General features: G+C 38.0%; 1 protein-coding gene across 4 annotated transcripts; it reads left to right on the top strand.

Moving 5' to 3' along the window:
• Window positions 1–31,056: 31,056 nt before the first annotated feature.
• PECT1 (phosphorylethanolamine cytidylyltransferase 1) lies at window positions 31,057–47,961 on the top strand. Of its 4 annotated transcripts, XM_087682961.1 has the most exons (10): window positions 31,058–31,997; window positions 32,325–32,560; window positions 38,310–38,491; window positions 39,870–39,941; window positions 42,239–42,306; window positions 42,477–42,597; window positions 42,712–42,777; window positions 46,287–46,369; window positions 47,316–47,438; window positions 47,532–47,961. In XM_087682961.1, exons 1-9 carry the CDS (start codon window positions 31,642–31,644, stop codon window positions 47,401–47,403), a joined length of 1,272 nt encoding a protein of 423 aa, XP_087539087.1. In that variant the 5' UTR covers window positions 31,058–31,641; the 3' UTR covers window positions 47,404–47,438; window positions 47,532–47,961. The 4 variants fall into 4 exon arrangements, 3 of the variants coding, with proteins under 3 accessions (XP_087539087.1, XP_087539085.1, XP_087539086.1); XR_015691609.1 differs by lacking the exon at window positions 47,532–47,961 and having other exon boundaries at window positions 31,057–31,997; window positions 46,220–46,369; XM_087682959.1 differs by lacking the exon at window positions 46,287–46,369 and having other exon boundaries at window positions 31,069–31,997.
• The last annotated feature ends 24,128 nt before the right edge of the window (window positions 47,962–72,089 follow it).

Below are 72,089 nucleotides of genomic sequence, written 5' to 3'. Positions count from 1 at the left end.
CTAATCATTTTACATTAAAAAATCAAGTACCTCATATCTACTAATCATTTTACATTGAAAACGAAGCACCACACTCCCATAACTAACTCCTTTTTGAATATAAACTTTGGTTGAAAAAGACTCCTTGAATGAGGAGAGAGAAGGAATCTGATTTGTAGATAATATAAAAAAGGCAAAATGAGATTGCAAAAGTGGAGAGAGAAGAGGATTATTTTACTATTCTTCTCTCCTCTTTTGTAATATTTCCACACAATAAAAGTTAGTTGATTAGTTCGAAAGTTAATAGCACCCCTCCATTCCTTTTTACAGCATGCATCCTTGTATATTGTAGATCCATCATTCTATAAAACTAAGGTGAGAAGAGTAAGATTGCATTGCTCAAAATCTGAATGATTAACTCATTGATATGTTAAACATTGGACATGTCTTTCTCTACATTGTAAAACTCCTTAGGGGTGCTTGATGATCTTCATCTTCATCCTTGTATTCTTCAATAATGTATATCTCCTTAGGGGTGATTCATACTCTTCATCTTCATCCTCCAATTCTTCAATAATGTCTTTTTCCATGGCTATGTGGACACTTCCTTTGAGAGTTGTGAAAGAGCATGTGTCCAAATCTAAGAATTGAGTTGATTTCCAACTTGCACTCTAATCAAATGTTACATAGCTTCATATAAGATATTCCTTTTTTATTGAAATATAAAGCTTGTAAGCTTTACTTATATCCCTATATCCAAAAAGAACACACTTTCTAGAAATAACATGAAGTTTCTTCCTTTACCTCATCACAAATATGAGGAAAAACTAAGCATCCAAATACTTCAAGATAAGATACATAAGGTTTGGATCTACAGAAGTCTTCATATGGTGTGATAGCTCTTAATACTTCATTAGGTAGCTAGCTCATCAAGTTGCAAGTAGTAATGATTGCTTTAGACCAATAGTAATTTGCAAGTTGCTTGTCTTACATCATGCATCTAGCTACCTCAAATAGTGTCCTATCATTTCTCTCTACAACACCATTCTAATAAGGCATATAGCTAGAAGTAAGCTACCTTCTTATACCATATTTAAGAAGGTATTGGTTGAATTCTTTGGATAAGAATCATCCTCCATTATCTAATCTAAATAGTTTGATTCTTCTACATGTCATGGTCTCAACCATAGCATAAGAGCATTTGAAAATATCAAATGCTTTAGCCTTGGATTTCATGAAGAATACACAAGTCTATGTGGCAAAATCATCAATAAAATTAACAAAAAATGTATGTCCACCTATTGAACATGTGTGTGTGTGTGTGTGTGTGTGTGTGTGTGTGTGTGTGGGGGGGGGGGGGGGGGGGGGGTGTGTGTGTGATCGAGGACTCCTTTTGATTTGTACTTTCCAATGCAACATGCTTCACAAACTTTTCCAATCCTTTGTAGCCATATTATGCCCAAAACCATTCCTTAAGACTTCAACATACACATACTTCTAGAGTTCAAGTATCCATGACTTTCGTGCCATAGCTCAATAGAAGAAAGAAGGGATGTTCTTTCATCTTATATGGCTACAAATGCCAAAGGTGATCCATCAAGTTTGAAGATCTTCCTATGTTCCTTCTCTTTGCACACTACTTTGTATTGATCCTTTGTGTTTTTAATGAGATATTATTAGCCTTCAAACTTCATTTTGAAGCCTTTTTCATTCATGACTCCAATCGAGAGTAGGTTCTTGGTCAATGAGGGTACCATGAAAAAATCTCCATCTTTTTCAGCCTTGCATGTAGGAGCTTGCCCCACTATCAATCCACCATGATTCTTCTTTGATTCCAAAGTCTATACTATTGGCTTGTGTAGTCTCCTCAATAGAGAGAAAAGAGTTGTCTTGCAAAAAGCATTGAGAGCTTCCTTCTCCATCAACAAAGCTAGCTTATTTTCCATTTGAATGAGTTTGCTTCTTCCTATGATCCTTCTCAAAATGGTCATATTTAACATTGAATTGAGTTATGACAACCTCAACCTCTACCTCTACCTCTACCTCTACCTCTACCTCTACCTCTACCTCTACCTCTACCTCTACCTCTACCTCTACCTCTACCTCTACCTCTACCTCTACCTCTACCTCTACCTCTACCTCTACCTCTACCTCTACCTCTACCTCTATCTTTGTCTCTGTCTCTATCTCTATCTCTGTCTCTGTCTCTGTCGCTATCGCTATCTCTATCTCTATCTCTAGATAAACGGCCTCCTCTACCATAAGAAAAATGATTAACTTCTTGAGCTAGTTGATTATTTTTATGACTGCTAGTTTGTTTGGTGTTTTTCTATTTCTCTTTGGGTGTTGAATCTTCCTCTTCCTCTTGCTAAAGGACGTAATTCTTAAATTTACTTGCTAAAGTACTTATAGAGATGCCATTATGAATGTTCTTTATAGCTACTTGCCTTTTATCTTCATCTTTAAGAATGTTCTCCATCTTATCAAGTGAGTTTTTGCCTCAAAATGGTAAGGCCTTGTATAAGTCTATCCTTCCTTCAAACCATGAATCATGACCATAGATACTTCATTATCTTTCATTTTATTTTCCACAACAATCAATGGCCAATCTAAACCATTAACTCTTTTGATGAACTCTATTGTAGTCTTTGCTTCATTTCTCTTTGTGTTAGTCCACTTGACTCTCACAACTATTAGTCTTGATGCACTCTTTGTCTCATAAATATTCTTCAAGGTCTCAAAAGATTTCTTAGGAGTTTTCACATCCATTAGATGGTTGAGAAAGTCATCCTTGACACTCAACTTCATCATATCGACAACAAATATGGCCTGCTTGTTGCATTTGGCCAATTCTTTCTACTTTTTAAGGTCAAGTTTAGCTACCTTGCTCGAGACTATGCAGCCTAAATATATTCTATTTTATTTTGAAATAAATCACTTTTCTCAAGGTTGACATGTAATTGATTTTGTTTCAAATGGTTCAACACCAAGTATAAATGTTCTTTGAATTATTCTTCATTTTCTCTAAAAACCAAGATATCATTAAAGAAAACAATAATGCAATATTGAAATTCCAAAAAGATATGGTTCATCATACAATTGAAAGTAGCATGAGTGTTAGCCAGACCAAAAGGCATTACTAGAAATTCATAATGACCAAACTAAGTATAGAAAGTAATCTTGCGAATATCACGTTATCAAAGGGGTTTTTGTCGAAAGGTCAAATCCACTGGGGATCAGAGGTAGAAGGAAGTAGAGATAGGGGATGGAAGAGAAGAAAGAGAATACACAAGTGGTAAACACGACAAAGACAATGCACAATGAATTGAATCAATATGTATTGAAAGAACCTGGATTTCTTGCACTACTTAGAAGCAATCTCTAGGCATTAGATCTCCTGGAACTTCTTTGTAGAACAAAACGTGCATCAAAATTATAGCTCATTCTCTGCTACTCGGAACCCAAATCCGATGGCTATGTTGGCTTCAAAAGGGGGGTAAAACCCTAGGACACCTAGTCACGGATCTCCCAAATCACTCCTTCTTTCAGTTCAAAGTGCAGTTTTCAGCCTGTTTACAACGATCACGATGCACGCAATTTTGTCAATCTGTCTTTTTTATGAAAATCCCATAACTGGCTGAAAAAGTAGCTTGCTTTTTGCATGCCATCCTAATCTAGAAGCTTTTCTAACTTTTTCAGATTTTTACAATAAATAATATCAAAATAGGCTAAAATTATCCAAAAATCTAGTATTTTTAGATAATCCATGCCACTCACACTAGCACTAATGACTCAGATCACATTGACTCTCTTAATCAATAAGAAAGTCAGATGATGATGCATTCCAAAGTTTTTCACACCGTGTCCGCATAGTGGCACGACATCCACCCCCTCTGAACCTACACATCCTTCGGTATGTGCCACCAATGCACCACCCGGATCAAACACCCATAGCATCAACTTGTTGCTCATTATGCATATAAGAAAGCATCCCCTTGGATCATAGATCAAAATACTTGGCATTTGTACAACTCTTGAGCCATACTTTGTATCCCCTCTGTGATAATAAGGCCTTGGGTGCATATCATACATTCAAGGTTGTTGAATCTCCATATACATGCTATCAGTACACCCATCAACAAATGCATAACAACATGCCTGCTCTTTCAAAGTCCATCACATGGGAAGTTGCTTTTGATAACCTTTTTGCTCCTCATCCAACATAATTTGAGTCTCACTTGCATTCAACACATTCTCAGCATCACCGAAAATAGTGAAACAATCCATATCTTGAAGCATCTTTGATTTGTCTATCAAGGCCTTTGATAAAGCATCTGAAATAGTTTCCAACTGTGGAGCATCATATCTAACGTCCTCTAATACATGCATATCCTCAAGTTCATGAACTGTCTCATAGGTAATAACTTTATCCTGCAAATCATGTGCATCCAACAAGTCATCAATCTCCCTTTGACTCCCTGCATCAAGTAAAACATGATCTTCGTAAATCTCTTCAGATACATTAAGAAAATCTATAGATGCAATGGCTGAATCTTCTAGTACAGGGTCTTCCAAGGTATCCATAACTATCTCAATATTAGACTGTAGCTTATATCCATGTTCTTTGTCCTCTTGCTTGCTATCATGTTTCTACTCCTGCAAAACTTCTTCCATAACATGCTCGGAAGGTGGCTGATTTGCAGCTTTAGGCTGATCCACACTTCTTCTTGTCGTTCTTTTAGATGTCCCTGCAATATCTTCATCTCTTTTTCGTTTTTCTTCCACAAGTACATTCGTGTTTTGTACCTTTGCTAAATATGCATACACTGAATATGCATCTACCGGTGATTCCCAACCAGTTATGCCACGAATGTCTTGCCCTCCATGAGACATTTCACTATCATTGACCTTTCTCTTTTCAGTTGCATGTAAAGTATGTGTCCATATTTCAGCCTTTGGACCAACCATCACTTGGCCATGCATTCTATCCAACTATAGACCAAAAGTAGAAGCATGTATCACCGCATAAGCATTTCGAACTGGCAAGTCTTCCAACAACTTCTGCATACCTCCCTTTCCGAAATTCAAAGCAAGAGGCAATCCAGTTTCTTGTGCATGGATCTTGCCATCTTTCCAAAAGATGAGATGTCATGCCAAGGCCTCCTAATAAGCAGCATAATCCTTTCTCTCATGCTGCAAAGTGTCACACCACGCACATCTTTTTCCTGGGTTAGGGGCTGCTGCCCGTCCCCTTTCCTCTTATTCTTTTTCATCCAATTTTGCAACCTTCAATAGAAGATCTCGCATGCCTTTGACCAATTCATCTAAGACATCTTCCCTACTAATAGAGGGAACAATAGCATGTACAGCCATAGGGTTAGCCACAGAAGTAGGTGGCTTACTGAATACATCAACTATCTTGCCCGTAACAATGGGCAAGCTAGAGACATGCAGTCTTTCTCTTCTTCTATGCTTCTTCACAAGTGCAGTAGTAGCTTCCTTGACATGTCTCCACTATGTTTTCAAACCTGTCTCTGTAGTCTGATCCTCCAGCAAATCATCAAGCTTCTCTTGAAGCTCAGAATCAGTTGCCTGTAGAAACAATTCGATTTTCTAGCTTGCAAGAGCTTGCTGTTCTGCAAGATCCAACTACTCAAATTGACTTTTAAATTCTCTTAACAATTTTATAGCCACAAGACCCTTATTGGGTTGTAAAACCCACTCTTGAAAAGTCTTGCGCATAATCAAACTGGTATCTTCAATGTAAAATTCTTCCCTTAGTGTCTTCTTGAAAGCTATCCAGTCAGCATCCTGTAAGTATAATTCAGTAATCCGTGCTTTCAGTTCATGTACAATAACACGTACAAAATACCGGCTCCATGGAGGTTGAGCCACCTCAAAGAATTCCATCTTCTAAGCATAGGTATGTACATATGCAGATACATTTCTGCCATTGAATAACTTCACCTCACGCTCAATTGCTTGCAAAGCATTCATCACAACACTTTCTGTTTGAGCAGAAGCTTGCATCACCTATTGTTGTTGTTGTACCTGTATAAGCATATTCATATTTTGCACCAATTGTTGCAAAACATCACTGGAGATTGTGTTCAAAGGTTCTCCCATCTTGTCTTTTCTTCTTCTGTCGATCTTTCACGTCAGGTTCGCCAATGTCGGAGGGGTTTTTGTCGAAAGGTCAAATCCACCGAGGATCAGGAGGTAGAAGGAAGTAGAGATAGGAGATGGAAGAGAAGAAAGAGAATACACAAGTGGTAAACACGACAAAGACAAAGCACAATGAATTGAATCAATATGTGTTGAAAGAACCTGGAATCCTTGCACTACTCAGAAGCAATCTATAGGCATTAGATCTCCTGGAGCTTCTTCATAGAACAAAACGTGCATCAAAATTATAGCTCTTTCTCTACTGCTCAGAACCCAAATCTGATGGCTCCGTTGGCTCCGAAAGGGGGGTAAAACTCCAGGACAAGTGCTCACGAATCTCCCAGATCACTCCTTCTTTCAATTCAAAGTGCAGTTTTCAGCCTATTTACAGCGATTGCGATATGCGCGATTTCGTCAATCTGTCTTTTTTATGAAAATCCCATAACTGGCTGCACTTGCTTTTTGCATGCCATCCTAATCTAGAAACTTTTCTAACTTTTTCGAATGTTTACAATAAATAATATGAAAAATATGCTAAAATTATCCAAAAATCTAGTATTTTTAGATAATCCATGCCACTCACACTAGTACTAATGGCTTAGATCACATTGACTCTCTTGATCAATAAGAAAGTCGGATGATGATGAATTCCAGAGTTTTTCACATCGTGTCTGCGTAGTGGCACGACAACGTGTAGCCATATAAACTTAACAATTACCAGACTTGACACATTGCATCTTGAAGCTTATTTAAAATTTCATTGACTCTAGGATTGGATAAGCTTTTTTTTTTTCAATTTTGTTTAGTGCCCTATAATCTATAAACATACAAAATGTTTGGTTCTTTTTCTTGACAAGCAAAAGCAAGGGAACCAAAGGGTGAGCTACTTGGCCATATGAGTTCTCTAGTATCGAGCTCTCCAACTTGATTTTTGATTTTCTTATGTTCTATGAGATTATGATAGTAAAGGAGTTTTTCATGGTGGTTATCTTCTAGCATTAGGCCTATATTATGATCCTTAAGTCTAAACAATTGTAGTCCAGGGGGTAGGACATCAACAAATCTATAAAAAAATAATCAATAAATTAATGTTAGTCTTGTGTAATTTGTGGCTTTTAGTCTTGAATTTTGTTGATTAAAATTAAAGATGTTTTAGACCCTTCCTTATTGCACATTTTGCCTATTTGTGGCTATGCAATGGATACAATTCTTTTTCCCTAGTGATGTGCAGCGCGATACTTTGATTATTGTGCACAATTTGAATGGTGTGCATCCCATAATCTATTTATGGGTTCAATTGATGATGCCATGGCATACCCAAAATAAACTCACTAGATTGTAGTGGTGCAAAAGCAAGTTTAATTTTTTTATGAATGATCCCATACATATTGCTAGACCTTGGACTTCATTTGTTCCATTATATTTTGTTCATGGGAAAGAAACTTTGATATTTTTATAGGAAGGCATAGTTTTCTAGGTTTAGATTCATTACAGTCTTTTTCCAAATAAAAATGTGCGTACTATCATCATTATGTAAAAGAATCATGTCATGACCTTTGACTATAGAATCCATTTTAAGCAAAGAATGGTAAGAAAATGTGCCTAGATTTTGGTCTAAAGAATCAAGTAGTTCATATTTGAGAGCTTCCTCATTAAAGTTAAGCATGTAATCAAGATCTTCTTCACAATCATTCACTCCTAAATATTCCAACAAGAAATGATAGCAAATGTTGTAGCAGGTGGGTTAGGTGATGTAATAAGCATGGCCTTTGCATTAGTGGGCTTAGAGGATATTGCATTATCGTTGTTGTTGCTTGAGTAGAGTTTTCATTTTTGGGTCGATCAAAAGTATCCCCATGATAAATTCTAGAAACCAAAAGGCAATATGTAAAATTAAAAATACTAGAAGACCTTGAAGGATAGTTATCCTAATTTTCCCATGATGATTGTGCTAAGGCAGCACCGAAGTAATTCGTGCTATTGCCCTTCTTTAAAACCTTAAAATGAATAAATATTTTATGTCAAGATATGCATAAAATCACTCCTTACAACCCTTTTCCCCTACCATTTATGGTTTTGCATTCTTTGGTAAGTGTAAAGAGTATTTTTTATGTGTTCTTCGTATATAAAAAATAATAAATGTATATAAATAATAATAAATGCTCACTTTGACATAAAAATGGAGATAAGCTGAGGCTAAACCTCATTCCCTAGTCCCACCATACATTCACAGACACGTTCATAATTTTTTGTAATTTTTGGCACATAAATTTTATTTTTTTCTCATATACAACCTATTTTTTATTTTTCTCTTATTCCCTTAAATAAATTACTGTATTTTTTTGAATCTTTTGAGTCATAAAATTAAGTCACACTCCAATCCATCTTGGCATTTAATTTTACTCCCCTAAGCACAATTTGATTGCTCGAAATGACCAAAAATACCATTTTTTCTTTAAAAATATATTTTTCAAGTTTTCAAAAATCGATAACTCATGGTTACGAATACGAGCTCCAAATTTTATGACACATAGCCCTCAAACATATTGCAATCAAGCACCAAACAAATTTCTATTTCATATGAAACAAGAATTGCATCATGAATTGTCAAAAAATATTCGAATTTCCATTAAAAAGAGAGTTATCGCCTTTTTTCAAGTTTTGAGAATAAATATTTGCATTTTTGGGCAGCCATCAAACCCGCCATTGATCTTCAAATGACACTGGTCATTATGTCTCAGCCTCAACATGATCCTATCACAATGCAGTTCAAGTCGAACAATCGGGTTTCATTCCAATCTCTTCCAAGAATCATCCGCCATGAACATTCCTTAAGAGAAGAGAGAGAGAGATAGGGGAGAGAAAGATTGATTTCTGTTCTCTTTGATCAATGCATCATTCTTCACATGGAGGCTAGTAATTGGAAGCAGAAAATTTGTGTATTAGCCTAGCATCTTCGGATTATGGGGGTCTTTTGCAACCCCATAAACCCTCTCTCCCTCAAATTCACCATCATCGTCAATAGACAGTTGTTTTTTTTCCATGGCTAAAAATCTACGCCCCCCCCCCCCCCCCCCCCACCACCACAATTCGTCAAATTTTAGCCATTGCACCCCAAGGGTCATACCCTTTTGAATCCTCAAGGTCAATTTACACATTGGGTGCCTAATCTTCAGCTTCTCCTGTGTCCGATGACCAATTTTGATTTTGAAAATTTTTGTGTGTCCGTCTCAAAGCCTCGAACTCCTTGAAACACATTCCACTTCATTCTGGCACTCAAAAAATTTATGAAAAATCCTCAACCACTGTGAAGTCTGGCTTTCAAAGTAATTTAAATTCACATCTTCCTCGGTCACTTAAAATTGTGGATCTGTGTCCTCCGCTTCCTCCGAGCTTTGAATTGCACCTTAAATTAACATCATTTGGCACTTTTCTGGCATTTTATTGGTGTTTAAATCTCACTTCCATTAGCGACCATGGGATAGGGCAACTCAACTTATCGAATCCAGGAACTGATCTACATACATAAACCAACTAGAGCATCAAGCTACTTCAAAACAAAATACTCAATAAAGCACAAGAATAGCTCTCACCCTACCCTTGACAAAAGTAAAGCATGAAAAGCCACAAGGGATATGCCAAGTATGATCTGATAGAAATCAGTGGCTAGTTGCTCACCAACTACTCCAACACAGACATGCTAAAAAGAACTATCAAAGAAACCAACTTGAGTGGTGGTCTGAACTATCTACCTATCCTAGGACAACTGGACCAGGAACTCCTACTAGTCGAGGACTCCTATAGCCTGATCTTTCATTTTCAAATACTTTTGATTCACTACTTTTTAATACTTTAAGATTTGATACTAGGTGTGTAAAAAGGAGGGAGCTGAACATATTGTGACGCAAGGAGAACAGGGCATCGGCCTAGGTTCTGACTCGATACCCAAGAAGCTACCAAGCTCTCACAAGGTGACACTAAATCCTTTTTTCTTTTGCTCACTTTTTTTTTTCACTCCAACCATCCTTATTTATTTTGTCTGGCTAGACATCACCCTCCCCAAGGCATCGGCTCTAAGTCTTGACTCGTCCCTAGGAATCTACTTTACCTTTGCAAGGTGATGATTATCACCTCTTTAATTTTTTCCTTATTTGCCTCTTTAGTTTAGGGGTTATAACCTCTTTTTACACACCTCTATATATTTATTATTGTTGTTGTTTTTTTAATATACTTATTATTTTTCTTCTTTTTATCTCGATAGGCTTCTATAACTGCCTCTCACACTAACAGAGACTCCTAGAAATAGTGGTCGAGCAAGCTAGCAGAATAGGATCACTAGGACTACCTTCTAAAACAATTCTTAGAGTGCTCGACAATGTGTTCACAATAGGAAAACACGCCTAACCTAACCTTGGGACTTCATGCTTTGAATGCCAATTCCCAATAAAATAAAAATCCCCATATATACATAACCATTCAACATAAAGGGAAAAACTCATAAAGCAAGGATATCACCTGGATTTGGCCACAAGAAGCATTGGTGCAACAAGAGTCTCACTGCAGGTACTCTATCAAATCTATTCAGTGCAACACTAAAACAAAAAAACATTAACCGCACCCGCACCAAACAAATACATGGCCCTCTTGGCCTAATCAGATAAAACATTTCTCTACAAGAAGGAAGGGCCCTCTTGGCCTAATGAGAATCGAGCATTAAATTCAATAGAAATGGTCCTCTTGGCCTAACGAGATAAACCAAAAACCACAACATTCAACAACTTTTCACTGAAAACAAACCCTTTTAGTCTCCACATAACACTATTAAAGCACGAAACTAGACCAAGAATATGGACTGCTTATGCCCTACCCTAAGTGCATCAAATTATTGGGCAAACCCCTTGCATAAATGCCAAGGGGTGTCCAACAAATATAACATTGAATGATCCTATGCATCCATGAAAAAATAGAAAGGTGATCAATTGCTACCCGACTCATAATCCAAACTAGCCACATCAATTGCCAAAATAGGATGTGTCAGTAAGAAGTCCCCATGGTAATCCTACTCTAATATCTAAAGGCAATTGTAAGAGCCCCTCAAAAACATATTTGACAAATGCATAATTGGCCAAGGAATCCGCAAAGTGATTCCATTGTCAAGGAATCAACTATAGCAAGTCATTGTCTCAAAAATGTGCAATATATCTAAGGCTACACAATGGTACATCCGTAGAATGAGATCCCTCACACTATAGGTCCCATTCAATTGGTTGATCACTAGTTGCAAGTTGCCTTTCACTAATAAATGGTGGATACCACTACATTGGGCTATATTTAGCCCCATGATTAAGACCTTGTATTCTGCCATATCATTAGTAAAAGAGTTTCCTAAATATACTCTCATTTTCATAAACAATTCTACGTCATGGATCTTTAATGACCATCCTGACACTCGCATGTTTATGGGCCCTTGAGAAAGTCTATCGTAATACAAAGTATAGACTCATTCTTCATTAATAGGCCACACCATACTGATCAGCCTACTCATACTTATGATAGTCAAAGTTAAGCAACAGAGAGGATTTATAATAGGTACAATCCCTCCTTCCTCACCAAACTCAATAGGGACTCTAATAAGAATCCTATAACAATGGTGGAAGTAGACCTTAATATCCCACGTGAAAGATCCGTCTTGCCACTCAGTAATATGATAACCTATACTCCACTAGATTACTCGACCTTGGTGGTAACACTCCTCTAAGTATGGATGTTCAAGATAAGGAATGATTATGCCCATCTGATTGTCTTGGTACCCACTACAAGTTTAAGCTCGATCCTGAAGGACCTGCAAAGGCACCAAGTCCAATGTTAGTCCTTAGACCATAGTAAGGCTTTAACTTATTAAAGTTCACTTTAGTTTTAAACTCTACCCCTTGTAAATCCGCTAAAAGGGTTGTAGAGCCATTCTTTCCTATTCGAACGATCTTATAAGGACCATCCCATTTAGGTTCTAGCTTGCTAGGGAATAACTCATGACGATGAGCATCATAATATAGCACCAACTAACCCTTTACAAATGTATATCTTTTAGCTCAAAGTTCATGGAGTGCTTTTATCCTCTTCTTTCCTACCTCTTGATGTAATAGAGCCTGCAATCGTATTTCATCAAGATGCACAAGGGAAGTAAACCTTACTTGCAATGCTTCTGCCTCACCCAGTGAATGATTTAGAGCAAACCTCATAGTGGGGGTAACTCAATTTCCAAGGGTAAGACACACTCCTCCCCATATACCAACTTGAATGGGGTGTATCCTATTGCTCTCTTGAATGTCATGTTATAAGCCCAGACAGCCACATGAAGATTCTTATGCTTATCCTAGAAATATAATCTTGGATAAAATCCCCACCAGTTGTTTTTTGGTACTCTCTACTTGTCCATTAGCTTGGGAATTATACGGGTAGTTTTATTGTGTTTAATTTTTAGAGCTTCTATCAAGGCTTCTATGACCTTGTTTAGAAAGTATGTCCCACAATCAAACACTAACTCTTTCGATGGACCCAAATGGAAATTTATTTATTCCATAATGAAACTAACTGTCTCCTTCGCATTGCCCTTCATCATAGCTTGAGCTTTAGACCACTTTGTAAAGTAGTATATTATCACAATGATATAACACATGTCCACAGTCGATGAACGATGTATAAGTCCAATGAAATCAATGCCCCACTTCTCGAATGGTAGTATAGCCATAATAGGAGTCAGTGGGCGCTTCCTACTCCCTACTATCATGTCTTTGAAATGTATCACATCTCTTAACATATGCAAAAGCAACTTGGAAAATGGACGGCCACAAATATCTGGCTCTCAAAGCTTTCTGTGCAGTCAACCATCTAGCAAAGTGCCATCCACAAGCAGAGTCATGGCACTCCTCCAAGATAAATGGGACCTCATCAACCAAGACACATCGGTGATAAACATCATCGATACCCTACCGGCATAGTGTTCTTGCAATCAAGGTAAAATTCAAGGCTTGTTGCCTGATTTTCATCTTTTCAGGCTTTGATAAAGAAACTCAAGTTTCTCCTATAGACAGATAGTGCATTATGGCAGCATTGGGATGGAGACTGTATCAATTTTGAATAGACCCTCGAGGTCAGTACCTTTGGCCAAGACTTCCTTTGGCTCCCCAAAATCCATAAGACATTCAACAATGCCTTGCAACTTTGACGGCTTACTCCTAATTTCATAGTCAAACTCCTGCAAGGTGATCAACGATTTTGCTAGATGGTCAAGCAGCTGCAACTTATTCATCAATAGCCTCAACCCCTTTGCCTTCATATAAAATACCACCTTTTCATAAAGGATGTAATGCTTGAATTTATTTGTCGCAAAATACCATCCCAAGATACACCTTTTCCATGTAGGTATAATCAATCTTGAATATCCCCAATTTACAACTAGTAAATGCAATTGTATGATACCACTTTTCCTTCCAAATTTGGGTTAAATAGCAACAACAGTAGCACAGCTGATGCTATGCATTGGCTGCTGAAAATATGTAGAATATCTCACCCCTTTTGGGTGCTTTTAGGATTGGCATTTTCACTAGTTCCTACTTTGCATCCTTAAAGCCTTAAAGGATACTTGACATGGGTCACTCTAAATAAACAAACAATTAAAGGACAATAGATTCATCAATGGCAACATCCTCTCTGCTAGTGCATTGATAAATCTTCGATAGTATCTCACTGATGACAGAAAACTATACACTACATTAGGAGTACATGGCAGACTCATAGCAACAATAACCTTGATTTTTTCAAGATCGATTGTGGCAATACCAGCCAAGCTAACCACATAGCCCAATAGCAATACATATGGCACTCCAAAGATGTACTTTCTTGGATTAAAAGCAATGCAGAACTGCCTACAATGCTCAAAATATATTCATAAAATAATCAGTTGTCTCTCCCTTGTGGTGCTTGCCCCTAGATCATCAATAAATATTTTCAACTCCTCTAAGGAAATATCACCAAAAGTCTTATCAACTATACGTTGCCAACAACTAGTACATTGCATAACCCAAATGCCATTGTAATAACCCCCCTTTTTTTGCATCCCATAGGACCCCCCTTAAAAATAATTAAAATTATTTGAATTTTTTTTTCTTCCCCCCTTGCCGACACCACCATAATTGGTGGGAGGGAGGGAAAGTAGGAGATGATGACGAGGATGATGGAGTCAACGATGAGGAGGAGGAGGAGGAGGAGGAGGAGGAGGAGGAGGGGCACACGTGTGCCATCTCCCTCCCCCCCCCCATCCCCAACTCAACGACGGCATAACAGAAGGAACAGATACCCCTCCTCCCTATAAAGACTCCCCCCCCCCCCCCCCCCCAGAAGGAATAGATACTTGCCCACCCCCCCCCCCCCCCATCAAGCTATGCAGAGAGAGAGAAAGAGAGAGGAAACTTCTAGAAGTTTCCAATCCCCCCTTGAGACGGTTTCCCATGCACTATCTCTCATAAGGAGCAAGCCATCTACCAAGGATACATGTGCAAGGAGTGGATTCAAGTTACCTTGTTCGACTCTTCAAATGGCCCCCAAGTGAAAATTTCCTCATGCCGATGGAAAGCCCACAAACCTAAATGGAGTTATTGGTCAAGGCGGTACGACAAACAACAACTCGAGTTCGGGTGTAGATAATACATCCTTGAATAATCAGGTGCTATCAATAATTTTTCCTACATAGCAAATAGTAGATAAAGGAAATAGATTCGACTTACGAAAGATCATACTTCCTTGCATTGAAATGGTCTATTGAAATGATCATGTTTTATTGCATAAAATTGAATAAATAGGTCCACAAAATTAGAGTTATTTCAGCAAAAGAGCTACTTGTAATTCATGGGTCATTCTCACTCATAAAATCACATAATTAGCAACGCTTGCATAAAGCCGCACACGAAGAGTAGATATATGTGTTAAGTAACTCATAGAAAGAGCTAAAAATCTTTGTCTTTGACTCATAAAGTTGTACTCCTAAGTGTATGTGTCGATACCTTTTGGTTGTAAGATGCATCTTTACGAGAATCCTAAAATTGAATTATTGTAAGGGATGGCATCTCAAGGCGTGCTTAGAAGAGATAGCTTGTATCTCCACATTAAGCATGAAGGAACACAAATTACATGGAAAGCATTTGCTCTCAAGGGTGTTAAAACTTGCATCTTGATTTTCCTCGATATCATAGATATAATTTTGATTGTACTACACCTAGGATGTGGTCTTCTTTATAGTTTGTACTAAAGCTAACTTGTGGAAGGAAAATTTGCCAAGACATTCTTTCAATAGTAGTAAACCAAGAATTCAACCACAAGGTAGATAAAAAAATGTTACAAAGCCGAGTTAGTTCTAGTCGAACCAACATTAGTGAGAAGATCAAACCTTGTCATCAGCCATTGCTAGATTCAAGAATCCCTCTAGACAAACTTTTTGGGCATGATACCATTTAAATTGACGCATCAACCTTCAAGGTAAGGATTCTCTCCACTAGTCAAATATCGTACCTAAAGCTTGCCATTGGACAAGACCTAATTAAAATGAACTAGGTTGCCCTTACCCTTACATGAGGATTAAGCGAAAGATTTCCATCATGGAACCCTGGAGGAAGAAGACTCTTAATGGACATTGGAGCAAATTTGAAAAATTCATAATAGAATCTCAAGAGGGTGGAGCCACCCTCAAACGGTCCTTAAGGATCTTAGATTGGATTATCTAAGATCTTGCCAAAAACCCAACCCATGAGCAATAGAACCTGTGAAAAATTTACCAATCGAAAACTAATGGTTGTTGCTAATTGGATGTAAAACCAATTGCGTAAATTCTCGTTCTTCAAGGCAGACGGAAATGCAAAACCTTAGCCATTACGGTGGTTGTGGATTTTTAGTACTTTTTTTGACGATTGGATTGAAGAGAGACCACTTCCCAGCCATTCGAGAAGTCAAGTCAAATAGGCAAGATTTTCCAGAGTTGGAATCGGGCACCGGAGAGAAGAGATATGGGAAGCCACAATTCAAAGGTTGAAATGGACATTTAAAGAGAAAAAAGTTGGGTATGGGCCTTAGGGGCCCGTGGCCCTGAAATTTTTTGTGGGGGCGAGGGGGGGGTGTTTTTTGAAGTGGTGTGAAAAAAACGATCGTCCTACACGCTACGGACAATCTTGTGAGTATAGGGCTTCTAAAGCCTACTCTATAGGGCACCTTCTCACCAAATATCTTGTGAAACAGGTCACGCATCGAGCTGCTAGGACTGATTTATCAGGTGCCTGTGGAAACCCTAGTGCAAGTCTCCATAGCCTTGAGCTTCAAACTCATAAACAACTTGAAATTCTCACTCCTGACGAGCTACTACCACTCTGATCTGAGTCTTCCTAGCAAACCATCATATCAAATCAGAAAGCAAGAGGTAGATCAAGCATTGACATCCATCACTAAGCTCGAGAATAGTATCCATTGATACTCAACTAGTGTCATTTGACACTGATCTTCTCGTGTCTCTTGACACATTGACCTACAACTTTTTATTGGTTGTTTGAAGCTGATAAGCATGACAGAGCTTGAGCAAATAGCAAAGTTCAACGGTGAGGGCTTTCATGCTTGGAAGGAGAAAACCATGTACCATCTCATGAGGAAAGACCTTTGGGATGTCTTTGAGGAAGATGATGCCAATGACAATGCTAAAGAGGAAGATGTTGCAGAAGACTAGCCTAAAACAAAGGCATGGAAGAAGATGAACAACAAAGCTCTAGGTATTATTGCCTGGGGTCTATCAGATGAAAGGCATGGAAGAAGATGAACAACAAAGCTCTAGGTATTATTGCCTGGGGTCTATCAGATGATGTATTACACCACATCTCTAGCATCAGGGATGCAAAGAAGGCATGGGAAGAACTTGACAATATCTTTGGTACACAAGCAAAGAACTTGAAGGTAAAATTACTTATGCAGTTTTATAAGTTGGATGTAAAAGATAGTTCATCTATGACTGTACACATCAATAAGTTAAAGAGCCTTAAAACTCAGCTAGCAACTCTTAGAGAGAACATTGATGAAGATGAGGCAATAGCAGTGCTACTTGCCAGTGTTAATCATGAACCGTATGAGAACCTTGTTTCAACACTAAGTAACATTCCTAGTCTCTCACTCAAAGACATTGAGCACTCACTGCTTGATAGAGAAAGCAAATTTAAAAGCAAAGATGTAAAAGAAACTAGTTCAAGGGAAAATCTCTTATACACCAAAGGAGCTACTCGACCCAAAGGAAGAGGTCAAGGATTCAACACTGACAACAAAAGTCGGATGACATGCCATTATTGTGGTAAGACTGGTCATATTGACAATTAATTCTTTCACAAGAAAAGAGCATAGCAAATGCAAAATGACCACCACCAAAGTCAATTCATGAATGAAGAAGAAGATGCTTCCATTACCATCAACAACTCTGATAGATTGTTCTAAGGAATTTTGTTCCCATAGTGGATCTCTATGTTTCCCTTAGTGGATTTACTTTGTAAAAACCCTTGCCAAAGATGTAAAGTCTCGAGCTTTAACTTGACTAGACTGCCTATGAGCTAGTCTCCCGGGCCACGTTATCTATAGGGGGGGCAAAAGCCAGCAAGTGTAGTGACTCATCATTTGAGGGAGGTGTTGAGAAATAACAAACGATGTATGCTCCAAGAAGAGATGTCCTAAATCCCATATGTATAGTGAGGATAGTGGAGAAGTTGGAATGCTATAAAGACATGTACTTGATTCACTTTTAAATGTAATGCCATTGTCCTTTCAATTAAGTGTGAGTGTCATTGTCCTTACACACAAGAATGTGTTTATGAGTCCAAGTCTCAATCTTGGAACCTAATTCACTTGTGTGACAATAGGTCTTGTCTAGTCTATGTCTTCATGAGTTTGTACTTTGAGTTCCAACCTCCATAATTGCAGCCATGCTCTAAATCCCTGTTTTCTCACACCAGTGAACACCACTCTATGTGTTGTATAGAAAATATCAGACTAGCAGTATGCAAATTTTTCATCTCCTCAAATAGTCCATCCCTTAGCTCAAAAGGAACACACCTCACTTTTTGTCACATAGGGAGTCTACCTTCCTTCAAGGGAATGGTATGCACATCCAGACTAGGAGGAATACCCATTAGCTCATAATAGATAGCAAATTTGAATTTAAATATGAACATGTTGCAAATAGGCAACCTTCAATACAACTAGGATTTAGAGGACCCCCTAAGAACAAGTGGGAGAACTTTGAATGTTTCAATTGCAAGGAAAGAGGACAATTTGCCCCTAGTTGTCCATATCTAAGAAGAATAGAGAGAAGATGCATCTTATGCTGCAAAGGAATGCTAGGCAGCTTGAACTTTCTAGGCAATAGTTGGAAAGAGAACCTGATGAAGTTTCATTTGGCATGAATCTAATTGTAAGTAGCTTGCTTGATGATGGGGAAATGTAGATAGTATAAATAATAAAAGAACTAGATACATGAACACTGAAGTTGAATCTCAAAGGGTAGCAAGAATTAAAAAATGAAAATAGATTGTAGATGAGCCTCAGACTAACAAGGAGGCTAAATAGAGAAGGAACATTTGGATAGGAGATTTTGCTTTGGGAGTCAATCAAGCCTCTTATAACTTGCCTGAGGATCTTAAATGTAAAAAGGCTTATGCTACATATGGACACTTAGTACAAATAAGTTCATCAAAAGACTAGGCATGGATGGGTTAGTATCACAAAAGGGAGAATGAGAGTTTAAGATGTGGGGGATAATGCTACAAATACATCTTAAAATGATAGGAAAGCTAATGTTTAAGGTTAAAATGGCCAACAAATCAAAGGCAAGGTGTTTAGGATTATTGAATATCTAGAGATTAATATTGGAGGTTAGAGGACATGCTTGGATTTTCATTTTAAGGTTAAAATGGCCAACAAATCAAAGGCAAGGTGTTTGGGATTATTGATTATCTAGAGATTAATATTGGAGGTCAAAGGGCATGCTTGGATTTTCATTTTAAGGTTAAAATGGCCAACAAATCAAAGGCAAGGTGTTTGGGATTATTGAATATCTAGAGATTAATATTGGAGGTCAGAGGGCATGCTTGGATTTTCATTTTATGTCTACAAAGCTAGGGCCATATTCTCTTATTTTGGGTAGACCATGGGTAATCGGTATGAGATCCACATAAGACAAGTATAAAGGTCAGTTGGAGCTCTACTTTGATAAGTTAGCTCACAAAAGGGTGATTTTTAATATGAAAATGAGATTTTTCATTCAAGGTGGGCATGAAAATGGTAGTGAAAGAGATGAAATTAGCGATTCAAAAAGCACTAGCATCAATGAATAAGATAGAGAATGTGAAGTTGGTTTGCTTTGTAGAGAGGTTGAACTTCTTGGGCTATCAATTTGAGGTCCAAAATAAGAGAACAAAATTGCAAATCTCGCATAAGAAATGCATAATCAATGAGAAATAAATGTTGAAATGTCTAAAGTGATGAACATGCTATGAAATGACTTAACTAACGATGAAAGAGCTAAATATTAAGCTATTTTTTAGAAATACCATAAGGGCTGAATATTACCAATTGAGAGGTGCTAATAGCATTGTGTATCATATTAGATCGAAAGATGAATACAAACCAATAGCTCAAAAGCTAAGAAGACTCAAAAAATTTAAGAAAATGTACTTAAAGCTAAAGTTTAGAAACTATTGGATGTAGGGTTTATTTACATTGTTGATGATGCAAAATGGGTGTCTCCTATTGTAATCAGAGCAAATAAGAATGGCAATTTGAGAGTATGTGTTGATTCTAACCTCTTAATTCTATGACCAAAAGATAGCAAAAAAGAGGATTAAAAAAAACACAACATTTATTATCCCTAGGGGATGCTTCTATTACAAAGCAATGCCCTTTAGTTTGATGAATTCATATGTCAGATTTTAAAGATAGGTCAAATGGGTGTTGCTCATTCTGTTAGAAAGTCTTTGAGGGTGTCTATGGAAGGACTTTATGTATACAACTCCAAAGCTTGAAATGTTAAAAAGCTGGATGAGGAATTGTGCAAATTGGATCAAGATGGAGGATAGTTGAATCTTGAAAAATGCAAGATAACAAGGACTAAAGTGATATTGTTGGGCCATAAAGCATATGTTAATGGAGTTTCACCCAAACCGAGTAAAGTCAAAGATTTTCTTATTATGGCTTCTCAAAAAACTGTAAAAGAGTTTATAAGATTTGTTCAATAGCTGAGGTATCTATTGAGATCTCTCCATATGTGGGTTGAGTATGCAGACCTTTTACAAAAAGTAGCTCAAAAATACCCCTAAATTTGGACACAAGTTGAAGAATATGCATTCCTAGAAATAAAAGAGAAGTTGAGCACTTTACCAGTTCTTATCGCTCCAATTTGGGATGAGGCTTTTTTCATTAGCATCAACATCGATGTTGTTGGAGCTATTTTGATGCTGAAAGAGAGGGGAATATCATAGTGAGACATCTATCCTACATAAGTAAATTAGTTAGAGAAATTGAATAGGCTTGGATGGAAGAAGAGCTATTAGTACAAGGTTTGATATATGTAGTCAAAATATGGAAATCTTACTTGATTCAAAAGCCTTTTGTGGTGCTCACTAGTTCTTAGTTATTACCACAGGTTTTGCGGCCCATTGAAAATGCTCGAGAGTAACTAAATTGTTGTTGACCTTGAAAGAATTTGAATTCACTTATTTGAAAGAGGATATTGCAAGAGGTAATTTGATTAACATTTGGACCTATAAAGAGCCCATTGAAAGTACAATTGTCATAAAAAGGAAGTTGGTTTCACATCCTTAGATTCATGCAAATATGAAAGATAAAGATGCTACATTTTTTAAATGGTAGCTATAGGAAAATACTAAAAGCTAACAAATAAGTTTTAAGGGGCTGGATGTTCAAGAAAAAGGGATTGATTAAGCATTTAAAAAAGGTTAACAGGTTGTAATGCCTATGAATATCATGTTTTCCACTACATAGTTTATAAGAAGACGTCAATTTGATAAAAAAGATCTAATCGAAGGAATGTTGGTTAAAAAGTATAACAATAGTTTGGATTCTACTTTTAGAATAAGTTTTGAGTTAGATGGGAGGGACCTTTTTTATAAAGCAAAAACTTGAAAATGGCACTTAACTATTGCAAGATTTAGATGAAATAATGCATAAGAATATGATCAATGGGTTCCATCTCAAGAAGTACATTTACATTATTATGTAGATAAGCATAATGTATATAATGTACATACAGGTTGCACAATAGGTTGTTGCAGTTAGCAGTTCTTCAAAATTTGAATGTTCTAAAATATAGGAACCTTTGATTGTGTATAACACATCTAAGGTTTACTTTCATAACTAAGGAAGCTCCCTACCAGGTATGGCAATAAATCAGGTGAGTAGATGTTAGATATATGCTATAGAAGATCAATGTATGTAGTGGACTGCATGTACGAAAATTAAATTGTAGGCTGTAACGTGCCCGCCTATTGGCTATCTAAGCACGCTTTAGCGGTCCATCGAAAAACAAATCTAAGCATCGTTGCCCGGCACTCCCATGGAATGTTTTGGGATTTTTCGCCTAGGGTTTCCCAAGTCCACCTCGCAACAGAACATTCACAGCCGAACCCACTAAGATCGACCTGAAATTTGGGTTTCTAGTCGCCAAGGTCTCCTAACAGCATTCTAGCGTCGGATTTTGGACATTCTACTTTACGGAGAGATACCCAATTCGAAGCAGATCCATACTGCACTTGGTTCAAAGAGAATGGAAACAAGAGGGATGCGCCACTCAATCTCTCTGCTCGTAGGGCATAGTCCCATTCCGGTCCCCTAAAATGGCATGAATCACGTTCTAACTTAACAATACCTAAAGTCAACCTAGTGATAAATCCTTGTGAGAAGCCTTCCAGCTCTTTGGGACCACCCTATCATCGTAGGATGGACCAGTCAGGGATTCCGTCCACCCGCTTCCCTTGATAGATGTTGGGCTCACGAGAGTCTACAACTTCTTTCCAGACTCGGCAAGGGGTGTCCAGAGCTCCACTGAACACAAGCGACCTAGGAGTGAGACACACTTTCCGTGGTTGGCCTTTTCACCACTCGACCTTTGGTCCGTGAATCGAGTAGTGTCCTCTTGGGGTAATCTGCAATGGATCTTGGAGATGATCCACCCGTGCAAAATATCCTTCCTTAATTAATCCATTTAGGAATCAAGCACAATCAAGGCAATTAGCCTAATATCATCTTTTAGAAAAATATTCCTTTATTCCCATGGCAACTTGTCATTACAAACCCTTGCCATCCATTTGCCATCAACACAAGCCTTGGAATATTTATCCAAATCACAATGCAACAATCAATTGATTGAAAGAAAAACATTTAGGGTGTTGTTCAATCAACCAACAAAACTAATTGTACTTTTTCCAAACAATACAAGAATAGATGCGATAATAATTCCATCGCATATTCGCTCTCCCCTTTGGGATCAAAGAGCGATTCTACGCAAAATTTACTTAATACTTGCATACACAATTTTTAATGTCATGATTATGCCATTCATAACCCTTGACCAATTCCTCCTTGTAATTACTCTATCAACGAACAAGCCATACACAACTAACTGCAATTAACTTCCCTTGATACATGCATTTTGTAAATTTCATCTTTCAAATATGTGAGAAGAGGCCTATCCCTTCTCATGACCTGTTCTTGTCCATCATAGTATGGAGCATAATGTATCTCATGCGAGATTCAAAACAAGCATCTATCAATACGACCGGTATTGCAATTGGATTGACAGTGATGCCTTCGCCCAAAGCTTTGTTGCTGGTTGTAGGATTGTCATTCATACACGACATTCTTCGCTTAGAGGCCATCATCCACAAGTAGACTCAAGAGATTAAGAAGGCAAAATAGATTCGAGATGGGAGAGCGTAAGAGAAGATGGCTAAGTTGAAGATCAAGATAGAGGGAATTGCATAGCCTCTCTCTCTCTCTCTCTCTCTCTCTCTCTCTCTCTCTCTCTCTCTCTCTCTCTCTCTCTCAATCTCTTGGAGGGGTATCCTTCTCTCTACCTCTCTCTCGTAGCCTCTCGGGGTCTCCTTATGCTCCCTTGTGCCTTCCCATGCCTCATATTTATAATGAATCAGAGAGGAGGGGATAAGGCTGAGAATAAGAGTGGAGAGACTCTTGGAAGACTCAATGATCTAATGCTCATATCATAAATATGATGGTTGTATTGGCTCCAAAAGGGGGTAAAACTCCAAGTCACTTGCTTAGAAAGCTCTCAGTTCACTCCTTCTTTTCTCTGTTCGAAGTGTTGTCTACTGCCTGTAGACTGCGATTGCGGCGTGGGCGATTTCACCATTCACTTTTCTTTATTTTTCTTTTTATAAAATCTCCAAAACTAACTAAAACATCACTTGTCTTTTCTTTTAAATGACTTTGAGTTCTTTCTTTTTAGGATAATATCTAAAATATACTAGTTTTTTTAAAACCAAAAAATCTAATATTTTTGGACCATCCAAACTATACACATTAATACTAGTGATTAATATGGCTCATAAGTCTCATTCACGTTGTAACTTCCGTGAAGGGTGGCTACAATCCTTGTCAATCCGATAAAAATATCAGATTTACGACTCTTGATTTTTTAAATATATTTTTAATTAAATAAAAATTATTAGTTATTAACATTAGTTAGTTTTTACCTTAGTTAGTCTTTAGTTCGCAATCTTACTAACTAACTAACTTTCGAACTAGCCGACTAACTTTTATTGCGTAGAAATATTACATAGGCCATGCCTAGTGTTTTTTGGATATCACCTTTCAAATTTTGCCTATGATATCCTCTAAGAAGTTTTAGATTAAATATGGGTACATTTTTTATTCAAAAAGCTTGGCAATCCAAGGCATGGATTAAAAGTTATGACCAATTTTATTCAGGGTTGTCCTAATTTTTTGGATAGCAACTTTCGAGATTTGCCAATGATGTCTTCTAATAAGTTTTAGATTGAAAGTAGTCTATATTTTCCATTGAAAAAGATTGGCAAACTAAGGTGTGAATCAAAAGTTATGAGCTATTTTATTTGGGGTTGTTCGAATTGACAAGTATTTGAGAGTAAGAAGCATCTCCTAATGTTTAGTTTTGATTTTGCAATGAAGGTTTGTTTACACTTTGTGTTCCAAAACAGGGTATGGCTAATCATGTTCTGTGAAAATGCTCAACCTCAGGCATATCATTGAGTGTTGATAAGTTGGTCAAGAAATACGTATGTCATTTGTTTTACATTTCCATGCTTGCTCATAACAAAATTTGTATAAGTGAATTGAGTTTTACATGACAGCTCGTATGCTTTTAGCATGGCTTTGCCGCTTGGCTTTTAAGTGCCATGTAGTAGGATTTTTAGTGGTGAGAAGATTTTTAAGTAGTTAGCGGCATGGCTGCCAATTGGCAAAATAAAAGGAGTTAGTGGGCAATTGTATATGTGTAAAAATAGAGGAAAAATATTAGAAATAGGGTTTTATAGTTTGCATAAGCGAGAAAAACATGAGAGAAAGTTCTCAACTTTTCTGATGAGTTGGAAAGAGAGGGATACCTACAATGCTGAAGTTTTGTGGTCTTGGAGCTTAATGACAATGTGGATGGAGACAAAGCTTCAAAATTGGATGCATTTGCAATTCCTACATTCTATCGAGTGAAATAATATGAGAGTTATTGTGTTTTGAGTTGCAAATATGAAGTATAGTAGAGGTTTGAGGATTTTACATCGATAAGAAAAGGAAAACAAAGGGTTTTGAGGATTGCATGTCTATTATCCAACATCAATTGCATGTTGTTTTTTTTACTAAATATGGAATTCAAGTTGATGGAAAATAGGAGTTTGCAGTAGCAATAATTGTAATTTGTGAATTTCTTTGAAAGGGAAAGACCTTCTCGTGTGTCCAATTCCAAATCTTTTTGTCTATTGTTTTGCTAAAGTTTCATCAAAGAATAGCTCATTAAAATTCACAACTTTCTATAGAAATAGAGATTTGAGTTCTAGAATGCTTTCTTGCATATAAACTTGTAAAACCTACAATTTTGCCATTCTTGAATTTCAATAGTTCTTACATTACTGTGGTTCTGTAATGTATGTAATTCTATAAAGCTACATATCTTGAAAACCTACATCGCTCGAAATCTAAATTGTTGAAAGCTTGAGTAGAGTTTAGTGAAAAGTAAATGATGCATGGAGGAACTTAGTATTTTTCAACACGGTGTCAACTCAACTAATATTTTGCTATGTTGTCGACTTAGGTAATCTGTTAGTAATAAGGAGATCCTAGATTTTTGTTATGTGGTGTTGGGTTCATGGTTGTTAAGGGCCAACCAATGAATTTATTTCCAACATATCTCATAAAAATATGCATTTCGTAGTCTCCTTGGTGGACTTGATGTTCATCTAAGCTTAAGAAAGAGCCTATATAAAGAAGGTCATCTAGAATTGGAGACTCGAGATGACATAGCCACTTATGATGGTGAAAGAATTCTTAACAAATTAAGGATTAAGGGTACCTAGGGATATTGCATCCACTTTGTTAGGTCTTATAAGAAGTTACAATAGTTTTACTTACACCTAATGTATGCCCAAATCTAATAACAAAGCCTAGCAATCAACATTGCACTCAACATGGGAAGCCGAATGGTAGTCAATGCATTCTAGATAGGACTTGAAAACATTCCTAGTCCATTTGGGTACCCAAGAAGAATCTGACCATAGCTATAAATGGACCACAAGAGGTCACACCCACAAGATTCCCGCAATCTCTACTCCACACGTCTAGATTTATTGAAGCTATTATTGTTGTAGTGGAGCTAGTTAGTCTAGAGCATAGTCATATTGCTATTAAAGATATCTCCATTATTCCACCCAAATGGACAACTGTTTGAAAAGGATACATATTAGAAATAGCCACACCTCTCAAAGAACTTGCTTTTCTTTTTGCAAAATCTACAAAATTCACTTGGAAAAGCAAGTAGACTTGAAATTATATAGCAAAGATGAGCTGCTTAGCATCTGTAGGGTACACTTCGAAGAGAAACATAGCATGAGCCATTAATTGCCTAAGCAAGAGGCAGTGCTCAAAATGTTTTTGTCTAGTCTTTGACCATTTTGCCATTGATAATCTTACTAAAAAATATCTCACAACCATCCAAATGTCTCCCACTTATCATGTGAACCCAACTTATGATGTTATAGCCTTGTAGTGCATAGGGCAACAACCTTTATGGAAAATTTCCTTCTTACAATGAAGTGTCGTTTGGCACTTTTGTAGCTCCACCAACCTGCAACTCTATGCAACATGATGATGTTGCATATTGTACATCACTTTCTTTTTTACAACTATAGAAAGACTAACTTGCTACTAACATAAACATAATAGTCTAACCATTAATCTAATCATCGTGTTGACCCCCTTAATACATTGATTAGTGTACTCATCATTAACTAATATAGCTAATCAACTAATTTACGTGTTAAATTTGAATTTTCTCAATTGAATCACTAGTTAACAAAGTGGATTAGTTGATTAGTATGATATAGTTTAATTCTTATTATGTGATCATTAATGGATATCAACTAGAACCCATTTAATTATCAATCTAATCTTTAAGAAACCTACTAAAATGTAATTTTGCCACTACTACTATCACCACCATTACATAATGTGAATTAACCAATTAATAATATATAATCCCCTCATCCACATTGTTGAAAATCAAGTATACTCTAGCTTTAGATCTTTTTCCTTCTCTCTCCTCCTCCTCCTTGAATCCGTGGCTTTAGTGGTAAGAGAGACATGGTTCTCAATTATTTTCTTAAGCTTTATTGGACCCTCACTTCATTTCTTGTTGGATCTGGGTGAGTGTGAGTTTGCTCTTGGACTAAAGAAGCATTAGATGGAGGCCTCACACATTTGAGTGAGTGTGAGATGAGAGTAGCTAGTGTCAACGCCAATATTTTGTGTAGCAATTGTGTAGCACTACGACTATGCATGGCCGCTTGAAGAAAAGGTAGCGAATGGCTTGGATGTATTATCACTTGAAAGAAACCTCACATCAAATGAAGATGGGAGCGACACCATTTGTTGGTGAATAGAACTCGAGTTTGTAAGAAAATCATTTTTAAAATATTAGAGCAACCTAACTTGCTTGCTTGGATATTGATATGAGAAGTCAAGCCTTATCTTCTTAATTTTTGCTTGCATTAAGTGGGTTTTCACTTCTTGCCCTCCCCATAGTTTTGATTCCTCTTCCATTGTTTCATGGTTCTCTCTCTCTCTCTCTCTCTCTCTCTCTCTCTCTCTCTCTCTCTCTCTCTCTCCCCCCAATTGTTTTTGTGTTTGTATTTTTTTCTCATCTCTAAACATTTGCAAATTTCTTTGTAAAGACAAGATGTGTTAATGCATCAAATCATAACTTATCAAGTGTTCATGATGTTTATCTATTCATGCAAGTGAAAAACTTCATAGAGCATGCAAAGTCTTGATTAGGACATTGATGGCACTTTTTAGTGAGATTGCCTTGCTTACTTAGTATATTTACGTTCAATTGGGCATTCCTTTAGCCTTTTCAAAAAAAAAAAAAGATTCCACAAACAATAGTATTGCTAGGAAGTATCACACATTCAATGAGGCCTTCCTTTAACCTTTTCAATTTCTTTCTCCCCCCCAACAAATGTTTGTACTATTGGGAAGCATCACGAGTGATTCAGAAAAAACTTGATGCAAAATAACAGTAACTACTTGCATACATAGATTTGTAATGAGTGTCGTTGTTTGTAAATATGCACAATCCAAGGCTATTGAAAGATGAGGCATTCAAGTATCTCAAATTTTCATGCTAGTAACCAAGGAAGTGAAGGGGGAATTTTAGAAAGTTTGAACAAAGAGTTAGAACTTGATAGTATACAAAGGTAGAAGGGCTAAGGTTATTACTAAACAAGTTGTAGCCACCCGATCGCCTAACAAAGTGCTTAATCACTTTGCAAGAGTGTAAGGCACAAATCCTTTCATATTTTTCTTATTTTAATGGCCATAAGGTTGTACAATTGATAGCGAGGGTCATAGCTACTCAAAACTTGAACTTCAATATCGATTCTTAAAAGAGGATAATAACTATGTATTTAGAAGGTAGGAGTTCACAAGTCACATTGGAAGTTCAAAGCAAGGGATCGTAATTGAATGCTAGAAATATCAATAGTTGAAGTAAGCAATTAAAAGACTGCATTATTATTATTCTCATAAGTATGAATTTGATGAACATATTGCCTTTTTATTTATTTGAGCCAAAAGGCACACTAATAAACCTCATTTTGGGGTTAAATTCAATTACAACAATTAATTTGGTTTTCAAGTATGATTGAACTTAAGAGTTTGAGGATATCATATAAGAATTCAGAACATTGAAGACCATAAGAAAAAAGTGGAAGATCATAATAATATGTGAGAAAGTACGAGTATTTTCCACCACTAGGTCACACAAGCATTTATTTCACATCGCCTCAAGCTTTATTTAAGGGACCCTACCATCCCATCAAGCTCATATGTGTTATGTAAGGCAAAATCTTCCCATGTCATTTGACCTTATTGTACACAAATTCCTAGAGCAATAAATTATGGCTTTTGTTGATTCACAGTACAACTAATTTTACTTGAGTTGTCATTTAAAGATTCAAATGCATGGAGTTCATAAATAGAAGCATGCTAATAGGTTTGTCATTTCAATTTAGCATGCCAACAAGGAGAGGTAACAAGTTTTGATGCTTAATGATGGTTGGTTTCTACCTTATGCCTGTAGTCGCAAACTTGCCTTGTTTGAAGCCTAACATCAAATTTTTAGAGGAGGGAACCAACTATTCACTTCCTTGTGAATGGGAAATATGGAATATAATGGGAAGTGTTTTAAGCCTTGTTTGAAGCTTGATATCAATCCTTTAGGGGAGGGAACCAACTATTCACTTCCTTGTGAATGGGAAACATGGAATATAATGGGAATTGTGTTGAGAATGTAGTAAAAGAAGACCTCTAATTGTAAAGGAGCAAATGAAATGAGAATGACATTGTTTCACCCATTGAATAGCTGAAACATAATGAGTTATATATTGTCATGCATTTCAAATGTCTTTTGTAGTAAAGACCTCTCTCTCTCTCTCTCTCTCTCTCTCTCTCTCTCTCTCTCTCTCTCTCTCTCTCTCTCTCTGTCTCCCCCCTTGTGTGTGTTTGTGTGTAGATTGATCAATGCTTGTAATATAGAACTATGGCCATTGAGGGTTGAAAAATGCTATTGGGACTAGATTGTCTACATTGTAAATTCCATTTCCTACACATTTGCACAAATGGTTTTTTTTTCCCCAGCAAGATGGACCTCTTTTCATAAGCATGGGCTTAGGTGTTTGAACGGGGAGGCATGTGTTTTATAGTGTAAGTGTGAAGGTGAACATGGTTGTGTACGTGTTTGTGTGTTGAGGGGAATGGTTTGGTAGATATAATTGTGTCTTTCAAGGAAAATGGTTTCATTGACAGAGGAAATGTGTTTATGTGAGTCAAGGGTAGTGGTTTGATTTATAGAGGGTTGTGTGTATATATGCATTCGAGCTAATCTCTTACCAAACTTGACCCCTATCAATAGGTCAAAATTATTTTGGATGAGAGAGAGAGAGAGAGAGAGAGAGAGAGAGAGAGAGAGAGAGAGAGAGAGAGAGAGAGAGAGACCCATCACACATAGACAATCCTTTGATCCACATATATACTTACACGCATAGGAACTTAGTGCCTTCTTGTAAACAAGAGAGATAGAACACTACACACACAGAGAGTCCCATCAAAGATAGACAATCCTTTGACTCACATATATTCTTATACATATAGGAACTTAGTACCTCATTGTAAACAAGAGAGACAGAACGCACGTGCGTGCACACACACACACACAGAGCCATGTCCCCCTCTAATAGTCCTAACGATTTCTCACTCTAATACCCATGATTCTCAAGTGTGGGACATTGGAATCACACATAGTTTTAGGACCTCTTTCCACTTGCACTACATTTTCCAATGTAGATGTATGCTAACCCGATTCAAAGGATAAGTTACAATAGACATGGAGTCCTCTTCTCTATTCTATAGTAGATATTTCAAAGATTAGAGCCATGTGCAACTATTGTGTGCATACTTTGCAAACACATGTGTACACTAGGGAGGAGGTATGAAGAACATTGCATGGCATCATTCAATGAAGGAGAGGAGCATGTCGAGATAGAACACACACTTTTAAAAATAAGATTCTATTATGATATTCACTTGCTTTTTTCACCTTCCAAAGCATACTTAAAAACCCACTAGCAAGTCTGGAGTTAGTTTATGGAAATTACCTAGGATTGGAAGGAGGCTAGTTGGATCTCTTAACCGTAACATGTAATAGATTTTGCTTGGTTCTAAAGTGAGTTGGAAGGATGTGTGGAAACAAATAGAAGTGATTAAGGTGATGTATCTATAATATGGGATGCTCTCATGAATTGTAAAAGGATATTTTCATAGCTCGGGTTCATGATAACCAACGTGAAGAGAGAAGAATATTTGGGTACAATGCGAAAGCGGCCTTGAGGGCGTGTGGATGGCAGATGCGGTAAATTGTAAGTAAGGTAGCGCAATTGGGCACGTGGGGGGGAGGGAGAGGGAAACTCAAAAGGCCAAAAGGAACCCAACAAACAGGAAAACAATAATACAATACAAATAAACTGTGCGACGAAGCATGCAGGCGCACATGTAGCCCCTTGGCATCGACAACGTTGCGAATAATGAATAACAAGAAAAGATTGCGAGACGATGGGATGACCGTGGCAGCGACAATGATGGGCATTCTCTGTCTCGACCAACAACAATCGTATTAAAGAGCTCGCTCTCTCTCTCTCTCCTCCTTTTTGGGTTGCCCTGTTCCGCACACAAACGCACACGCACAGGCTTCCTTCCCTGCTGCCTTTTTTTTGGGCGCGAGATCGTTACAGGACGCGAATTTTGTGTGCCTAGATAGGCCTACAGGGCTTGTCTCATCTTCGCAGTCTCTGGCGAACCTTCCTGCCCGTTTTTTTCTGTCGAGGTGCGGCCATATCTGAGAAGAAAGCCAATACATTGGAGAGAGCCTGGAGGACATATTCTGCTAATAGGGCCCCTTCACGTAACCCTCCTTTTCTCCTGCTCGTCGAGACAGAGAAAGGGGGACCTCTTTTCTGTTTTGGGGCTCAGGGATAGGCCTCTGTTTTTGGCCTGTTGCGTTGCCAAGAGCAAGTATCGGAAAGAAGGCAAGATCGAGGCCACGAGAGCTGTTTTGGTGTTTTGCTCTCCCTTTCCTCCTTCTACCCCTGCAATATGGGGTTTGCAGGAGAGGACATCAGATCTTCAGAGTCCCTAGTTCACAGAATAGTTGGTGGCTTCATCCTCACTGCTGCCGTCCTCGGCATCTCGTCTCGCTTCCTCGGCCTCGAGACCCTGCCATTCCCCACCCTCCCTTCCATTCTACCCGCCATGAGTCTCTTCCCCAGGAAGAAGACTGAGAAGAAGAAGGTCCGAGTCTACATGGATGGCTGTTTTGATATGATGCACTACGGCCATGCCAATGCTCTTCGGCAGGCACGTGCTCTTGGTGATGAGCTCGTGGTGGGCGTTGTCAGTGATGATGAGATCATAGCCAACAAAGGCCCCCCTGTTATGTCGATGCAAGAGAGGTACACATTTGAACTGAGCTCCTTACTTTAATCTTCAACTAATTATAGGTACTGCACATCCAGACGGAGCTCATTCGTACATCACTAGCAAATCACTCCTGTCTCTGCAGCATGTGCCGTTAACTTGTTTCTCTGCAATCAATCTCTGCACTTCTCATGCCTTGACATCAATTGATACTGATTCTTTACAATTCTTGTATATGTTTTGTTTGTATTGTTATGCAACCGTTCAGATCACAACATATTTTTGTAGCATGCTGTATCGAGAAGGACTGGAACATAAGTTGGAACTGTGGCCTTATTTTTCTTTGAACTGTGTGGATTCAGGATGGTCATGGTGAGTGGTGTGAAGTGGGTGGATGAGGTCATTCCGGATGCACCATACGCTATCAATGAAGATTTTATGAGAAAACTGTTTACTCAGTACAGGATAGATTACATAATTCATGGAGATGACCCATGTTTGTTGCCTGATGGAAGTGATGCTTATGAACTTGCAAAGAAGGCTGGTCGATACAAACAGATAAAAAGAACAGAGGGGGTTTCAAGCACAGACATTGTTGGTAAGAGGAACTTCTTTCATACTTTTGGTCTGCTTGAGCATGTTCAATATTTTATAGTGTTCAGTGAAAAATGAAGATTGAAGCCCCACTTGATTTGAGTTCACTGGCTCTTGTGGTCTGTCATGACAAATGTGTGAAGTTGAGAAATTAAAAGGTATTCAAAGAGGTAGTAACACAGTGAGATATACCATTAGGTCGTAGAATGTTACTTGCCAACCTACTGTTCATTCACAATTGCAGTTCAAGCTCTCCTCTCTCTCTCTCTCTCTGCCTCCCTCTGCATCTTGTTATTTGGACCCTTTGTACAGACTTTTCTTGTTTCTCTTAACACTTCACTCTTTTGCACATGATGGCTGCTGCTGCCTGATGAACTACTGTAGATCTTCTTTTCGGTACGACTCCTCAAAGTCAGCTGGGTGGAAAGTGTGGTTGGTGCAACTAGGGCTTGTAAAGATGTGCATCCTTATCTAGTGAGTGTTCTCAATTATGAGAGTTGTACACACGCTTCATTTTTTGGTGTCTAAACAGCTTAGTTGCTTTGAAAAGGGCTCACTTATTTGTTTGATAATTGGACCCTGAAAGAGCTAGCTTTGTTACATGCTATTAGCACAGCCATCTATGCCTTGTTTTTTGAGGATACAACTAGGGCTATGCTTTTGCAAATAGTGTGTCAATTTAATGTCTCTTGAGCTTGGTTTTTTCTAACCTTTTTATTATACCCATTTATTCCAAGATTTTGAAGTAGATTTGAGGAACGGAAAGCTCCCATGTTAATTTTGATGTTAAATGAAAACTATGACACATTCATAAATAGGTGAAGGGTAGGACCCATAGCAGTTGACTTCTAGATGCTTGATTGAAAGTTGAAGTATCTCTTTGTGGCTTCGCCTTTCATGTGCAGGTACTTGATCTCACATTTTGTTTAGCTTTTGAGTGGCTAAATGAACCTTGTTTTTGGATGTATGCCCAGGATGAATAGGTCTAAGAACATATTGTCTTTAAGACTTCCAAAGGCTTCATTGGGTCTTGGTCCTAAATCTTAGGCCCATGCAAGTATGGGTCATGGGTTACCTTGCAGGTTACTTGGTGGATGTCAATGCCTTGAAGACTTTGATTTGGAAATCGCAATCAACTCATCAAGAAATACCATCTCCAAACTGAATTGCCCATTGTAGGTTGAGCAAGCTTTCAATGTAGGGAATGACCAAAGTGGAGGAGTATAACTTGAGGGAATAGGTGGAGAATGTGACTGTTGAATAGAATGTTTTTAGGTCATAGACTCCTTGAATATGAGACCCCTTTTCAATATTGAAATGCTCTCAGGGAAGCATTGGATTTATGACTATTTTACTCATGCGTGATGAGTTGTGGTGGATGGTGGAGACCTTGCACGGTGTTGTTGTAGCGTTCGTGGTTAGAGCTCCATGAGTGATGATTACTTTTCTCAATTTCCCTCTAGCTATGATTGTGTATGAGTGCAAAGAGGACTTTTTTCTCCCTCTCCTAAAAGGGTTTGCTCAAGCAAAGCATGGCTTTGTTGCAAGAGATTGACTTGGCTTAAGTGGGCTGCCTTGAAACTTTCCCTAGCTTGGTCAAAGAGACTTTACCATTGAGCTAGTTCTTGGAGTGTTATCACCTCAAAAGCTTCTTTGACCATTGGGATAGTTCTTGGAGTGTTATCGCCTCAAAAGCTCATTCAAATGAGGAGCCCAACGAGACCTGAAGACAACTCAAAGATCTATTATAGTGAAGATTGAAGGCAACGAATGGTCTAACTCGATATGAATCATGACATATGTTGGTGGCAAGAGAGAAGGCTACGGTAATAGATAGACCTAAGAGAACTTACATCAGCATGCAACATGTAGAAGACATGAGACCATAGAGAAGCCTAAATTGGTTGACAGAGAATGTGCAAAAATCTTGAAAGAAGGACCTTGCAAAGTTTTCATTGACTTTATGATAAGATTCATAAGTAAGAGATTGACCATGCAAAATTACACACACACACACGCACACGCACACACGCACACACGCACACACACAAAGGTTCATAGATTTTAGATCAATGTTGAAATGTTTGGTATTTTGATTTTGTTTGCCATTAAGAAGCATAGGAGCTTGTGTGTCTCTGTGGATATGCAACAAACATGCCTTTCAAGGATAAGTTTTAGTTGGCCATGGATTGATGGTTTGTTGAATGAACAAGGTGCCATGATGATTTATGATATGTTTGGTCTTGGTGTAGGTGTAGTGATGATGGTTATAGTGGCAATGATTTGATGGCATATGAGAGATGAAAACTCAATTAGATGGATTATGCCACCTATGGGGCTATTGTACATGTCGTAAATAAGTGGAGGCATACCTTATTTGTCAGGTTTTAGAAGCAAGATGCATCAACAAACCTTGTGTTGCTTGCTTATTTATTCATAGCAGAATACAACTCCTTGGTTCTAATGATTGCTGTCCTTTTTGAAATTGAGCTTTGAGGTTAAGTATATGTGTCACTAGAATGAGAAATGAACGTAATGATTTAATTAATCTTCACAAAGATTTTTAATTAAAATGAATTTCAATTTTGGTATCCGTAGCTCTTGGCATGGCTACCATTGCACCGGTAGTGAAGGATTTGATAGTGGGCATGCAATGGACAAGTCTATATGCTATGTGATACAAGAGCAAGGCGAAGTAACAAGGTGCAATGTGAAAGTTTTGTTAACTTGAAAGTCTGTACCTTAGAATTCAATTACATTTATGATTGCAAGTTGTGTGGCTTGCTTAGTAAGCAACTTATTTAAGGTATGCAAGTTATAAAATAGGCTTTGAGCTTAAGTTCAATCCAATGAATGAGCATCTCACTTATGATTAATGATTAAGTCATTAATTGGTTCTTAATAAAAAACAAGATTTGATGAAGGAGCAGTTGGTTCTCATTTGTAAAAAAGCTTATCTTGTTATTTGGGGATCCGTCTCTCTCATTTGAGCAGCCAAGTTTAGAGACAGCCATTTATCTTTTCTTTCTTGCAGAAATTGCGAGTTTTAGTGATGGAATATAAGTTAACACCATGGATAGAGTGTGGACAATAGCCAACCTTATCCTCTTAACATGGGGAATCCATTTGGTAGCTTTGTAACTCTGTTTAAGCTTTATAGCAAGGTATGCTGCACGCACACACGCACACACACACACACACACACACACACACACACATGAGAAAACTAATCACATCACACTATGGGTTGAGATCCTCTTATGAGATTTCTAGCCTAGTGCACTTTTTGGGCAACTTTGTTGCGAAAAACACAATGCTCTCACAGCTTCATAGTGAGAATCCCTCTATTTGTAAAAGGAATAGCATGGGATTATATGAGAACCATATAGGATATTTGTCTATAATTTTGGTAGGTTGAAATGTTCATTCAACATTTTTGAATACTTTGAAGCTGGTTGGAGGCAAACATTGAAGGTGACAAGGTCATTGTGCACCAAAGGATTAGTTGTATCACGAGAAATCACTGAAATACAGCCATTTGTAACCGATTTTGAGGATATATTAATAGTCTAAAGAAATGCCAGAAAGGGCACCAATCTTTGGGGACAATAGGTGTACCTTGTCATTGTTGTGTAGGAGCACTCTAACTCCAATTGTGTGTGGATTTTTCTTGCTGAATTTAATGTCAAGCTGAATAAGTGTTTGCTAAAATGTGGTCTATTTCCCTTTGGGCTCCCGAAGGCCGGTTTCAATGTGGCTTTGAGAAAGTAGTGGAAGCATTGAGCAAAAGATCTTGTGTAGTTATGTGGTCACTTGCATGAAGTTGACTTATTCAGTCCTCTATAGGAGTTCTATGATAAATATTGCTTTGGAGTTGTATCAAGTGCTTGAAGGATATTTGTTTGTAGCTTGTACTGAAGAGTGGTTTAGATTTACTATTGTGATTTACTTTGTCTCTCTGCTGCTGGATCATAAATGGGCTATGATTCTGTAGGCATATGCTGCACCTATTGCATCAGTCCAAATATGATAGGCTTTTCATCCAAGAGATCTTTATGGAGGGTTTGCTGAAGCAGAGTGAGGTTGATCAGTATTCTCTAGTTCACCAGTATTTTATGTCGATGGCAGGAAGCTGGTGTTTGCTATGAGGTTTCATTAAATGGTCAGAGAGTAAATTTCAATAAAACCATTATGAATATGCTTGGATTTTCTTGCAAAAATAATCAAGCTGCATGGGTTGAATAGCTGGGAGTTCTCTGCATGTGATCAAGGAATGATGTTTGCTTCTACCAAGCTGATGCCTTTTGAGTTGAGATGGCGCACCTAGTCACCAAGACTTTAATTGTCATAGAGCCTTGAAAACTTCATAAAGAACCATGTGAACCAGGTTTCAAAGAATATTTGGAGGGCAGAAGTTACACCAATAACAAGAGGAACTTAGGCATGAGTTGGCCTTCAGTGATGGACAATGGTGCTATTTTAAAATCCAAAAACAGCAGTCGAAGCAGTTTTGGGGTACATCTAAGCAGTAGTTTGGGGGTGCATTAGTTTTGTCTACTTTGGCTCTTTACCTGTACTTTGGGTCTACAATGAGGCTATGTACTCGAGAACAGCTGCATGTCTAGTTGGGGAGTCTGGAGAATATAAGGCACCTTGTGCCACTGATGTGAAAATTGGTATTTTAGGCTCGATGACCTCTCTTGATGGGTGGGCATGACGAGTAGATATATGGCTGGCCTCAATTTGCTTTATCAGGCAGATCTAGACAGATGGGTCCAGCTAAGGCAAACCTCTCCTCTTCAATGCTATTCACTAGTCTTGGGGGTGCCGAATTCCTGGTTTGTGGATTGACTTTAGGAGATTTGTTGTTAAAGGATTGCTGGATGCTGATTAGAGGATTGTGGAGATAAGAGTAACAGGTGTATCTCCATTGATACAGAATACCTAGAGTGCAGGCACTTGCTCTGGTCTGTACAGTATGGATACACTGTTATGCAGCTGTTTCTCCTTCTGTATTCCATAATACTTCTATAAATACAGAGTTTGAGGGATGTTCTCTATTGTTTCTTTGTTGATCGCTTCAAGTTGGGTATGTTTAGGAGATGTGCGCCTTAAACTCCTTGACCCTGGTAGGCTGCATTCTGCTTACTGTTTGCTCTATGTTGTAGGAGTGAAAAACGTTTTGGTGTAGCAGTTGTTTTCTGAAGTAACACTTCAGCTTAGAGATGGGGCTGCTTGAGTTCTTAGTTGCTGTATAAAATTTTGTCAAGCTTTAAATAGGAATCATTGTTTCAAATGCAGCTTGGATGCTCCATTGACATTAGTGAAAGTCTAGTTGCAGCTTAGATACTTTGGTGGTTTAGCTAATGTATTGATATAGAGATGCTTGAGGTCTTAGTTGTTGTCTTCTGCAATTAAGACTTCTTTGTTGAGAAGTGCTTTCCTGTACAACGGTCAAATTAGGGTATGGTATTTTGAATTTCATGGCCGGGACATCCTCTAGTCTTGGTGTCACAAACACTCCTGTATTTTCTAAATTGGTTTTTCATAATTTTCCTGCCTTAGCCATTACTTTCTGCTGCATTCTTAGCTGTTATGGTGCCCAAAATTGGGTTTTACATCATACTTGTGAACACTATAATGGTTTAGAAGTGTTGACTTAGACCTATAGTAAGATGTATTGTAATGCTTAAATAGGAACACGGGTTTTTAGTTTGAAAACTATGATGGGCCACCCTACTTGCTTTATTTGGCAGGGAGAATGCTTCTGTGTGTGAGAGATAGACCTACTGAGAGCCAAAATCATGCATCCTTGCAACGCCAGTTTAGCCATGGACACAGCAACAAGGCAGAAAGTGGTTACATACCTAGTGCAACCAGAATTTCACATTTTTTACCAACCTCAAGGCGGATTGTTCAGTTTTCCAATGGCAAGGTATTTTTGAAAGTCTTCTTTTTTTCTGATGGAGACCTTTTTTATCCATAATTCCTGCAGTCATCTCGATTAATTAAGCAGTTGCTTATATCTATCTATATCACCCGTTATTTTTGTTCAAATGTCTTGTTGTTCCCAAAACTGTGTTCAAAAGTTGAAACCAAAATCTGGTCTGTCATCTTTACACAGGCCAGGTCTTATTTGTTGCTAGTATGTGGCATCTGGTCTAGATTGTGGCATCCTTTAGTTGGTACCAAACCATAAACTCAAGAATCAAAAGTTGAAGTTTGTACTTATCTTGTGAGTCTTATTATACTCTGTGGGCAGTCGGTGATGTCTGCCATGGGTAGCACTTTCCATTGAAGTTGTGAGAGCATGTCTATAAGGGACAGAATTCTTTTAGTGGTTCTGCAGGATCTGTTTGTCAAGGTGCTGTACTTTGTTTTCAATATTAATGTGTAGGTCGTTTATATGAGCAAACTATCCTCATGCAATATGCAAATTGAGTAGAGTTCCGTGAAGTACTTGAGATACATCATTTCTGAATTTGCAGGTTTAGGAAGCAGTGTTCCTTTATGAAGGTCCTAAGTGATAAGGTTTTTTTTTTTTGAAATATAAAACTGCACCATGGTAGAACATATGGGTGTGGTGGCTATGGTGTCAGGCAAAATTCGAATAAAATCAAAATTTCAGCTGATCTTGACCTTTTGTCTAATTACTGTTATCTTCCCCTTGGCTTCCAACAATATTCAGCAAGTACTTACAACAACAGCAGCAAAAGCTTTTCCTCTTCTACATTTACAATGCTTCTTGACAATGCTGTACTCTTCCTGGATAATTCAGTGGCATTTCAAGTTGTCCCTGTTTTGAGGTCCCACAGCGTTTATAGTCCCTGTTATGTTACTTTCATGTGGTGCCATATTAATTGCTGGCAGGGCTCACATGCATGTCATGTGGAAGGCACTGTTAATCTTTGACACAAGTCATAGCTGTTGAAATGCTTGTGGAGCTGTTTGATGGATGAGAACAATTTCATATTTGTCAACAGACAGAAAGGTAATGATTTGAGTACGTGCATAGATAACTGGTTGACAGAGATGTATGTACCCCATATACCTAGGAGGTGAGTATGGGCACTTGACATTCTGTAGGTGTAGGGTGAAACAAACGGTACCTGCTAACAAGTAGAAAGCTTCATTTAGTTTATGCAGATTACAATTGTTTTAGATTCTTCCACATCACCCTTGAGTTGAAGGTTCCATGATGTTTGAATCTCATATTGAACAGTCATTCCTTGGGCTGGTTGGTGTGCTTTTGTTTAAGGTATTGTGTATATGCTCCTAGTTGAAGGGTCTAATAGTAACTTGATTTAATGTAGGGTCCTGGACCTGATGCTCGGATTGTTTATATGGATGGAGCTTTTGATCTTTTTCATGCAGGGCATGTAGAGGTATGTGCCACAGTTCACCAGTTTTGCAAAGCTCATTTGCAGTGTGATTCTGGTGGATATTCTGCTGTTGGCAGAGCTTTTTGGAATCAATTATGGCCAGTTGTGCTGTACATTAATTATGAGATGTGATTTGATATTTGTGTGTGCTTCTGTTAAACAACTGGGGGCAAGTGTTGCATTAGAAGTGTTTTGCATGGCTGAAAACTAACCGTTGCCTTCTCTGTTTCACTTGAGATAAGTTGGTAATCTAATCCCCTGGATCATTAGATCTTTAATTCCAAGGTGAAGAAACAGTCTGAGAATGATGAATTAGTGCCAATGTTTCGGTTCTAGGAGTACCAAAAAAATGTTTTTTAAGTGCTAACTTGCATTGAATACCACACAAGAACAAATATTTGGCTTCCAAGGTCCGTGTTACAATTTTCAACGATCAAGTGGTTCTTTGGGCTTCAGTTGTACAAATTTGAAGGATCAAGTGGTTCTTTTGGCTTTAGTTGTACAATTTTAGTAGATGCTTTCATTTATCATCACATTGACCTTTTATGAATGTCTCCAAATTATAGAAATTAGCAGGATCAAGTGGTAGTTTGTGCTTTAGCTAGCAAATTTAGTGGCAGCTTTTGTTTGCTATTACCTTTCATGATGTTTATGTAAATGGCATTTTGTTGGTCACCATCTTTTGTTAATACCTTTCCTTTAAACAGAGGGTGAGATACTGTGTGTTCTTTAGACTTGGGAACCTAAACTTGCCTCATGTCAAATCTTGTGACTTGTTGGGTTTTATCATCAAAGTTCTAAGTTCCTATAAATGGGAAGGTTGCATGTGTAAAAGTGATTCCATCTAGAGGATTAAGTTTTCAATTAGGTGTCTATATGATAGAGGGTTATAGGTAAAGGGGTCAATAGAGCGACATCTAATGGTGCCTGATTAGGTATATTTTTTCCAAGGTAGTTGCATAAATTTCTTTAAATAGTCAAGGCCTTGATTGCTCTAATCTTCTGGACTTGTTAGAGTGCTGATTTTTGTTCGATCAGGGCTCTGATCTTCAGTCTTCTTTGTGCTGATGCTATCAATGGGAGAGTCACTTTTTTGAGCGTTGGTGGTCTTTATTACTGTCCTTAGAACAAAGGAACCGATGATCCATTTATCCTTCAAACTATTTGCACAAACACACAAAGACTCTACTATGTTTTGATGTCGGACTGCTCCAACGGAGTGGTCAGCTAGAGTGCTGCAAAACAGCATGTAGATACTCCGTGCACATTGGATATAGCCAGAGCTGGAAAATGCTGTCACAAACAATGAGATCATCAATCGCCCACTGTTAGATGGCTGATTGATGCATAAAACCTGCACAAAATGCAAAGGATGTGTGGTCTTCTCTTCATAGCACTTCTAGAGTCCAGGTTCTCTCCTTCAGCGAGGATAACATGTGAAAGTGCGCAATAGAAGAACATGAACACGGATAGAGAAGGGAAGAGAGAGACTGATATAAATGGAGAAAATAGAAGGAGAAATCTGCACTGATCTGAAAATGGAATGTTCAATACTGTGTGCTTGCTTGGAGCCCAATGTCAGTGAGGGCACTGGATCAGGCTGATGACAGAGCAGAATGCAGGCTGATGGGGGAAGAGTGCTGATCTGCAAGACAAGATGGCTGCCAAGTGTTGGGGGCGGACAAGGCTGAATGAAATGTATTTCCAGAACTGTGTGTAGCACCATTTTCTCAATTGTATGCAAAAGAAATTGCATTGCATTCTTAAGTAACTTCCTTCTGAAATTTCTGTGAACAACCCATAATGTTTTTTGTTTCATCAAGAATCATTTTAATGGAATAATGGGGCTGCCATTTTGTCTGTTAGGGGAGTTTAGATTGTGTATAACATTAGCTGCCATCTCTACTTTCTTGAATAGTAATAAGCTTTCTTGAAGGGCCTCAACTGTTCAAGTTAGTATGGTCTTGGCTCTATTTTGGGTTGATTGGCTCTTCCCGCTTTTTTGAAGTGTAAATCACAGTTTACAGCAGGGTAATGTGGATTACACAAGCTATAGTTTGCTGTACACGTGGCTGCTTGTCTCACAGGCTGTTGAATTATCCATGACTAAAAAATTGTTGAGGTTCCGGAGCTATTCTCTTGTTAATAGCATATATATTTATAATGATCAGGCACATAACATACCTAATTTAGCTCACAGGAATAGCCTCTTAAGGCCTAGCTTCTCAGAGCCTTAACATGTCTTGCAAAATATCTTCTGTGGATGATTAATGACACCTGTACTTAATTCATGTGCACAGATATTGCGATGTGCGAGAGAGCTGGGTGATTTTTTACTGGTTGGCATTCATACTGATCAGACTGTCAGGTGTGGCCTTATTGATTTCACATATTGCCCTTTTTTTTGCGAACAAAAATGAACTTGTGAGCTTGTCAGCTTCATTGACTGATAGCACATAGTAAAGTTTAACTTTTATGCATGTTATATGACTCATATATGTTATGATTCTGAAGAGACAAACCTTCAATTTATTACAGTGGCAACAGAGGACCTCATCATCCTATTATGAATCTACATGAACGAAGCTTGAGTGTTCTTGCTTGCCGATATGTGGATGAAGTGATTATTGGTGCACCGTGGGTGGTCACAAAGGACATGGTGCATACTTTTATCTGTTTTTTCTTGGGGTGTGGTTGTTGGAAATGAGTGAACTGATGGCTTCCATTTTATGTAAAGTAATATGTAATGTTTTCTACTTTGCGATTTGTACAGATAACCACCTTCAACATTTCATTGGTTGTGCATGGAACAGTGGCTGAAAATGTTGATTTGATAGAGGTAAGCTGTTTTCACATGGTCACTGACAATTCTGATTTCATGAGTTAAGTTGGTTTCTGAAAGTTTGTAACTGCAATTGTTGAATGAGGGTCGTGGATTTTATAGAGCTGATTGAAAGCTGCTAGTCAGAATCCTTAATTTCATACTTATTCATAATATTAACCTGTCTTCTTTAATTTCTTTAGTTTTTCTAGGTTTAAAAAAACGAGCAGACAATTGTAAGGTGACAAACCAGTGGATTGTAGTGCTGTGGCAGAAGATGTATCAAACTCTGATTCAAGGACTTATTGTCTTTTGTCATCTAATTCTTTATCTTCAGTGTTGATAGGAGTTTATAAGTTAGCTGTGCATGCCCCTTGAAATTTCTAAATAATTTTGATGCATAAAGAAGATGTGTCATGTGTTGGATGGATCCTAGCAAGGTGTCATAATGGTATGACAGTCTCCTCTTGCTCTCCAACATGTGCCATGACAACATGCACGAAATGATCAGAGCTTGTGGAGTGATTCTCTGCCTTGATAGGCTCTCTCTGTTCTTGCATATCATGATATGGGAGTCTAATAGCATGAGAAGAGGGCAAGGGGGCACATGTAAGTTGGCGTTGGGAGTTAGTGGTAAGTTCTAATTGCTATTATAAAAGTTCTCATGTGTGGAATTGAATATTGATGGTTGTTGGTTAGGTTTGGCATGCTCTCCGCTACCATCTTATGCCTTGAGGGAGTCCTCATTAGTGCTACCACTTCAAGGACATGGTAGCACTCTCTGATATGACAGTGAGAGTGCATTTATGTTTTCTGAAGTGTTTTATGCAGCAGTTACAGAGGGAGAGTGGAGAATTTTGGTTTGGAGCTACTCTCTTGTTGGTCGACATGTTTGGGGCTACTGCACACCCATTTCCACCATTAGATGCAGTGGTGTGATGGCCCCACACATGTGTCTAGAGAGAGGGATCACCAGTTGTAGGTGGATGTGATTGTGGAAGTGGTGAAGGCAAGGGGTCCATTTATTCTGCCTATTGAAGTGACCTGTTAGTTGACTTGTCTGTGCCTCACCCTCAATTTTTGAAAGGTGATCATCACATGGATCCCTAAACACATGGATTGGGTGGCAGCAATGATTTGGCGTGGGTAGAGTTTATTTTTGCCTTAACAAATGTAGGTCGACCCTTTTGGGTCAGGCATTGCTAGGATTGGGCCAAGTGGTATATTTGGGTTGGATAGGAAGGTTCAATTGAGCCATGTCCCATTTTTTTATCACAACATAGCTGTTTTATTAAATCAATCAGTTGACATGGTGCTGTTTCTAGAGGCAGCCCGTTTACAAGGGTTATGCCCTAGCCCCATTTGGACAAGCGTTGTCCCTTTTGTGGTTTGGGCCATGTTGGGTTTAATGGTGCTTGTTACCTCTCATTTGGACCTACCATAGTTGCCTCTTTGGGTTGTTCCTCATTCTTGGCCCTTTTAGAGCAGATGAGTGGTGTGCCCACTGTTGCACTCATTGATAGTACACACCCGATTTTACTGGTTTTAGGCTGGCAAAGTCTTGTCTACATGTCTAGGTTAGTCTTGGCTAGTTTGTCATTGGTGAATCCTGGTTTGGCCTTACAATGACCCATTTTGATCCCATGTTCCATGCAGTTCATCCTATTTGGTGGGTGGCCAATCTTAGGCCGCTGTGACAATTGCACTGTGCGGTCCTTTTAGGCCTGGCAATCACACTTCCAGGGTGTATCCTGATTATGATCTGTTGGAACTCATCTGGAAAGGTCATACCCCATTGTGATGTATTGTTTGGGTTTGGGAATGTCATCGTGAGCCCTTCGTGTGGGCGAGCTTGTTGTGCATATGTCCATGGTCCTGTTTGGACCTGTGAGCATTGGTGGTCCCATCTGGGTTCATGGTGCCCTGTTTCACATGGTCGAACCCCATTTTGGTCTGGTGATGCTTGTGTTGAGACCCATTTGGGTTGGGCAGGCCCATTAGACTGGGCACTTTCCCATTTTGGCCCAGGAATCTCTATTAGGCGGGACTTCTACTCTTACATTAGTTAGCTCAGACATACACTCTCTCCTCCTCTCTTAATACCTTACTTGTTTTACCTCCCCTTCTATGCATTGTTGCATCACACAATTGTCCCTCCTCATGAGAGTGGTGGTGTAGGCAGCCATCAATATCTAGAGGATGGGATGATCAATTCTTTGAACTCCACACATACACATCATACCCATGGGGCCACATCTTGCTTCTGTCCAGTTATTGATTCATCTCTTGATGGCATGTCATTGACACATTAATAGAGATGATTTGATAGCTCAAGGAGTCATGAACTACACCTTGTTTTCCTCTCGTGGTCGTATTCAGACAGATGCTCTCTTCTTGCTCTTATTAGGATGGATTGAAGAAACTTAAATGCTGCCTCTTGGTTGGCATGGGTGGGAAGTTACTGCATGGTGACAGCATTGTGTTAGGATGGATTGAGCAAACTTAAACACTGCCTCTGTTACTGCATGGTGACAGCATTGCAGTTTGTGCCATTAGCCTGAACCGGGTTTCGTGTTTTATACTGTGTGCATTTTGCACAAGACAATATAACACTTTTTAATTTGGACTTGGGAAAGAAAAACTTGGATGCAAACTTACTAGAATTATACAGACTGTGCTAAAATTGTTGACAACACTTTTGCATATTGTTTTTTTGATTGATGTTGAGTAGCACTACATGGTATTGTGGGATCATGTTCATTATTCATAGGACTGGACAAATGAGGCTTTTGTTCTTGCCATGTTTCCTCACTCAATATGGCCAAGTTTAACCTTGAGGCAACTACAAATTTGTTATGGATTCTTAGAAATTTTGGTGGTGTTGTATTGATGGCTTCTGCATTACTCTAGGATTTTCCACTTGCAGATGATAGAACTTGGACTAAGAGATCTCTGTACCCATATCAATGGGCAATAATCTTATGAAGTATTTCTCATTTTTCTATGCGAAAGATTTTTCATGAGTATTTAATAAAGAAGTTTGATTGTCCTGATAGACGGAACTTTGTTTGGGCTGTAGGACATCTTTTGACTTTAATTAAGGGCCCTAGCTCAAGCCCTAAAGTTTTTATTCGACAATAATTCTTCAGGTGAATTATGCGATAATCCGAATTTGAACTCCATGTGAGCTTCTGTGGATCACAACCACGACACGCTCTGCACTTTGGGGCATTAGACAGTGCTGTAGTTGAACCATCTAGAATCCATTAGTACCCCAAGATTTTGAACTTTCTATACATGCCTTTGCCCTATAGATGTCGTCTAAGGGACGCATATTATACCTACTTGATTTGTCTTGTGCCTGATAGCCATCTCGTATCTTGGCAGCTTTGTGCGCTTTGTCGGAGGGAAACTGATGAGATTGCTATATCAATGAGACTGTTATCTCGTATCTTGGCAGCTTTGTGTGCTTTGTTGGAGGGAAACTGATGAGATTGCTACATCAATGAGACTGTATCTTGTGGCAGCTTTGTGTGCTTTGTTGGAGGGAAACTGATGAGATTGCTACATCAATGAGACTGTATCTTGTGGCAGCTTTGCTAATCCATTGGTATGCTGCAAATAACCTTATATTCATCTCATTGTCTGAACGGTCCAGAGGTGTACATGGATGCTCTTTAATGTAGGCAATTTTTTTGGATGTCTCATATGCCATCTCTAAGATGGACACTCTTATTTAATGGTAGCTGTTTGGTTGATCTGATTGTCTCAATATGCGATATCCTCTCACATGGAGTTGTTGGATCTCAATCATATTATCTTGGTTGCTAATACTCAAACTAATCCTGGAAGAGGTTTGAATTCATGCTCAAATTGGAATCCAGCCAATTTTTATTGGACATTCTTTAAGGTCATTGAACCTCGATGGTTGTAAGATCTAGAGCTCGATTTTGCTGTATTCTACCATAAGAGTGCCCTACTGTGCTTGTTGCTTGCTATAGTAGCATCTTTGAGGCCGATGCTCTTATGTTCATGAGGATCTTGGCTGACTTCTCTCCAAGGGCACTGTCACATACATGATACATCCAAAGTGTGGTGGGATTCGGCGAATGATAGGAACTAGTAGAGCCTAGAAAGAAATGGTGGTTGGGATGACCAATGTTGGCTACAGAGAGTGGAATAGTATTCCATCTGGGGTGGTTTACTTTTTGGCAAGCCAAAGTATTCATACCCATCAATAAAGATATTTGTGTTAATAGTGAGTATGATGCAATTTATGCAAGACATCTAGCATGCTGGTACTTGACTCTGGCCTTGCAAAATTCAAATCCTATATTTCTTTGGAACACTTGAAGCTGGATATGACAATTATTCAGAAGAATTACAGTCATGGATACATAAAAGAGATGGAGACAAGCTGAGGGTTGAAGATGCCTGTAATAACTTGATTCATTAAGAACACTGGTTTAGGAATAAAAAAAATCCGTTTGGATAGAGATATGGATGTGCACCGGTGTACATTTTTGACTGGGGCATCTAAATGTTGTGTCTTCCAGGGAGAGAATGATCCTTACAAGGCTGCAAAAGCATTGGGCATTTTCAAAGTCATTGAGAGCCCGATGGATATTACGACCACCACCATAATCAAAAGAATCGTGGCAAATCATGAAGCTTACAAGGTTAGTTAGTGTCCACATTATGGCATTCATATGTTGTGTATCATTATTTCCTAAGTTTGAACAACTAATTGTGTTAAAGTTTGTGTGGTTCAGAAGCGAAATGATAAGAAGGTTGAGAGTGAAAGAAAATATTACGAAGCGAAAACTTACATTTCAGGTGATTGAAGAAGTTTTGTTTTCTCTCAGCTAATTGAGGGAGAAGTGCATCCTCTTGATACATTGAAATTGAGTGTCTATTTTAGATCCCACGAAAATTCTGGGACATGTAACATATCACAGTGCAGGGCCTTGCAGTAACATACAGGTTGGGGGCCTTTGCAGTACCTTAATCTTTGCAGGCTCACTTATTTTTTGAGAGATTTTTACTTTACGGTGTGTGCTATGTGCCTCTAACCATTGAGACAATGAGCATCGTCTCTAAACATCTGGACAAGGAGCTCTCCTATACTTCTGCTTCTGGTATTGGATGTCTTGAAATGATCCACTCTCTGTTTCAATGGAGCCATTATGGCAGTTTTCCACATACATGACATGATATTTAGTAGGGGAGATTGTGTTGCCTTCTCAAGTTTATGACGTTTGTTTTCAAGGAGTAATTGATTCGTTTGAGGCAGTGTTTTAGGATGAAGGATGGACTATATGAACGTGTCAGTATAGTGCATATTTTGGCATCTCTTGTAAGCCTTTGGATGTGATACAACTTTCTGGGAGCATTTGCTTCTTTTATCAATGGGCATTCTAGTTGTAGATGCTGCCGAACTACTGGTTTTAACTTTGCAGTGGATATGAATGAGAAGATTGTGTGTGAATCACTGCAACTTTTGTCAGTTAAACGAAACCTTGTAAAACTATAGAGCTGTAGGGAAAGTGTTAAGTTTTAGAGCAAGTTTTGGCAAGAAACTGGTGTGACATGGTGTTGCTTTAAATCGTTTTTCTGCACTCACACCCTTGACTATGTAGCTGTTAGCAGTGAGTAGGGTCCTGTGCATATTATGAAGAAAGCAAATAAGGGTGATGCCATCCCCCAGCTCTCACTAGACCTACCAGAAATAAAGCGAACATGGTGTCTCTGGCAAGGAAGTGAACATGTTGTGGCATGTTGTTTTACCTCCTCACTGAAATTATGGCTATCTTTGTTTTGAAAGTCAAGTCTCTGGGCTGTGTCTCCCGAAGTAGCTTGAATTAAAAGTTCTCAATAGAAAATGTCTGTTGTCACCCTAAGTAAGTTTAATTACAAGTCTCTCAATGGAAAATGTCCCATTGTCATTATGTTTCTATCTCATTCAAAAACAGTCCAAGTTTTCTTTCTTTTGCATTGGTAGTTGTCCATATTACCGGAGGCTCCCAAATTCGGATTTGAACCAATCCCTCCTTTATTAAGTTTTGCTGTCATAGGTGGGAGTGCATCTATGATTGATTCCATGGGAAAGTGGCTTAGAAGACTTGCATCATAATCACAACATATCAATCAATACACAATGAACCTTAGGTTTTGATAATCAAAGTAAGACTTGAGCCAATCATGGCATTAGATATAGCCCTATACGTTGTCATGTAATTTGCTATTCAATCCTCAATCTAATAGTTAATAGAGTGCATTGATAAAAGTCCAATAAAAGTAAAAAAAAAAAAACCTACAAAAGATGACTATGGAAGAATAACAATCATGAAGGAGTTGGTCGATGGAGACATTCATTTCCTCCTTACTACGAGTTTTTGAATATAGGAGTTGACCAATTGAGGTACTCATTTCCTCCTCACTAGGAGGCTTTAAATATAGATAGGTGCTTATTTTTTATTTTTTGTATTGTAATATTGAAAATTTATTCCTTTTGCAATCAAACTATACATTTAGTTAAAAGGCACGGTGCCAAATTTAGCTCAAGTCCTTTAGGTTATTGCATTGGCATTTGTGTGATATAAAGTTAAGAGTTTTTCATTGTCATTTTTGTTCTTTTCTTTGTACCTATCTCTCCCTTTTCCATCTCCCCCCAAATTCACAAAAACTCCCCCCCTTTCAGTATCACAATAGTTGACACTAGTGCTATTGTGTGACCCTACAATGTTGCAGTCGCTTTTGTTGTCACTATTGCCATTGATGCTATCGTGACCTATTGTGCTACTATTGTCATGTGTTGTAGGTGCTTGTCTCACCATGGTGGTGGTTGCCACAACTGCTTTTGTTGCTTTTACCATTGGTTGACATCGCTTCTTTTGGCCACTCCAGTTGTGCTACTTTTGCAGGAGTGAGAGAGCATTGCGAACAAACTTGCCACCACTCTTTTTGGCCATTGGCCACATTTCACTAGTGGTCTGTTGGGGGTAGAGAGCTCTTTGAAATAGTGGATACCCTAATTGAATTAAGGTTTGGGAACCTTGGGAGGTTTATGTAGCTTTTGGTGGTTTGGTGAACATCAAAGCTATAGTTGAGATAATAATATAGTATAAATATAAATATGCATGGCATACATACACTACATATTTCTTGGTTGCATAATGTGCATAAGAGATTGGTGAAGTTCTGTGAATAAGCTTAATTTTGGGGAAATCGGTGTGTAATAGTGAGAATCTAACCAATTGGTGTTTATATAAAGAAACTTGTTGTAGATTCTAAAGTATGAAAGGTATTTGCAAATTGGTATGAAATGAGAATTCAACTTAAAGTCCTCAAGTTGTTTATGGTTAAGGTTGGAAACCTTATTGAAAAACTTTCACAATCCTAAAGTTAAAATGACAAGATAGGAATGTTGATATGACAAGGGGTTGACATATTAACTTCAAGGAGAGACTAATGAGCAATTGATAGAGTAGACGCTTGTATTAATGAGAGGTGTTACGGTCTAAGGATTTTGTTTAGTTGGTGCTAGTGCCTTGAGTAACATAGGGTCACCCCCATTTCATCAAATACTAGTGTTAGGATCTAAGGATTTGATTTAGATTTGACTAGAAATTTATGTGATACAAGAAAGTAGTTTCGACTTGGGAGATTATACTTTTGATGAGGGGATAGACATATGGTATTCAAAGGGCGATTTCAAGCCCCTCTCCCTATGAGCATGGTTGTGCTATTGTCACACCCAACAAGGCACATATTCAAATTAAGAATAAGTATTATCTTAGTTGCCATCATCTTGGAACTACATGATGATCAAGGGAAGAGTCAAACTTGCGATTGGAGTTGATGATCCATTTGAGTGTTTTTCAGATTGGCTTCCATGAATAGACCAACTTCTGGGAAACTTGTCTTTAGATCACTGTAGAGAATAGGATATCCCAAGCATCATGCCCCCTTCGCTCAATAATACTTAATTTCCTTCTATTGGAGTGACTCAAGCCCAAGCCCTCCATGAGGTTTGGATTGAATAATTTGTTCCTAGGCTATAACATGTAGACCGCCTTTTCCTATTGTTAGTCACAAAGTGCAAAAGGCCCCCACAATTTTTGAAAAGAAATGTTAAAACTATTGCATTAATCATCTTTGGTATTTAATTGAAAGTTGGATTCCCTCTTGTGCAAATTGTATACAAAGTTTCATGGCACCATAAGGCTAGGATGCACACTTTTAACTTTCACACCAAGAGCAAGTTAATCACTCTAGCATCAATGATGTACTTGATGAAGTAATTCACATTGATGACTTGCCCAAGGAGAGAAGTAGGGACAAGAAAGCCATAGTTAATCAACAAGACCCTTAGCTAATGAGTTGTGGCAAGGCTAAGGTGAACAACATGTAATACCTTATGGAGAATGTTAATAAATAGTAGAAAGAGCTCTTAAAGATGGTAGAAATCTTGAAGTTGTTCTGATTTTATCTCCAAAATATGCATTGTATTCATTGTAGCTGAGACCACCTCCCTTTGGAGTGCTCGAGACTAGCATGCACTTGCACTAATTGTGGATGCTTCACACATGAAGCTGTTTACTATAGAGCTTCCCAACAAATCCCACGTCCTAATCCAAATTTTGGCTATTCACAATTCAATTGTAGTCTCAACTATCCAAGACAACCATAGTTAGTGCAACCATTAGCGTTACTAGCTCCCTAGGAGTAGAGACAAATATCGCAGAGAGTAGAAATCATCTTCTTAAGTATACCTAGACTACCTAGCCAGATGCAAGCAACCAGGACATGTGTCCTTGCATTATCCTAACAAATAAGAACAACCTACAGAGAATGAAGTAGACCAAAGATGTCTTCAGTGTGGAATCACTCACATGTATTGAGATTACCCTAGACTTAAATCCAATAGTAGCAAGGAAATTGTAACCTTAGTGCCCTTGAGTCTCTTTACTTTTGAGATAATTAATGACAAAGATATCATCCCTTTTCTACTTCGATGGTAGGCATGAAGAATGTGAAGAAAAGCAAAAGCATGCTAATTTTAAGTTGAAAAGTGAAGGCCTACCCATGCTTCAAGACACTTCACCCATTTCGAGTGCAAAGAGTGCAACCATAGCACCCTAGATTGAAAAAGTTGCCATAGCAAAAGTACGAGAGTATCTCGAACCAAAGTAGAAATTGTCCATCATAGCTAAACCAAGAGATGGGTTAAGGCAACGTAGGAGAAACTATGCAGGGGAAAATGTAGCTATGGAGACTATTAGCCTTTCTAGCAACATCTTTCATGTGCTATATGTTCCTACCCTTCTAAACCCCCAAACCTTGGAGGATCCACCAGCGAACCATTTTACTTTCGCAAACACATGCAAGAGTAAGAACATGTAAGTTCTCATGATATAGGGTATCACCATTTTTAGTATCAAGAGATAGAACATAGTGTCATCTCAACCGTCTCCTCTACAAATGTCTTGATTCCTCTAGGAGTCTTGATGAAAAGAATCCTTGCCATATGGCAAGTGTTCAAAAATTGGATGGATAGAGCATAACCTGCACAATCAACACATGGCCCCCAACCTAGCCTCTCAACATCTCCAACTCTAGGAGCCTTAGGGGTCACTATTATTTTGGAAGGAGTACAATGGCATGCTCTCCCCCCCAGTAGTGGAAGCCCTCTATGACTCCATTAGACATGAAATCATTTCTCTATATAGGAGGTGGAGTTAGAATAGCTAACTAAGATTTGCTCTTTGCATGGGAAATTAATACATTTCAATTTGATTATTGCCAATGGATTCAAAGTTCGCCCATAGGGTGTGATAAAAGACTAGACAATCAAAATCATGGGAGTACAATTTTCCACTAACTTTGTTGTTATAAAAGGGGTTGACTATGATATGTTACTTGGATAACCTTGGATGCACAATACACAACATACTAAGAATTGGGGCTGTCACTTTGAGAAGATAAAATGAAAATATCCCATGTAATTACTTGGCAACCATTAGAGAATTGGGGTAAAGACTTCATGGGGCCCACTCATACTACCGAATATTCTCAAGCATGTTTCATCATTGTGGCCATTGACTACATGACTAAGTGGGTGGAGGCTAGGGCCACTTGCAAGAATGATGCATGCACCACAACAAAATTCTTATGGGAGCAAGCCATCTCATGATTTGGTTACCACATTGAGATTGTTACAAGAAAGGAACCTATTTTCTAAATAAGGTAATCAAACATCTCTTGTCCACATTTTTGTTTCTATATCGAAAGTCTAGTCCTTTACTACCCTCAAGAAAACAACAAAGCAAAGTCCACTAATAAAATACTTAGTGTCCTAACCAAGACAGTCTCAGCTTCAAATTTAGATTGGCATCATAAGCTCATGGTAGCATTATGAGCTTATTGAATAGCTTACAAGATAGCCAGAGGGTAAACCCCCTTCATGTTGACTTATAGAACTAGCGTGTTCATGCTAGTTGAGTTTCTTATCCCCTGTCTTCATATCAAAGTATAAGAAAACTAGAAAGGCACTATAGCTTAGACCGAATGCCTTATGAAACTTGAAAAAATAACGAAACTCGACTTCTAGAGACTCATGCCTTGCTTGCTAAAAAAGCTTGAAGGAAGGCCTAGTTTGATAAGCATGTCAAGCAATGATTCTTTGAGAAAGATGATCTATTACTGTTATACTCAATCCAAGGCTAGAAAAAAAAGCTTAAACTTTGAGGGCTCAAACCCTACCATGTTTGTGTTGTTAGCATGATAGGTAAAGTAGAATTAGAAACCTTGGAACGGTAGAGTATTGGATACTTTAAACCATGCATGGCATTACTTATATGAGACACCTATGAAGGAACTTGAAGTTCCCATTTAGATTCATCATGATAGCCAAAAAAACATGATATGGCTAATGGAGCAATAGATGCAATGACACACCTAAACTTCAATCAACATTTGATTTGGGTAGTGATAGTTAGTCACTTAGGATGATCTCATAATTCCACTTGCCTACCTCTACATTTGATTGACAATAAGCAAGGTTGTGACTACTACTGATGTATTCATTCATGAGGGTGTTGATTTCAATCCTCTTCCTTGTTGCTATTGGAAAGAATTGGGTCAACCGCTACTACAAACAATTGATATTAAGTTGAATACCTATGAAGGACAACCCTACAACCTTATTGGTTTGTTGAAAAGTGTAGATTAATGTTGACAATGGATACTAAAAGCATTTGAATATTCTTCTATGTTTTGTGGAATAGAGAAGGGGTTGGAACCAAAATACTACTAGGATATCCATTCAAATATCTCATAGATTGTAATGCCAATTGCACCAAGAAGCATTTCCACTTGAATTTTACTAGTGTATGGGTAATCTTAGCCTTTCGGTCCAAGAGATTTGACTATTGGGACCAAGAAGATTAATATCCCCTCCCTACCACCCTAATAATCATCCCAAACACCCAAAACTACTCTTCAGAAACTCCTTAAACCACTCATGCTCAAACATAATTGGGTGTGAGCATAAATAGCCCATTTCTCTAATCACACAAGAGGATGAAGATGCAACCCTAATGAGGATCAAGTTCTAATGGGGACATCACATTTTCTTGAGGGAGAGTCCATAAACATAGACACACTCAATGGAGGTCACCTACAATGCCTCGATGGATACCCAAGGCCTTATTATGTGTGCAAGGGTAATATCTATTGAGATATTTGCAATCACACCTACTTTAGTCCCTTTGTATGGAACAGCTAGGGTAGGAAGATGTAGTCCATTCTAGGAAGAGAGAGAGATCCCATATGCACAGTGGATGTTAAGTGCTACCAAAGAACTCTACATAATGATGTACTTGAACTAACACTTTCATACATAATGATAATGCAATAATACTTGTCTCCTTCTATCAAGTGTCTATGTCATTGTTGTCCATACACAAGATTGTGTTTATGAGTTCAAGTCTCAATCTTGAAACCTAATTCACTTGTGTAACAGTTGTCTACATTGTCATGTCATCACGAGTTGTGTCTTTATCTTCCAACCTCCATAGCTTCCGCCTTTGCCATGCTCTAGATCCCGCATCTTTGACACGGTATCAGAGCCCAGTCGGGCATGGCATAACTCCCTTCTCTGCTCTCTCAGTCCCTCTTAACCTCAGGTCAGCTCAAGTTCAGCTCATGGTTCCATTTCTCACCTCCATCTCTACTTGACCTTCCTTGGCAGCCATAGCCAGCAGCACCCTATCAACTTGAAGCTCCTGGATCTCTCTCCACAGGTCATATCTGAACCTGTTCTCTTCTGGACATTTGTTCCTTGACTTCCAAGGCTTCTTTGTATCACTTAAGAGATTGACATTGGCCACTCCATAGCTCAGCATTGTGAGTCTACACAGTTGCTGCCCTGTGTGTTTGCCATAGCCAGATAGACCCTGCCAACTTTGAGAAGCTAGATCTTGCAATAGAGGGCATAACTCTTCACGCTGTCTTCTACAAAGTTGTTCCCCAACTTCAGGCGCAACATCATGGCACAACACAGCTCGACATTGGTCAATGTATGCATCAACATTGTAAGAATTTGTGCTCATAGTTCTGAATTGCGCTTGTTGACGTTCGAGCTGCCGCCACCATCGCTACGGGCCGCGATCTGGACGGGGAGGATAGGGATTTGGTAGAACATCACATAAGCTACATTTCTATAAAAAAAGTTTTGAAAATGATCAACCATAGCTCCTGCAATGTCAGAAAAACCAGGTCCTTGTCATGAAACCCTAAAATCCACCATAGCCAATTTTCCACTCAAGCTCAAAAATCTCATTATTTTCTCTCTCCTGCCATCTGGAGCAACACACTGCCACTCTGATCTATTGTCCCAACATCAAATCAAGGAGGGGAAGGACATGGAAAGATTGAAGAAGGATCGGCGACCTCGAACAAAGAAGATTTAAGCTCAACATCAACACAGACATAGTCTCCGCATAGTGTGTTTTTTCACACTGTCATTACTTGTGTCTCTTGACACATTGTAATCAGCTCTTCCATTGATAAATCTCAACATTCTGGAGTTGATTTACTGCTCATCCTTGGTCATGACAATGACAAACAAGAAGATATTAATGCAAAGCAACATAGAAGTCTTGTTTGCATCACTTGCAGGTAATGATGGAGCTGCCTACATCAAAGTGCAATCAATGAATCCATCAGAAGATTTTGAAGGCATTTCAAAAATAATGATACCTTTTCTTAAGGGGGACATAGACATGGACATGAAGACTGAAGTTGCAAGCAAAGTCAAAGAAGAAGCAGACCAAGAAGACCATGAAGAAGAGAAGAAAGACAAGAATATTTTCCATGCTGACAAAGAGAAAGCATATGCTGAAAAGACCACAAGGGCCTATCGGTCCTTGTCTGTCATTTTTTGTTTTTAAAAGCATTGTACCTGCCCTAATGTCTCAAACATAAACTTGTAAACTCCTCAGTTATCATTATACTACAACCTCTATACACTTTGTAAGGCCCCTGCTACAGCCTCTGGATGTCCATCATGTTTGTGGTACCCACATTTAGCCTTTTCTGTAATAGCCTCTGGTGTTTTGCCATGTTTATGGTGTGCCCACACTTTGCAAGTGTTGCTTTCACTAAAGCCTCTACACACTTTGTACTTTTGGTTGTGATTGAGGAGGGGTGTTGAGATATTTGCAATCACACCTACTTTAGTCCCTTTGTATGGAACAACTAGGCTAGGAAGAGCAAGTCCATTCTAGGAAGAGAGACAAATCCCATATGCACAGTGGATGTTAAGTGCTACCAAAGAACTCTATATAATGATGTACTTGAACTATCACTTTCATACATAATGATAATGCAATAGTACTTGTCTCCTTCTATCAAGTGTATGTGTCATTGTTGTCCATACACAAGATTGTGTTTATGAGTCGAGTTTCAATCTTGAAACCTAATTCACTTGTGTAACAGTTGTCTACATTGTCATGTCATCATGAGTTGTGTCTTTATCTTCCATCCTCCATAGCTTCCGCCTTTGCCATGCTCTAGATCCCGCATCTTTGACAATATTAAGGTTATATATATCTAAGCAACCCACACCCTTGCAATTGCACCACCAAGAATCATTGCCTTGTCCTACGTAGGTCATCACAAGAATCCAAAAATGGGAAGCATAATAATAACAACTCTACGGTGTTTCTCCCTCTACTAAAAAATCGTGGGAAACACTAGGCAAAACAAACTCTGCTTCCAAAGTCGAGAAAATCCCATAGACTACACATAAGATCTCCACATTAGTTATTCCTAACAAGTACTCTAGGCCTATGATGGTTTATAGACCAAAAAATCTCACTCTGAACTCTTTTGTTCCTCATGAGGTCCCTACCCTATTGAAATTTGAGAACTTAGAAGACCAAGTAGCACTACTAGCATTGTTCATCACAACTACCCCTGATCGCCCAATGAATTAGGAAAATAACCACAATGTATGTCACACCTATTGAGATGTCAAGCTCTACATGAGTTGACACTCACATATGTGGATGTTCATTTTCCCATTCATATCATTGATGTGGCTGATACGTGCATTGACATATCATTCCAGTGATACTTTACAACTAGGCATCATTTATTCCACCTACTTGAGCTATGAAATATCTATCTAGTCATATTTCTACTTAGTGCATTCACACTACAGACCACTTGTAAATTATGTATTTTGTACTCTCTCTTATTCTTGGTACACTCATGTAGAGAAGAAGAAGAAGAAGAAGAAAGACTAGGGTTTGAACTTTCTATCCTGTGTGCATTCTCTTTGTGTGTTTTGTGTCTTGCAAAAGCTCAAGCTTCCTCTCTCTCCCCCCACATTTTCATGGTATTAGAGTGGCGTTCAGGAAAGGATTTGTGAGCCGCAAGCAGAAGAGTCTACAAGGAAACCATGATATGGAGTATACATGTGGAGATCTCTCTCATGTGATCTTCAATTGACAAGCCATGTTCGTGAGATTGAACTAATTGAGGGAGTATTAAAGACCTTCGGTCTATGCATGTGCAATCAAATTTGCATCTTGGGTGCATTTTGGCCTCCATTCGAGAGTTTGAGGCCATTCGTGTATGAGAATTTAGTAAGATTCATGTACTTTGTAAACCTTGTCATTTTGCAAAACAAGTTGCAAGTATTGGGTATGGCAAATAGTATTTGGATATTTGTCAAACATTATGTGTTGCTTAGGTATACTTATGTACCAAGTTAAAAACATGTGATAGGTTACTTGAATTAGAAAATTATTAACGATAAAGGAATATTTGTGGGTTTTGTTGCACAATATTAGAGGGATTTAATCAAACTGTTAGTGAAAAGCTTGACTCGATGCTTGGAAGTTTAGATTGACTAATCTCCTTATGGGTAAAGATTATTGGGATTGCATTGAAGAATATAATGTTGAGACTCTAAAGTTACTAAAGGAAAATGCCATGTCTAAGCAGGCCAATGCATTTAAGGAATGGAATCGGGGTGCTTAGAAAGTTATGTACTAGCTTTCTATCAATGTGTTAGACAGTATGATTGGGCATATATAGGATGTCTATTAGTGTGTCAGATAGTATGATTGGGCATATATAGGATGTAGATAGTCCTATAGAAGCGTGGAATAACTTGGTCAAACTCTTTGGTACAAATACCAAAGCTAGAAGGTTGCAGTTGAAGTTTGAGTTAAACAATGTCATGTGGCAATCTATCTATTAATGACTATGCATTGAAGTTTAAGAGCATTGTTGAAGCTCTTGGATCTATTAAAGTGCGAAGTTGATGATGATGATATAGTGGCTACATGTTTGGATGGCTTCAGTGCGAGGAGTACAAGTAATCTGAATCTCCATCAACACAAGAGACACCATCCTTGATTTTGCAAACCTAATATCTATGTTCATATTAGAAGGGAAAAATTTGGCACTAGCAACTAGGTTGACAATGAAAAGTTGTTGGTTATGTAACACACGATGAATGCAGTAAATGTAGATGCATCAACAGTTATGATGATGTATGGTATGTGGACTCAGGTACTTCTAGCCATATGACATCTCATGGAGAATGGTTTAGAGAAATTAAAAATCCCAAAATGCTAGGTTTTATTGAAATAGGTGATAATACAACACATTCTATTGCTCATGTTAGGAGTTCCCTTTGTCTATGTAGGATGGAAATGTTATGTGTTTGGTTGATGTGCTTTATGCACCTAATATCACAAAGAACTTGGTTTCTATTGGGCAAATGGTTGAGCAGGGATTGCAAGTAAAGTTCAATTATAATGGATGATTTATAGAAGATTTTAAAAATGGATGTAAATTGCAAAAGGCAAGCATGTGGGAAGGATGTCTACCTTAGATGCAAATGTATATGTGCTAAAGGTTGCTATGTTTGCACAAGGTATATGAGTTGTGGCTGATATTGACATTTGGCGGTATTGGCCATGCAAATGTGCTACAATTAAAAAATATGCAATCACATGCAATTATGATGGGCTTGCCTAAGTTCAAAGTAGTTGATATACATAGAGTGCCTAAAGCATGCTAATTTGAAAAATAGGAGCATACATTCCCTCATGGATAAACATGAAAGTAGTTACTTGCCATTGTACATTCAAATGTATAGGGTCCTACAAATACTGCATCAATGGTTGGATATAAGTATTACATAACATTTATTGATGGAAGATATGGGTGTATTTCATGAAAGAGAAAAGTGAGGTATTCTTTTACTTTCATGATTTTAAAAACTTGGTTGAGAAGCAAGTGTGTAGATTAAGTGCTTGAGATCAGATGGAGGGGGAGAGAACCTCTCTAATGAATTCAGTAATTTTCCAAAATAGAATGGAATTAAAAGGCAGTCGACATGCATGTGCACTCTGCAACAAAATGGTGTTGTTGAAAGGAAGAACATGCACGTTATAGAAATTACACAAGCCTTGATGGTTGAAAAGAACGTGCCTCATTATTATTGGGTTGAAGCTATCTCCATAGCTGTGTATACTATGAACATGACTCCCACTACTGTAGTGTATGATGTGACACCAAAAGAGAAGTTTATTGGCAAGAAGCCATATTTTTCACATGTTAAGGAATTTAGATGTATTGCATATATACATGTTCCTAATGAGCTAAGAAAGAAGTTGGATCCGAAAGCTAAAATGTGTATATTTGTGGGCTATTCCCTTGAGTAAAACGATTAGAATCTAGTTACAACCTATAGGTGGGCAGAGATGTGTTTGATGAGATGAGCAATTGGTATATTGCTGAAAAACAACTTGTTATAGATGTAGAGTTTGATGGTTCAAATTAGAGTATGGATGAGGAGTTTGGTATTCTAGTTGTTCATATGATTGGTATAAGGAAAACCAAGGCTAATGCAAATGGATCACAAAGTGCTTCGCAAGTGCAGAGGTCAATGAGAATAATATATCCGATAAACATGTTGACATATTATGATGGTTATGTTGCTTGCCATTATGTGAATATGGCGAAGGTTATGAAATCAATTGAGCTCACTTGTTTTGAAAAAAAACTATTGGTCATGTGCATTGAGAGAAAGACATGGATGAAGAAATGGCTGCATTGGATGTAAATAAGACTTGGGATTTGGTGCCACTATCTAAGGGGAAGAAAGCTATAGGTTGCAAGTGGGTTTACAAAGTAAAACATAATATAGATGGTAGTGTGAGCATGTATAAGGTAAGATTAGTTGCCAAAGGTTATGCACAGACTTATGGGATTGATTATGATGAGACATTTGCTCCAGTGCAAAAGATGACAATTGTTAGAGCTGTCATTGCAATGGCACAAAAGGTTGGTTTTCACATCAAATGGATGCAAAGAATGCATTCTTGTATGGTGAGTTGCAAGAAGGAGTATAAGAAGGAGCCACAGGGTGATGAGAGTTTGATTCACCCTCCTTATATGTGTAGGCTACTCAAGGCCTTGTATACACTGAAACAGGTACTAATAGCATGGATAACAAGATATCATAATATCTTGTCTCGATTGGTTTCCATGTTGGAAATCAAGATCACTTGCTTTATGACCATCATAGTGATAGAGGCATTGTTGTGATTACCTTGTATGTGGATGATATGATTGTTGGGGGTGATCATGTACAAGAGGTGGAGCATGTCAAGAGTCTTCTAAAGTAGGAATTTGACATGAAATATTTGGGAGAGCTAAAGTACTTTCTTGCCATTAAGCTGATATGAACATTATTTAAGGGGATATGGCTCTCACAAAGGTAGTATATCTAAGATAAGTTGATGAAGTATGGTACGAAGGATAAGTTGATTATAAGATAATCTCAATGCTATTGGATCAAAATGTAAAACTAAGTGTTGATGTGGATGAGATATTGAAGGATCCCATAATGTACAGGAAGATGGTGGGAAGTTTGATATTCATTACTATTGTTAGGATAGATTGTAACTACGTAGTTAGCTTAGAGGGTCAATTTATGTAGGTGTCTCGTAAGCCTCATTTGGATAGTGTGAGAGGTACTTGTGATACCTTAAGGCCACATTGAATTATGGCATCTTTAATGAGGCTGACTCGGTGGTGCGGTTATTTGGTTATCCTAATGTATATTGGATAGGTAGTGTCTCTAACAGGAAGTCCACCAGTTGGCTATGTATTTCCCTTTGGGAATGGGATTGTGACTTGGAGCAGGAAGAAGCAACCCACTATTGCAGTATCAAGTACAAAGGAAGAGTACAAAGATGCTAATATGGTAGCATGTGAGGTAGCTTGGATGTGAAAGCTACTTGATGATTTGGGCATATAGATAGATGGGAGAGTTTTCATTTATTGTGACAACATGAGTAGTATATAGTTGGCTAGAAACACATTGTTTCATGCATGTATGAAATACATCGAGGTTCATTACCATTTCATTAGAGAGCGGGTCTTGGCACGTGACATTGATCTCATATATGTGAGCATAGAGAAGCAAGTTGCAGATATGTTCACCAAGGTCCTAGGGGAAAAAAAGCTTTGGTATCTTTGAAGCTTACTTGGAGTATTATAGGTCATGGAGTTGAGCTTGAGGGGGAGTGTTGAGATGCCAAGCCCAACACGAGCTAAGACTCAAGTACTTGGATGATCGTTTCCACATTCACATCACTAATGTGATTGGTACATGCACATTGGCATATCATTCTAATGATACTTTATATCTGAACATCACTTACTTCATCTACTCAAGTTATGGGATATCTATCTACTCATCTTACTACTTAGCACATTCACACTATGGACCGCTTGTACATTATGTATGTTGTACTCTCTCTCATTCTTGATAGACTCATATAGTCAAGAAGAAGAAGAAGAAGAAGAAGAAGAAGAAGAAGAAGAAGAAGAAGAAAGACTAGGGTTTCAGTTTCCTATCTTGTGTGCATGCTCTTTGTGTGTTTTGTGTCTTGTAAGAGCTCAAGCTTCCTCTCTCTTCCCCCATCTTTTCAACACCTCAACTAGTTTTCCTACCAAATACCTTAATATATCTCCCTTTAGGATCAATGGGGATTGCAAGCCACTACCTCTAGTCAATTTTGAAAAGAATCGATGTTGTCACGTAAATTTATGAAATGTTAAAGGAATTGGCCCAACAAACCCAATGCTCCCCCAATGGAATGCTATCTATAGCTAGACTCAACCTTCAGTACTTTTACAAAACTATTTTCTATGATTCATTTAGGTTTGGCTAATGACGATATAGTTGCCCTCACCTCCCAGTGGCACCCCACATGGGAAGAGTAAGAGAATTCATATCAAACAAGTATTTCTATCCATGAGCAACTCTCACGTAAAATCTACAAGAAGTAATTGCATAAGGATCAAATACTTTTCAAGCCCAAAAACTTGATAAATGTCATAAACGATTATCTCTTGTGTTAAGACAACAACTCTTGGTACTGTAGCCGTGGGAACAATGATGCATTTTTGTAGCTGAACTTATGGACCAATCTAATGTTGAGGTCCTCAAGTATCAATATACATCCTTAAGCAATCCCTACCATGTTGAAAGATATGACAAATGATGTATGCTCTAGGAAGAGATGCTTCGTATCCCATAAGCACGATGAGGAGAGTGGAACAACCTAAAGGCAATCCCTACCATGTTGAAAGATATGGCAAATGATGTATGCTCTAGGAAGAGATGCTTTGTATCCCATAAGCACAGTGAGGAGAGTGGAACAACCTAAGGGCTACATAAGTATGTACTTGGTTCTTATTTCAATGAAATGCCATTGTACTTTGTCTTTTCAATAATTATCATGTCCTACTCAAGATTGTGTTTATGAGTACAAGCACTTAATCTTGGAGGATAATTCACTTGAGTAACAATCATTGTCTCTTGTTTATGTCATCATGGTTCATGTTTATGTATTCTATAATCCATAGCTAAACCATGCTCAAGATTTGTGTTGTTTAACATGGTACTAGAGCCATGTTGAGCATGGTTCTAGCTCAGTTCTCTACTTCTTTAGCTCTCCTCAACCTTAGTCCAACTTAGTTTTAGCTCATGACCTCATCTCTCACTTATTTTCATGCACTCTCTCTTGTCTACTGTAGCTAGTACCTACCTGCATGCATTGGAGGAGTTGGATCTCTTAAACTAGAGCATATCTAACTAGGACTTCTTTTGAAGACTTCTTTCTCTTCTCCTAGAGCTTCTCCCTACTACATCACAGTGAAACATTGACCTTCCTCTTGCCTAGCATTGCAAGAATTCATGGTCATTGGTCAAATTGTGCGAGTTCGTGGTTGTATAGTCGTTGCTATATATATAGGATGCCATTCATCCCACGATCATAGGGCTTTTGAAGCTCCAAATCCAAGCTCTCTCCCCATAAAATATTTCCTTGAATGATCACTTCTACACACAACTATAAGGAAAAGACCAATCGCCTGCAAAACCCTAATGTAGGAAGCCATAGCCAGTTCACTCAAGCTCTTAAAACTATTCATTTCTCTCATTTCCTTGGTACATTGAAGTCCCTACCACTTTGACCTATTGTACCACTAAGGATTGCCACATCAAACTAGCAAGAAGGGAAAGATTCAAGCTCAACAAGAAGATTTAATATCAACATCAAGCTTCAATCATAGTATCTCTTGATACTCAAATAGTGTTGATTGACACTAATGCTCTTGTGTCCTTTGGCACAATCAGCTTTAGCTCTCTTATTGGCCATTGTGAAAGGATAGACATTGAGTATCTCATAAACTCGTGGTAAGAACTCCTTCTCCCAAAATGTTTGAACTTGAACAAATAGCAAATTTAATGGTGAAGGCTTTCTTGAAGGAAAATACCACATACCACCACATGAGGAAAGACCTTTGGGATCTCTTTGAAGATGATGCATGTGATGTAGATGGAAAGAAAGAAGATTCAAAAAGTGGGATCATTGCAGTAGCTCTATCAAAAACCAAAGAATGGAAGATGATGAATAACAAGGCTCTAGGCATCATTGCCTGGGGACTAAATGATGATGTGTTGCATCATATCTTTGGCATCATAGATGCTAAAACGGCTTAGGAGGAACTTGATAAATTTTCTGGGACTCAAGCTAAAAACTTCAAGGTAAAATTACTCATGCAATTCTATAAGTTGGATGTAAAAGATAGTTCTTCTATGACCATGCACATTAATGCAACTTGCAACTCTCAAGAAGAACATTGATGAAGATGAAGCCATAAGACTTTTGCTAGCAAGTGTAAACCAAGAGCCTTATGAGAACATTGTATCTAACTTAAGTAATGTTCCAAAACTCTCATTTAAAGACATTAAGCATTCTCTACTTGATGAAGAAACTAAACATAAAAGCAAAGATGCAAATGAAGTTGTCTCAACATAGAGAGATAGTCTGTTGTACACCAAAAGGAAATTATGGAGCAAAGGGCCGAGGAGGTTGAGGATTCAACTTCGACAACAAAGATCGGGTCACTTGTCATTATTGTGGTAAGATTAGCCACATGGCCAATGAATGTTTCCACACGAAAAGAGCACAACATGTGCAGAATGGTAACCATCAAAATCAGTCTTCCTGAATGAAGAAGATGCTTTTGCAATTGAAAACAACCTTGATAGATTGTTTTGAAGAAAAATTCATTGTATCTTTCCCATAGTGGATCTTGTGTTTTTCCATAGTAGATTTTTTTCCCTTAGTGGATGTTGTTTTGTAAAAATCCTTGCTAAAGATGTATAGTTTCAAGCTTTAACTTGACTAGGCTACCTATGAGCTAGTCTCCCGGGCCATGTCATCATGTAGGGGGGAAGAAGCCATCAAGTGTAGAAACTCATCAATTGAGGGGGGTATCGAAAGATACGAAAAATGATGTATGCTCTAGGAAGATATGATTTGTATCCCATAAATACAATGAGGAGAGTGGAACAAACCAAAGGCTATATAGGCATGTACTTGGTTCTTATTTCAATGAAATGCCATTGTACTTTTTCCTTTTAATAATTGCCATGTCCTACTCAAGATTGTGTTTATGAGTCCAAGCAGTTAATCTTGGAACCTAATTCACTTGACTAACAATCATTGTATCTTGTTTATGTCATCATGGTTCATGTTTATGTATTCTATCCTCCATAGCTAAACCATGCTTAAGATTTGTGCAGTTTAACATACCAAGTCCCACAAGGTTCTCTTGAAGGATTCAACTACACAGAAGTAAGGAACAACATTATTGAAGGATTCAACAATGAAGCTCACCTGCATAGAATTAAGGAACACCAATGAAGCTCTACTGCATAGAAGTAAGGAACAACATGATTGATTATAGCAATGTGATTTCTCATATCATGATTGTTAGTCTAGGAGTTCCTTTTCAAGAAATCTTTCCATTGCAATATACTCCCACCTCTACTACCCACCATCAAGGGACTCGTTCAAAGCAAAGCACCCAAGAAAGGGGAAAAAGATAGAGAGAGGAAATAGAGGATTTCAATCCTCTTGAGGAGCATGACAAGAAAAAAAGGAAGCAATGAGAAGAAGAGGAATTGAACCCATTCTTAAAGGATTCAAATGAAGGAGAAATAAAAGAGAAACAAATGATAATCCATGTCACTAAAAAGATATTTTAAGAAAGTCAAGAAAGCTAGAAGCCATGATGAAAGAGGATTATGAATGACCATAAGAGAATCTATTGAAGAAATAATGTACAAGGAGGACCAATCTATTTCACAACAAGTAGCTAAAAGTCTAGTAAAAAGAGAGAAGAGCTCATTAAAAGGGAAGGGAGAGACACAGATAGGGGATGTGATGTTGCATGCTTCATATGATTGAATTTTTGGATATTTTTAATTGATTTTTGAAGTTGAATTGCCCCTTTTAGCTATGGTTTATGAGGTTTTGGCTTCTTTTATGAGTACTTTGAATATGTTGGTACGAGTTTGAATTGGTTGAATATATTTTGGAAGCTCATTGCCATTTTTGTTTGGTTTATAATGATTTGATTTATTTTGTTTGACATCCTTTAGTTCTATATACTTCTATTTACCCTTGTAGAGCATTGTTTTCTTTCTATTTGAGGGTTTGATGTCGTGGATATATGAGTATAAATACTGATTGAGATATTTTGAGTGTTTTTTTTGGTTGATTGATGTAGGTTTTTTGTTGATTATATCATTTTATTAGCTTCTAATTGCCTTTTGTTGGCTTATATAAGCTCCTATATGTCTTTATAGCCTTATGTATGGGTTCTATTGGGTGGGTTAGTAGCTTAGAATGTTTTGGTTCTTTGAAAAGAGGAGAATAGAAACTTGTATAAGCTAGTTTGAGCAAGTATCTCACATGAAGACTTAAGCTGAATTTTTGAAGTGACAATGATATTAGTAGAAAATGAAAATACACTATACTAGCTCTGGTGAATGTTCATATAAGACATACCTTGTGGGAAGTGTCTCCATGATCAATAGAGGATATCATATATCTGAGAGATAATTAGATTGTAAGAGAAGAATACTATGAAGACTTTCTCAAAGATATAATTTAAAATTCTATGAGAATATTTCTATTCAAGATTAGAATGTGAACATGTTATTTTCGTTATGGTTTATATTAATGAATAATCTGATGTGTTTTGTTGAAGATAAAACCATGGAAAAACTATTCTATGATGCTGCATGAAGTTGTTTCCTTTGGTCTAGGTATGAGTTCAAGATCAATGGTCCTGCAATCGGAAGAAGAGTTGAATGCTCTTTCTTTTGTGTGAGGTGTTTGCCTTCTAGTGTTGTGACACACACACACACACACACACACACACACACACACACACACACACACACACACACACACACACACACACACACACACACACACACACACACACACACACACACACACACACACACACACACACACACACACACACACACACACACACACACACACACACACACACACACACACACACACACACACACACACACACACACACACACACACACACACACACACACACACACACACACACACACACACACACACACACACACACACACACACACACACAATGTCAAATTTCTTATTGCTCATAGATATTGCTACCAAAAACATTGTTCAATACACACTCATAAGCATTGCAAATAAGCAGTTACCATAAAATTTACAATTTTATATGATTTTATAAACAAAAATGCATTTCATGTGAATAAGATCAAAAGAATTTCATTATATCTAGGTTACAAAATGGTAGTATGAATGTAAAGGGGATGTAATTGTAGCATAAATGTACAAAGGGATAACTATAAGGCCGGTCTTTAGCTTCTTTTTGATATTCAATTCCTTTGGACCTTTCTTCTTCTCTGGCATTGTTGCTTCTTCATCACTTTCATTAATCATCACTAGTTTTCTTACAATAGATTTGTTTCTTTGATAGCTAAAGAATTTGAATTTCAAGGGTATCATCTTCTCTTTGAGGCTTTAGAGGAGATGGATTCAGCTTCAAAGGAGAAATCTTGGGTATTCATTTCTTTGTAGAGGCTGTGGTAGTCTTCTTGGTGGTTTACTATCCATGGCCTTTGCCCTTGCTTGTTGCCTTTACCTATCCCTTGTATTTGCCCTTGGAAGTTTTAGGTGGGTATCAGAGCTTAGTTGAGCATGGCCCAGCTCAATCTATCTCTCCTCTTTGATCTCTCAAGCCTTCTCAACTTCAGTTCAACTGAATGCTAGCCGATGACCTCATTTTTCATCTCTATCTTCACTTGACATTTTATGGCAGCCATAGCCAATAACATCCTGCCTGTTTAGAGGCCTTGGATCTAACCAAAGAAGAGGAGATAGCTCATGCTCTAAACTAAGAAAATATTCTTCTACTCAAGGCACTTCAGGCTAGCATATCGAACCTTGAATTGGGCTCCTCCTTGCTCGACATTGTGCATTTCCTAGATCGCTTCCCAAAACTGTATCGATTTTAGTTCCTACAATTAGTTTGTCCTCCATGCGGTACAATCTACCCTGCTGGCATAGGGCTTTTGAAGCCTATATCATAGGCTATCTCCCCAAAAATTCTTGTCTCGAATAACTGCATGCCCAAAAATCAGTCGCATGTTCCTGAAAACCCTAATTCCACCATAGCCACTTCAACTATAAGCTCATTTCTCATCTCATTCTTTCACTGTTTACAATACAATGAGGTCACTACCACTCAGATTTACTTCTCCAGCAAGGGCAATCTCCAAGAAAAAGATTTGGAAGTTCAAGCATCAAACTTCCACTACATAATATCTCTTGATACTAGCTAGTGTTGTTTAACACTATTACATGTGTCTCTTGACACATTGAGGAACAACTCCTTTGCTAGTTGAATTGCTACTAATAAAAAATGATGAGTTTGAGAAAATAGCTAAATTCGACGGTGAAGGCTTTCATGCTTGGAAAGAGAAAACCATGTGCCACCTTATGTGAAAGGACTTGTGGGACATGGTTGAAGATGATATATATAGCAAGAAGGAAGATGATGAAGACGGGTTCGTTGAAGAAGACCATCTCAACAAAGGAGTGGAAAAGGGTGAAAAACAAGGCTCTAGGAATCATTACCTGGGAAGTAAGTGATGATGTGCTACATCATATCTCTAGTATCAAAGATGCCAGAACTTCTTGGGAGGAACTTGACAGAATGTTTGCTACCCAAGCAAAGAATTCAAAGTTAAAAATACTCATATAGTTTTATAAATTGGATATAAAAGATAGTGCTTCCATGACCATACACATTAACAAGTTCAAGAGCCTAAAAACCCAGCTTGCAACTCTTAAAAAGAATATTGATGAAGTTGAAGCAATAGATGTACTGCTTGCAAGTATAAACAAGGATCCATATGAGAATCTTGTATCCACCCTAAGTAATGTTCCAAGTCTCTCACTTAAAGATATTGAGTCATTGTCCAACCAAACAAGATTGTGTTTATGAGTCCAAGCTAATCAATCTTGGAACCTAATTCACTTGTGTGACATTCCATCTTCAACTCTATGTCTTCATTAGTTCACTTTATCTCTTCAAGCCACCATAGCCATGCTGTAGATCCGTTCTTCTGACATTTTGCCCATGAGGAGTGCCAATGGCTCAAATCCATTAATGCATGCTATGTGTTGGGTGATGGACAATGGATGGACCAAATGCCGAGGAGTTAGGAGGTGCATATATCCTTGAAATTACTACTATGTATTACCCATGTATTCATGCATATATGTTGAGTAAAAAAAACTTTCTTTAATATATTCAATTCTTAAAACTATCTTTTTGATATTTATGGGAGGTTCTTTGCATTCTTTTTGGTGTAAATCTGATGGTTCAAATTCAATATAGGTTTGCATTGATGTATATATGTATGTGTTCATTTATTATGTTTGAGTCTAATTACAAAAGGGCTAATACTTCTTGATGCCATAGTTAATTTATATGACATATTTGTATTTATTATTGATTGATATTAAAATGCATATAATTTAAGATTTAATATATAAATATTTACATGCATTGCCTAGGTCATAACCATAAATATTTTCTCAATAGAAGTGCTTTTTAATAGGAAAGATGAGGAAGGGAACTAGATCATTGATACATAGTATTGTTCAGCTTGGGTGCATATGCATCCAAGCATGAAGGGAGCTTTTAAAGTGAAAACATCAACAATTGGAGATGTATCAAAGCACTAGGAAAGTAGAATTTCAGGTATAATAAGGAAGGTTGATTCTCACCTTGTAACAAAGGCATTGATGCAACATGTATTCATACACAAATAAATATATTTCTTACCTATAGTAAGCAAAGTCAGCAAACATTGCAAATAGTAAATGTATTTACAAAACATTGAAGGTGAGAAAATTGATGATATCTACATGACTATTTTTCTTATATTTATAGAAGTATAATCTTAAGATTACTATGAGTGGCAAATTGACAAGTGATTTGTATGTGCTTTCAAGTGCTACCATATTGAAATTGGTTGACTACTTTTTGAGGAGTGTACACTCAAATAGCTTGTAGAGGACCTTGTTTTTTCTACAATTCAGAGTACATACCACTCAAGGATGGTCTAGAAAATGGGACGCTTGAGTATATACATGTACCAAATCTAAATAGTATCTTGGAGTGGCCATTATGCGCACTAGTAAGATTTTGCACATGTGTGATACTAAAATCTCAATAAATATATTGACTTGTATAAAGGCAATTACTCAAAGAATGTGCACCTAAGTTGGTTAATACCAATTGCAATTTTTACACATATGTTTAAGAAATATGAGGGTTTGAGATATATCAAGATCACATACACAATAAAAAGCGCATTACATAATTGTTTAACAAAAAGTATAAGAAAAACTTGAATACAAAAAATTAGTCACAGTCTTGACACAGTAGACTATTGAGTTGCAATAAGGGACATGGTTTTTAGGTAAAATTCCATCTCTCTATGCTAAATACACCCTCATTTTTTGATTGCTTAGTTAACTTTCTTTTCTAAATACATACTTTGTTGCATGAAAAGCTTTATGCTTGGTATTCAAGTATTGTAGATAAAGGATGCTCAAAGGTGAGTGATTGTGCTTAGACTAAGACAACATGATAGTACAAGTGTAGATGTTATTGTCCTTTATGAGGGCTTTGAGCCCCAAGTGTTGTGGATGGATGATGATTGAGATGATTGAACCTTGAGTATAATACATAATGAAATCATGATATTAATGGAAAATCTACCTTCTAACTTCTATTTAAAATTAGAAGATAATTTGGGGGGAGACAAGACCCCTCCAAAATTTGTTAAAAAATTAATGTGTAAAATTTCCATTGAAGAGGCAACATTCTTTACACATATGGACATGCATGTGCTATATTTCAATAAGAAAAAGCATGTGTGTGTGTGTGTGTGTTCCCCCATCCCCCCCCCCCCCCCCCCCCCCCCCCCCCCCCCCCCTCCCAAAACAAAAAAAAAAAACCATTGTAAAGTGCAAGAATGCATAGACTAACAAGAAATGCTAAACAACAAAAAATGCTGAAAACCATAGCTTGCCATTTCTTAATTCAAGATGTCTTACAACCAAGAATTACAAGAGATGTTGAAGCCATGGAAGCTTGAGAATCATTTGATGACAGCTGGTTGCAAAAGGAACTCACCCCTTACAATGGTGGGGAAGGAATTACCTTCAAGCTCCAAGAAGTGGAGATGTGAAAAATGATTAACAAAGATGCTTTACATTGGCACCCTCTTGCCTTTTATACTCCAATCTAAACTAGGCTAATTTCCTAACTAAGGTAGCATGACAATTGCTTTATTACAATCCATCCTTGCCCAAAAGTTTTGTCCTCAAAACTTTGTAGACTGAAAGTACAAGTGAATGGTAAATGTTAAGAAGTGAGAGGCCAATGCTGAATATCCTTGTTGAAGTTGTCCGATGAAGAAGATAATTTTCCATTGAAAAGAATCTCCAAAATAAAATAGTGGAAATCTGGAATGCTATCCTGAACAAGGTAGTGATAGTAGATGACCCATAACTTTGGATAGAAATGTCAGAACGACACATATGAGATATAGAAATGAAGTATAGTTCATAAGGTATCCATCCATATCATCAAAATCCAATTTTAATGTTGATAGGTCAATTATTTTTATGACATAAAATTATAACAACAAGCTGTCCACTGTGCAATGAACTAGTTATCTTCTTGAAGAAGCCATGGATACTAATCTAAATACGAAGCATGTTGCCAATATGATTCTTCCATAGGAAATCCTTTCCACTTGACAAGATATTCCA

This window comes from Lygodium microphyllum, chromosome 8, assembly GCF_053477565.2.
Source record: "Lygodium microphyllum isolate KBCC chromosome 8, Lygodium_microphyllum_v1.1.10, whole genome shotgun sequence".
Taxonomy (NCBI): Eukaryota; Viridiplantae; Streptophyta; class Polypodiopsida; order Schizaeales; family Lygodiaceae; genus Lygodium; species Lygodium microphyllum.
Note: the sequence above shows the minus strand (reverse complement) of the source record. Positions and strands in the feature narration are given on the sequence as shown.

Bases quoted from the DNA above. Each gene is read 5' to 3' on its own strand.
- PECT1 (XM_087682959.1), top strand. From the start codon at position 31,642: ATGGGGTTTGCAGGAGAGGACATCAGATCTTCAGAGTCCCTAGTTCAC. The intron at 39,942-42,238 runs GTATGTGCCACA...TCATGTGCACAG, and splicing joins TTCATGCAGGGCATGTAGAG to ATATTGCGATGTGCGAGAGA. The intron at 42,598-42,711 runs GTGCATACTTTT...CGATTTGTACAG, and splicing joins GGGTGGTCACAAAGGACATG to ATAACCACCTTCAACATTTC.